We start from the raw sequence: 68,844 nt of genomic DNA, 5'->3' as shown, positions 1-68,844 counted from the left end.
TTGGTCAGAGTTGTTTTCAGACCACTCTGGCTCCAAAGGAGATTGGACACAGTAAGATCCAAGATTGGAGACCCAGGAAGAGGCTGTCATGGAAGGGATGGTGTCAAACATGGCTGGTGGGCTAAGGGACACCCAGTGAGGCATCCACGCAGGCTGGGTAATGAGCCTGGAGGGCCAGAGCTCTGGACTGGAAGTCAGGAAGGAAGGGCCAGGATCACCCCGGGCAGTGCTTTGTTGAAAAGGAAAATCAATGAGTTACTGTGTGCCAAGCATGGTGTTTTAGACTGGGTTCTCATGAGCTCCTTATATCCTCTCCACAACCTCACAAAGCAGACACCATTGCGGTCGGCGCCTGGAAGACTGGGAAGGAGAGATGAGGAGACGTTTCTGTTTCTGGGTCGCTCAGCCACTGGCCCTTGGTCACTGGGCGGAAGAGTCGAGATGTGAGCCCAAGTGGCCTGCATCCAAAGCTTCGGTTGCGAACCGTCCTGCTTTGCCATGCTCCTCCACCTTTCTGAATAGCTCTGCGAAGGAAGTAACATATCCCTGTTTCCAGATGAGCCCGTCAAGGCCCAGAGACGTAACTTGCTCCAAATAACACATGCCTTGCGTGGCAACGTCAGAGTGAATCCAGTCCTCTCAGGTTCTGATGCCCCAGTTGCTTTCAGGCAGGGCCCGGCCAGCTGGGGAAGGAGAAGGGGCTGAGGACCTCGCCCATGAAAGGCTGAGGTGGGAGGGAGTCTAGTGAGGGCAGCGAGTTTGGCCTCCAGAATTCTGCCACCACCCCTCCCAGTCTCTGGCCTCCTGGTGTGTCACCTCGCTCAGCCTCAGTTTCCTCACCGATAAATAGACACAAGAATACTGACTTCAGGGTCGTGAGGATGACGTGAGGGACCGCGTGCCCAACACACGTGGCGGAAAGCACCTTCTCAGGGAGCGGACAGCCTCTGTGGGCCTGGAGAGCGAGCTCGTGCTGGAAGGGTTAACCAGGCATTTCCCGGTCCTTCCTCCCATGAAAGGAAAGGTCTGGCTTTTCCCATTTCTGGAGAGACCATGGGGGAAGACAACTCTTGGTTCTGGCTTCCCTTCCAGCTGCTGCTTATTGATGAGGTGAAAATAGGAAGCCACCACCTCAAGGCTCCCCCGCTGTGCGGGCGAAGGCCGCCTTGCCTCAGCTGCGGGCGTCTAGGTGCTTGCTTTGTGTCTGGGAGCCACAGGACAACAGGAAGCCTGGCTGGTGGGGGGCGTGGTGGCCTTGCAGAGGAAGGCTGTGGAAGGTTGTGTCTCCTCCAGACAAAATACAAAGTTGTGGCTGGACTCAGCCCCTCAGCGCGGCAGGTGTCACAGAACTGAGGGTGGTCTCATACGGCTCCTAATTCAGAGCCTCCCGACCGTTTCAAGTCCGAGGCCTCCGTTCACTCTTGAGTGATGTGAGTAGGCTCCTCCTACAGCTCTGCTTTTCATACCATCGGGGAACACTGGCATTTGTTTGGTGCCCCCAGCATTCGAACCTCTTATTGGGCTCGAGGAAATCCTACATTTTCTGAACTCTGATGGGGAGCCAGGACCAGCTCCCGTGAGGGGATGTCACCACCGAGGCTCTCCCAGCTGGCCCGCCTGCACCAGACATGTGGGCCCAGCTCTGCAAAAGGGACGCATGGGCAGCTCCCCTCCTAGGGCAGTCCTGAGTCCCAGCTACTGAGGTCTTGGTGTCAGAAGTGCCTCTTTTAAACACAGTTCACATCTGGAAGGAGCAACAATTACTGAGAATCTACTTCTGGAGTCATGAGGCTTAGGCAAAATAATACCCATCTGAGAGAATGGGAGGGCAGCTCAGGACAGCATGGGGGGCCCCGACAGGGCCAGAACTAGGGGGCGGGCCTTTAGCTTCCTAGTCTCTGCGCTGGATTCTTAAGGTCCCGTCCCAGGTTTCAGGACACGTGCTGAAGAGGGTTATAAAGCTGTTGCTGTGGCTGTCCTCACTGGAGTGCAGACAGAGCTGAAGGCCCTGCTTGAGTTAAAGGGGATGTCTGGAAGGGCACCTGGCATTTTCTTGCGCACGTGGGCCAGACACTGTGCAAGCTTCTCTGTGTATATTAACTTACTGAACCCTCTCAACTAATCCTCTCAGCTCTCTGGAGGGCCTCCTGCTGTCTCCATCTTCTCTCGGGAACCCAGGCACAGAGAGACGAAGTAACTTGCCGAAGGTCACACACCCGCAACCGGAATGCAGTGTGGCCTGCAGGGTCTGCCTCTCAGTCATGGCCTTGCCCCTCTGTGTGGTGAGGGGCCCTGAGGAAGGACGTGGGACGCAGGAGGGGAGATGGCATATCTGGGACTCACTGCCAGCAGAAAGCTCTGTGGGACAGATGGAAAATCCCCATCCGAGCTATAGATCCAAGCCAGGGGACACAAGGGGAGATAGATGCTCCAAGGGATGAGGGCCTTAAAAGACACCTGTGAATCTCAGGCTGGGGAGGGCCAGTGGCAGATGGGCAGCCGTGGAGCCCAGCCCCGACCAGGTGTTGTTTGTGGAGTAGGGCGAGCGCATGGTGACAGCTGGATTAGGTGTACCCAACAGCCCAGTGACCATCAGGTGGAGACGCACAGTCGGCCCTTCTGGCCGGCCCTGCCAGCTCCTCCCAGCCCTGGGAGCTTAGCACTTGCTAATCTCTGTCCCTGTGGCAGCAGGAGGTGACAGGGCTGTGGCTCCCGCCATGAATCTCCCACCTCTTGCTGGCCAGGGAGCTTTAGATCGGAGACTCTACTCCCTTCCAGAAAGGAAGATGTAAAACTAGGATGATGGGCCCGGAGTCCATAACCAGGGCGGACCATGTCTCCTGACGTACTCTCAATTCCGCTCTCTTCCTGGCCTTTTTGTCACCTTCGATTTGGGTCTGCTGATTTCATTTGTTTTGTCTGTCCTTCTCTTTCCTGTCTCATTTCACTGAGGGCTTGAAGCAGCTATCAAAAATACATTCAAACAGTAGGCCAACAAAATAAATATTTGTGTAACTCAGGGCCAGAGAATACATGTGTGAGCCCCCAGAGGTGTGTATGGAACGCTAGGGTTCCTTAGTGACCCCTTTCCAGAACAACGGCTTCTGCAGCCATTCCAATCCGTCTTGCACCCCAAAGCTCAGAAGCACATTTTGCGCCTACCTTCTTTTTCATATTACACAAGCAGCTGATTCATTCAGTAAATATTTATTAAGTACCTGATAAGAAGAAAAACATCCCCTACCTTCATTTCTAAATTCTCTTGTCATATTTGGGAAACATTGCTGTGGGGTCCCTCCAGAACCAGACACTGGCTAATGTTTTGAATTCCGGGTAACACTCTAGAATCGGCCCCTACATAACATTTTATGATTGGTTGCTGTTGTTGGTAATCCAAAGCCTTTCTGCTTATTGTTTTGGAATGTTTCTCCAGCAATATTCTAGAAACCATTGTAAAAGTCACTTTACGTAATGCCCTCCAACACTCTCATGGTATTTTTCTGGAAAATGGCTCAGCCAGGAGCTGGGTAGGGTTCCCCTGCAGTGCGGAGCCGGTGGGGGCAGCCCTGAGTAACTGAGGCCAGAGGTGAGGTACCCCCACCCCCCTCGGTTGCTGAGCGCTCATTATGTGCCGCTCTCTCTTCCTCCCCGCGCCCCCCAAATCCACAAGCCCCCGCCTTTGTGGAGTTACATTCCTGCTCACAAGCAGAAGCTAAACAAGAAAAGCAACAAACAAGTGACATCCCCTGGTTTACGTTTTTGAAAGACCCCCCCCTGGCTACTGGGTGGGAAATGGGTCGTGCCGGAGGGAAGCAGGTGGGGCAAGACGAGGGGGGAGCAGACACGGGGAGAAGAGGTCAGAATGGGACCTAATTTGGAGGTGAGGCCATCGGGTTGAGCTGAGGAATTTGGCACCGGAGTAAGGAACAGGAATCAAAGATGTATCTACAGTTGAAAAATTAGCTGCCTTGGGTGAGATGGGGAGAGGGAAAGGGTTGTATGTTGGCCATGTTAGTCAAGATGGCTGTTAGACATTTAGGGGAGAAGATCTGCAATTTCCTAGTGATCGGTCGCCTTTGCTGACTTGAGGCTGGGGGTGCGGGGACAGAGAGGACGGTCCCAAAGGGACAGGATGCACTGCCTTGATGGGGGCAACCCGGACTCCCCCAGGAACACCCCCTCCCCAGGCAGCTTGCTTTAGCCTTACACGCTCATTCACCTGACACGCACAACCCGTGTTGGTTGAGTGCTGTGTTCAGTATTTTCCACCTGCCCCTCAAAGGCACACGTTTAAGAGGTCATCTAAGTGGACAACTTGTCCTTCTGTTAATCCGTTTAGTATTCTAACTTTTGAAGACAGGTGAAAGCCACCCAAATAGAATAGGCTGTTTATAAAATGTACATAATAATGCCCATGAGGCGGGGCTCCTGTAACCCGGGCCAGCGGAGGACATGTGAACTCAGAACCTTTTTATCCTGTGTCCCTGTGCCTGAGGCCACCACCTCCCTCTGCTCGGGGACAGTTGTCATGCCTCTGACAGAGCTCTGCTCAGGGGCTTTAGGCTCACCCCAAACTCCTTTGTGTGGCTTTCTCAGTGTGGCCTCGGGCCCCTTTCAATCCTTCCTCTCCGCATTCCCTGCCTGCCCCTGCCGGGACTGCACCTCACCCCATCCCACCCTGTCTCGGGGGGGGCTGTTTCCAGAGCTTGTGGCTGGCCAGCCCCCTTTCCCTGCCCCTCAGCAGTGATCCTGCTGTTCCTTGCTCCCCACCCCCACGATGCCCTCCACCCTGTCACCAGTGTGAAGACCAAGCCCAGAGCCACAGCCCCTCCCCCTCACAGCCCCAGCCCAAATGCCCGTCTGCTCCCCTGTGCTCCACAGTGCTGCTCCCCAAAACCCCAACATCACTGCTGATCTCTGTCTGGGAAGTGAGACTTTGGTCACAAGGTGTGGAGGAGGCGGGAGGCTATGTCCCCCTCGCCCTCCAGGCTCTGCGTGCTGTGATCCTAGAGGGCCCCGAGTGGGTCTAATTCACCTTTGTGCCCCTACTCACCTGGCCCAGCCCTCTTGTGCAGGATGGTAAGGGGGCCACTTCCTGCTGCCTCGGTTTTACAGCTAAAGGCCCACAGCCGAGGGCAGCAGATGCTAAGTACCCTCATGGTCTGAGGCTGTGGTCCTTAGGACGCCTGTCATAGGGTTAGTGCAAAGGCACTACCAGAAACCTGTTGGAAACGCAGACTCCTGGGCCTTATCCAAGACCCACAGAATCAGACACCCGCATTTTAACAAGGGTCTCCTGGGGATCTGTGTACACACTCAAGCAAAGGTAGCAAAACAGATCCGGCAACTGCCACCCCATCCAGGGAAAGGAAGAGACTGGAAATTCGGAGAGGTGTATAGTTAACAGGAAACAGAAACTACTCTGGCTGTTTTCATTTGAGAAGGATTTGTTACTGGAAGTTAGGTGTTTACAACATTCAGAAGGGCCCAGAACATCCCTGCAGACCCTCTAGGGAGCTGCTGCCCATGTCCCATCAGGAAGGCTGGGCTTTCAGAGTGTGGGCATGGGTGACCTCAGACCCCTGCTTCTCCTTGACCCCAGGCTGGGGACAGTGTCCTTACCACAATCGCCTCACAACACATGCAGAGCTGGAAAAAACCCAACATCTCCCCCGCCAAAACAGCGGGGTGGGGATAGTCTCTTCTTCCTTCCAAATTTTCTATCTAGTAAGAACTTATTTAGGGCTGAGACTACTTTGGGCTTGGAAGTCAAGTGATGGGGGAAGGGCTGGCAGAGTTGGGGTGCCCGTGGGAGAGTGCCCAGCTGCGGGAAAGCTGTGAACCTACTCCAAGCCCCCTCTCAGGCCAGGTTCTACACAGAGTTGTTGGGAGCTCAGGGAGGACATCCATGGACAGACAGTGCTGCCTGCTTCTGCTTCCTGCCCCGGGGAGGGAGGCCGGTGGAGGGGGGCGGGGGCGGGGCCAGGGTTGGGTAAGACACACTGCTGGCATTCGGTGGGGCTGGAGTGGGGTGGGGGCATCCCCAAGTTTCCTGCGGCTCGGTGGGCACTGGGGAAGGAGCCCCATCCTATCTCTACCCCGCCTTCCTGCCGTGCTTGGGAGAGGCCACAGAAGGGCATCGAGAAGCGCTGGACAGCCATGAGATTGAAGTCTCGTTATGGGTTTGGCTGGACCTTGGATCCCTGAAAGAGAGCGCTGACTATCCACATGGGCCTGATTCTTACAAGTCCATAGGGGATGGGGACGAAGGAGGGCACTTGTCGTGATGAGCGCCGGGCGATGGGTGGGAGTGTTGAATCACTGCAGTGTACACCTGACACTAATATTACACTGGATGTAAAAAAAAAAATCCAAAAAATTTTAAGTAACCACAGAGCCACGGCATCTTCCTGGGCTGGATGTTCAGCAGCGTAGAAAGGGAGGCCTGACATGGTTGATTTGAGGCAGTGATGAGAGGAAAATAAAACCGGATCCTGTCAGACTCCATCCAAGTTCAGCCCGTTCCTGAAACTTGTCCCTCACTTAGGGGCAGCACCGAGAGACGGCTCTGTCCTTGGGAGGCCTGGGAGGGGGTGGGCCTGCCCTCCGCTGGTGGTGTCCTGGGAGGCCCTGGGCTCACATGGTGACCCAGTTTCCTGCTTCCGTCAGAGCGATGTGAGCTCTGATTATAGGGGTTGTGAGGGCTCTAAAGGACGGCAAAGTACTTTCCAATCAGACAGAAAATAGGTGAGAAATGCATTTCCGTTAATGCTCCAATTATCCCAATCCTGACAGGACAAGAAAAAAAAAAAAAAAGAAAGTGCCTGCTCCCAGGCTGTCAGGATCCCCTGATTGTCCTCGGCCGGAAGCAGCTTTGTCCTCAGCTCACACAGTTTTGGGGCTGGTGGAGAGCCACCATTCTCAGGGGGCCGGGGAAGCAGAGACCAAGAAGGGAGCCCTCCTTTCTGCCCGCCTGCACCTGCAGCCCCCCAGACCTCTGCTGTGAGACACATCCTGGGGCGTCCTTGGTGCTTCTCCGTCTCTTCCCCCCAGAAATAGCAGTTTTGCCCCCTAGACCTGTCTCGGATGGGCCCTGCCCACAGTTCTGAATGCTGCCATTCTCCGCCATATTCTCATCTCATTTTCGGGGGCGGGGGCAGCGGGGGGGCCGGTTCCTGGCCTCTACCAGCTTTTGGTGACTGTAGGCGCTCCTTGGCTGTGGCTGTATCCTCGTCCCTCTCTGTCTCTGTGGTCGCCTGGCCTCCCCTCTTCTGTGTGTGGTACAGCCAGACACGGCCCCCATTTTACAAAAGGACACGTGTGATCTCATTCAGAGCCCATCTGGATAGTGAAGGCCATCTCCCTGCATTAAGATCCTTAAGTTAAGCCTATCTGTAAGGACCCTATTTGCACCAAGGTGGACATGTACCGGTTCCAGGCTTAAGCCCTGAGACCTCTGGGGACCGTGATTCAGCCCACTAGAGCCTCCCTACCTCACTTTATGCTCCGAGCTGTGTGCGGTTTACTGCCCAGACTGTGTCATCTCTGCCGTTCGGTCATGCCGTCCTCTGCTGGAAACGGTCCCCTTCACTCTTCACCCCCAACATCTGCCTTCTCGTATGCACTCTTATTTTCAACTCAGGTGTCACCTCCTCTGGGAAGTGCTCCTTGATATACATATACACCCAACCCCCACCTCCCAAAACACACATGGGTGCCCCCATTCTGTGGTACTACTGGTGTATTACAATGGACTTTTCTAGAATTTGTCTCTCCCACTAGCCTCTAAGCTGCTTAGGGCAGCCACCAGGTTTCACACATATTGTATCTGAATGTTGGTAGATTTTCGAGGAAGCAGGGAGGGAAGAGAGACCCCTGAGGGATAGACTCCTGAGTCATCTGGCTTTTTGATTTAATTTTTGGCTGCAAATTTTTAACAATCTGGCTTAATCTACAGTTGAGTGGATTTAAGGGAGTAGAAGGACAGGTGATTGGCTCCTACAGAACATTTACTGATTAAAATCACAGGGGAAAAAAAAACCTTTTGAAAAGGAATGCTGATGAGGGTGGCAAGACAAGCCTGCACTTGCGTTCATCACCATGTTCCCGGTGGCCGGGTCCTCATAACCCGGAGCCCGAGGGAGCCGTTCCCCTGTGCGAGCACCTGTGATGCAGAGCACAGTACCCGGTCATCTTAACAAATGCCCCTAACAGCGCCCAGAGGGGGAGAAGCAGAGGTTCGGATGGTCGCAGAGCTGGTTTCCAAACACCAAGCCTGTTCCCCCATCCCAGGCTAGAAGGGATTGGCCGCTGGACGAGCCCTGGGGAAGGCTCCGGCTTGGGGCAGAAGAGCTCATGGCATTTCTGGGACACACGGGCAGGCCTTTGTCACACCCCGAGGCTCTCCCCAAGTGCGGTCCCTCGCGTCCCAGGACCTGGGCTTTCCTCCTGGCCATATGCCACCTGCACGTTCCTGGGAGGCCAGAGCCCCATCCCACTCCACCCCCTCTTTGACTAGAGGGGCAGAATGAGGTCTGATGGGGGAAGGGGAGTGTGGCCTGTCGCCAGCATATGGAGTCTTTGCTCAACTGGGTCTTGTTGACTTTTTTTTTTTTTTTTTTAAAGATCTTTCAGTTTATTTGAACTCATTCCAATTGCCATTTCTTTTTTTTTCTTTTTTCTTTTAAAGATTTTATTTGACAGACAGAGACCACAATTAGTCAGAGAGGTAGGCAGAGAGAGAGGAAGGGAAGCAGGCTCCCTGCTGAGCAGAGAGCCCCATTGGGGTGGGGGGGGGCTCGATCCCGGAACTGTGGGGCTGGATCCCAGGACTCTGGGATCATGACCTAAGCCAAAGGCAGAGGCCTCAACCCACTGAGCCACTGAGGTGCCCCAGTCTTGTTGACATTTGTTGCGCTGACCAGGCCACCCCCGCCCCCCACTCTGCTGCCCCTTAGTTGACATTTCATTTCCTGCTCAAGGGGATTACGCAGATCCAAGGTGGTTATGCTGCCTTGGGGCACTATGGAAACGGAGCAGTGAGCTGTCTGCCCCCTCCTTCTAGCCCAGCAATAAAGAGTCCGGCTTCTCTGGCAAGACTTGTGATGCTAAATCGCAGAGCATGGGCACAATTTAATTTGAACCCGGGCAGGCAGAGGGGAGAAGCGAGATTAATTACCAGAACAAATTTCCAAGCCAAGTCACCAGCAGGATGGGGGTGGGGGCATTACAGGGTCTTTTTAAGTATCTTTTGAAAAATGTTATATGCATACTTTAGCAGATAATTTATACAATGTCCAACTCTGCAGCTTCTGTACAATTTTTTTTACAAGCCAGTCCTTCATTTCTATTTTTACTTTATTTTATTTTATTTTTTTAAAAGATTTTATTTATTTATTTGACAGATACAGATCACAAGTAGGCAGAGAGGCAGGCAGAGAGAGGGGGCAGGCAGGCTCTCCACTGAGCAGAGAGCCTGATGTGGGGCTCGATCCCAGGACCCTGAGATCATGACCTGAGCCGAAGGCAGAGGCTTAACCCACTGAGCCACCCAGGTGCCCCTGTTTTTACTTTATTTTAGATGGTTCATTAATTAATCTCCATAAACACCAGTGTGTCACAAGGCATCCTACTGTAAGGATGGAAAAGGTAAAAAGTGAAGTCTGCTCTCCAGTTACGGTTTCCTTCCCCGCAGAGATGCTACCATTTTGGGATATATCTTTTCGGATACTCAATGCATATGTATTTATGGACTCATATCCTGTCCTTTGTGTGCAAATTAATGGCTGTACTTTGCACATTGCACCCCCAACCTTTTTCTTTTTCACTTAGCAATACCTGTTGGCCTGTTTCAGGGCTAACGTTCCATTATATGGAAACGCCCTAATGTCTTGAACTGGCCCGCCATGGGTGCTCATTGAGGTCGCAGTATTTTACCATTACTCGTGGAGCCCCAGGAAACACGCACCTTCGAATCCTTGCTCCACACTGGAAAGAGTATCTGAGCTGCACTGTCCGATATCATAGCCTCCAGCAACGTGTCACTATTTACGTTTCAGTGAACTGAGAAGACTTAAAATTTAGCTCTTCAGTCATGCTGGCCACAGCTCAGTGCTCCCGAGCCCCCGGGGCTGCTGGCTTACGAGGCAGCTGTGGGGAGACTCATTTCTGTGGCCCAGGGGGTTCTCTGGGACAGCACCGCCCTGTAGGATAAATTCTGAGAGGGGATCCCTGCGTCTGACATGGTGACAGACACTGCCGAACCTCTTCCCCGCAGTCCGAGCTCAGGCACCTATGCATCTATGCAATGTGTGTGTGTGGGCGGGGGGGGAAGCAACATCCCCTGGGTGCTGTTTGCAAGGACCTTCTGTTCCTGTTGCTGGTGACCAGTTGAACCCTGCTGTCCCTAGCTTCCAGGGGGCACGCCTGTCACTGGGAGTCTCCCCACTGAGGCCTGACTTCCTTTGCCTGTGCCGAGGGCTGCCTCTTCCCAGATCCAAGCCACCTCCCTCTCCTCCCTGAGGTCAGGGCGCCTCCCCACCCTGAGTCCTGGCCCTGCCACGTCTCAGGGGACAGTGCTGGTGTCCTGGCACGTTCCCTGTCACCATGACACAGCCTTTACTGGAAGGAAGACTCGCACGGCCTCTTTCCTCCCCTCCCACTCTCTCCCAGTCGCTCTCCCTTTGGCGGGTGGTGACCACTGCGTTGCCAAGTGCAGGTGGCCTTGCCCGGTCCTCATCTGGCTAGAGCTCTCAGCCACAGCCTACACTCTGTGCCTCGGCTTCGAAGACACCACCTGCTGCCTCTCTGATCACTCTGTCCCCACCTTGTTTGCAGCCTTGTCTTCCTCTGGCATTTGTAACTCAGCCTCTCCTTTTCCTGGGCAGTCTTAGCCCTACAGTGGCTTTAATTGGCATCGTTTGGGGAATGATGGTCATGCATTTTAATTCCCGTTTCTTGGTTACTAGTGAGATTGAGCATCTTTTTTTTTTTTTTTTTTTAGAAGATTTTATTTATTTGACAGAGAGAGAGTGAGACGAAGAGTGAGAGCACAGGCAGGCAGAGCAGCAGGCAGAGGGAGAGGGAGAGGGAGAAGCAGGCTCCCCCCTGAGCAGAGAGTCTGATGTAGTGCTGGATCCCAGGACTCTGGGATCACCTGAGCTGAAGACAGAAGCTTAACTGACTGAGCACCCCAAGACTGAGCATGTTTTCATGGTTTCTGATCTTTGTATTCCTTATAAAAGCAGGTTAGAAGCAGAACAGGTTCCTGTATAGGCTAGGGACCTAGGTTCCTGGGCAGACTGGAGCTATGGTAGGTCCCTGTCCCCACCCCCTCCAGGCACAACCGGGCCCTTCTGTGTGCACACACCCCCTTTTGCATCAGGCAGCCCTGCCCCAGCCTGTGTCCACCCCAGGATTCTAGCTACCCGCCCTGGCCCCTAGAGCTCAGTTCACCCAACTCTGCACCACACACATGCAGCGGCCATGGGTGGGAATCACGCCATCCTTGTCTCTCGGCCACTCCGCTTTGCTTGGGGACCTTTGACCTCACATCCTTCTTCTCTGTCCCCTTCCCTGACTTCCCTTTGCAGCTTCAGCAGTAAGACTTGACAGCTTTCTTTTCCCCAGCTCACGGTTTCTTGCCTTAAACCTCTGGGATTCTTATTCCCACTCGGTTTTAGATGCCTACATGCCTCACTTCATCGCCTGTAAAGGAGTGAGCTTGAAAGTCCCTAACGCTCCCGTCCTTTCTTGTCCAGAAACTTCTGCACACCCACTTCCCCTTCTCCACATCTGCTGAACCTGCTCTTTATCCTTGGGTGTTTGACTCCTTCCTGTTCTCTCACCCTTCGGTCAGCTTTTCTTTCCATTTGTCTCCCTGTCTGGTCTGAACCCAGGACCCTCCATGCCAACCGAGCCATACCCTGTAAGCCAATAACCCCTCCCCGCTTCACCTGGGAGTGTTGCTTTGCCAGCTTCCAAGCCTAAGGACGCCCGCAGATCCAGTTGCTTCTTTTGCCTGCCACCTCCTCCAGAAAGCCTTCCCAGCATCCCTTAAGCTGAGGGGGCCATTCGTGCTTCTTTCCTGGAACTTCTGACTCATTCTGCCTATGTCTGTCCAGCTTCCTTAGACTGTGAGCTGCATACAGGACAGTCAAACAGTGCCCGACCTGTTTGTGTGCAAAATAACCTGTTTGCTTAATTTGGTTGAGTGGACAATTTCTGCCTTGGCAGTCAGTGACTGCTCTCCATCACTTGGCACGGATACTACTCAGATTTAAAAAGCCATGTATCTAGCCAGTACAGGAAGAAAGGAATTGAGAGAAAGGATAAAGGAGCCCAGGGGGAAGGGATATATGCATTTTTTTGGAATGGACATGTCAGAGCGCGGTCGCAGGCAGAGGCGACTGGAGAAGGGCTTCCCCTTACGTGCAGTGATACGTGCATCCAGGGACTCTAGTGGTAAGCAGGCTTGTTTTGGTGGTGACGGTACCTCTCGGGTCAGGTGACGACCTTGGCTCAAAGAAGGGAAAACACTGCATCTATGCAGAAAGGAGAGAAGCCGTATTTGTCCTTTGGCCTACGTAGAGGCTTCCCTGATGTAGCCAGTCCTGGGCCACCAGCTCCGAGCCTGTAGGAGTAAAGCTGCGCACGTACTTGTGGAAATAATCCGAGGCCTGGGTGCCGGGGAGGGAGGGAGGGATGTATTACGCAAGCTGATGCCAACACTCTGTGCAAACTCGGGCTCCCCTGCCCAGCTCTGCCTCTTCGTTGCCCTCTTCTCTGCCCAGGGCAGGTGCAAGCACATGGCCCTGTGTTCTCAAGGCTGCGAGGAGGGGAGGGTCTGTGGCAGCAGGGGGCAGGGTGGCCAGCATTTTAAGTCAGTGATGACTGCCTTAGTGGGTCAGGGGCTGGCGAATGTACCTCAGTTTTCCCTGGGACGGACTAAGACCTAATGAAGGAGAGGCAATAGTTTCAGAGCGCCCCGGCCTCACTGGACGCTCAGAGCCTGGACGTGGCACCAAGAGTTCACCATAAGGCAGTGTGTGTTCTCCAGCACCTTGACCGTGGGCGCTGGCGGAGGTGCCAGGCATTTGCTTCTGGGCCTGAGACCGTTGATCTTGTGTGGCTCCCAGAGTCCTGTCCGTGCTTGAGCATTCCCTTCTGTTTCAAAGCCCTCCCGTAAATTAAAGAACATTTTCTAACACTACAGTGTATGGAGGGTTTCAGGAATGACAGAGGCCACCATTCTGTGGCCTGGGAGGCTCACCCTCCAGGACCACACCAGCCTGCTCCCCTCCCTTCTGGCTTCTGGGTTCAGCCACCGGGACACCTGCAGGTGATTGGAGGGTGGGAACAGTCAGGGCATTTCCTTCCTTTCTCAGCCAGGCCAGGGTTTGGCCTCGTGGCCCAGTTCTGGGAACTGTTCTTGCTCCTGTATGGGGGGATCTAGAGGGGATGGCTTCCTGCTCTGGCTAGTTCTCGAGTGCTCTGTTTATTCTCTCAACCCTGCTCACACCTCTGTAGAGAAAACATCATTAACCTTCTCAACCTTTGGAACCATCTTGCTTGGGTCCTGCCTGATAAAACTCTCTGACTGTCCTCTGCTGACCCCATAAAGGCTAAACCATATCAAATCATGAAGTGGTTCTCGGGAGCCGTGTGAGCGAGCGCTCATGTTTTTTCATGAATCATGTTTACAGGTTAGTTTGGTGGTGAGACAGCAGAACTCCTTCCAGCAATGGCCTTAACCCGACAGGCTTCCAGCTGGGTTTTAGTCAAGGGTCACAAGTGAACCTTCATAGGTCCTGCCGAGGATGGGAGAGAAGGCAGTAGGGAGACATTTCCCTTTCAAGTTCATGCCCAAGTTGTGGTCTTTCCCCGCTCCAACCCTGCATAACCCAGCTGCTTTCCTGTCTAAAAGGGCACCTGTGGATGAAGTCCTTGGAGTCTAGGCCGATCGCACTGCCCAGCCGGCTGGGCCCAGATGTGGACTGCCGGCCTCTTGGCTCACCTGGCCTGTCCCTGCTCACGTGGGAGGAAGGGCGCTCCTGTGGATGCGCCTGCTCCTTCCTTCCTGTGATGCTCTCAGTTCTGGCCCTTTCTGCCCAAGGAGGCGGGGTCTCTCCTGTCAGGTCTCCAGAACCCTCGCCTTCGGTTCCTGTGTGGTGTCCAGGGAGCTCAGAGGCAGTCAGTGAGCAGCTAGTCCTGCCTGGGGCTCCCAGGCTGAGCTCACCTGTGTCCCCACCATCCCGGCTCCACACCAACTACTGCTCCTGCCTGTCCCTCCATCCAGCCAATTTCGAGAGAATCCTGTCTTATTCCCCTCTCCATCCCCCCTTCAGGGTCCCTGGATCTCAGGTGCGGGGACTGCTCAAGTCCCCCAGCGCAGGGGAAGAGGTCACCGTGAGGAAGCTCAGGCAGTCCTCCCACACTGCTGGCACAAACTTTAAATATGCCCGCTAATGGTGGAATTCCCACCACCAGAGCACTCCAGAGGGAGGAGGCAAGAAGCTCTCCATTTGGGGCCCGAAAGGAAACACCTGGGAGCAGGCAGGAGGCTGTTGGGTAAGCAGCGGCTCGTGTGTACGTTCCCCCCCCTGCCTGGGGCCTCATGCCTCCGTTCACAGTCACCTCACTCTCAGAAGTCAGCGGGGACTACTGTTCGCCAACTCGGCAGGCAGAAACCTCACAGGTGACTACAGGTGGTAGAAAGCGTTTTATTTATTTTTATTTATTTATTATGCAGAGGCAGCGTTTACTGGTTGTGGAGTCTGGGCTGCAGCTGCCCTGGGGGTCCTCGTGAGTCCCTTCTGGACACAGGTCTCCAGTTGAAGGAACAAGCAAGGCCGTCATGAGAGGGGGCAAAGCTCCCCCTTGCTCCCTGAGGGTTCTCCAGCAAGGCCGGCTCCGGAGAGAGCTCCGACATGATGTCCAGCTGGAGATGGGACTTGAGGACAGTTCAGGGACAGGCTTCCTTTCCATTACAGCCTCCGAGCCTTCCTGGGGCGGCAGCCGTTGTGCGGGATGGGGGTGTTGTCTGTGATTGAGATCACTTCCAGGCCCCCCATGGTGAGTCCCTTGATGGCAGACTGCAAGGAGAAGGAACGGCAAAATGCCATGGTCCCAGACACGATGACCCGGCACATGCAGGCAGGGCTTGGAGGGATGGGGTAAGGGCTCTGCTCCCTACAGTCCTGTCTTCTCTCCCCACGGACTCCCAACCAAACCCCTTCACTGTGTCCTCGCAGCTGTCCCTTTCTCTAGGAGCACCTGTCACTTCCTACCTTGTGCTTTATGATCTGAAAACTGGGACCACCTGTAAACCCCAACACACCTTAAGCATTACCCTTTGTAATGTCCTCTGCCTGGAATGTCCCCTCCCTCCATGCACACCTAGCTAATGCCTTGCTGTTCTTGCAAAACCAGTACGGATGTCACCTCTTTGAGGATATACCCAGTGGGCTCCCAGCACCCTGGGCACGAGCTTTACCAGCTGGACCCACCGGTCTGTACTGGGGTACCCACTGTGATAGCCCCATGGAGCACCTTCCCATGCCCAGTGCCTGGCACGCAGCAGGCACGCCGTAAGCATCTGATGAATTAGACTCGGTGACCTGGGCTTGCTTCTGAGAAGCTCAGTGGGTTAGAAGACCAGACAGAAACTCAAGCAGTCCTGGAATTCGAGGAGAGGGTTCTTCTGCTCTCCTGACTCTATGCTCAAGCCCTGTTTCTCTCACTAAGGAAGTGCACATGCCGCAGAGCCTCCCGGCCACTTACCAAGCGCCCTGGGCCCAGGCCCTTCACCACCACTCGGACGTGGGTCACGCCCTTGCCTGCAGCTTTCTGTAGAGGAGGAGCAAGTGGTTAGTGCTGGGGGGAAAAGGCACCCACATACGTAACCAGGCAGCAAACAGGGAAGGCAGCAAAGGACAGATGATCGCGGTGCAGGGCAGACACCAGCAGAGCATGGAATGGGAACTTGTCCAACTCTAGATTTACAGCCGCATGTGTCCCCCGTTAACCCAGGGCAGCACTGCCACCTGATGGAGATTCCTGAACATCGCTCACATTTTTCTCAGTAAAGGCGGAATTTTAAGGCCTCGCTTAAATAACCCACTTAAAAAGCGTTACCACTTTCAATTATTGACAATTTTAAGTGTTATCATGTCAAATTTTCTTTCTTGACTATAAAAGCAGTTCATTACAGAAAGTCTGGAAAACACACAGAAGCCACTGTTAAGACTGACATTTTAAGTGTACACAATCCGTACTATATTTTGATGATCATTAACATACAGCAAATAATACTTTGGGGCATCGGGCTTTGTTTGAAGGCCAAGGTTTTCCTTCAGGAAGTACTTCCGTTTGGCAGAGCAGAGCCTCCGTAAGGTGGGCTCCATGGCAGACCGTACACAGGCCAGGGCCCCAGACTAATGACTCAAAGCAAGTCTCGCTCTGGACCTTCCCTGGCTCTCAAAGACACGCATAATACCGAGCGTCTTGAGGATTTAAGGTGATGAACGTAAACTGTCTGGCGTACAGCAGATGATCAATAAATATACTAAAAGGAGCATACTGCCAGTTTGCTTCTAGAAAGGTCTGAACAGCTCACAGAGAAATCGGTATTGCATGAGAGAAAGAGACAGACAGACCTCTTCAGACTGCACAAGGTTGGAGTAGCGAATGGGAGCTGTCAGACACCACTGCTTCTGAACGACGTCGAGGAGAATCTTCCTCACGGCGATGAGCCAGGCAGAAAACAGGACACACCACAGAGGCAGCCAGAAAGAACACAGACTTACCACCGCGGCAGCTATGCCTGCTGTTTGTGCGGCGATGCCCGTGGCCTTCTTGGCATTCCGGAATCCCTCTGTGCCACAGGAAGTGCGGGCGAGGGGCTGGTTAGCGGCGGAGACCACCTGGATCTGTGTGCTGGGGAGGAGGGAGTGCGTAGGACATAATGACTGGTCTGGGCAGTTAGAGCACTAAGCCAGGCCCTCGCAAGCCCGAGTGAGAAAGATAAAGGCCCTCGGCTGCCTTCCCTTTAAGCTTCTCCGATGAGTACCTTTTGAGCTCTTACAGGAGGTGTCAGGAAAGGTCAGAATCATCCCCTAAGCCTCATCAAAAACAGACCTGTCATATCATCTGAGGACCACTCCATTATGGACTGCATGCTTGTGTCCCCCCAAAAGTCATGTCACTGGGAGATGAGTAGGTGACGGGGCTGATGGGGCCCCAGAGAGCTCCCTCGCCCAGTCCATCATGAGAGGACACAACGTGAAGCCGGTCCCTTGACACTCAGAGGAATTCTCACCAGAATCCCCCACGCTGGCTCCTTGCGCCCAGCTTCCAGAACTGTGAGGAATCTATGTCCATTGTTTAAGCCCCCGTTTGTGGTATTTTGTTTTAGGGGTCTGAGCTAGGACAAGCTGCAGAATCCAGAGTGGTTAAACGTCACCCAGAAGAAGGCTGGCACGTTTTCCTCCTAGTGTCTCCCCTGTGGCTGGTGTTTAAATTAGATTTGATACCCGTGTCGGGCTTTTTTTCCTAAGAAGTTAGATGTTTCACATCAGGTCATTTAAAAAAATAAGGCTTTCATTAGACAAAGTTTCAAATATACCCAAAAATAAACAGAAGAGGATATGAACAACCATGGACCCATCACCCAGCTTCAGGAATCATTAGCTCCAATCCAATTTAGTCTCATCTATGAACTCTGTTTCCACTCCCTTCTTCCCCAACAATGGGTTGTTTTGAAGCAGATCCCAGACCCATCATTTCATCAGGAAATATTTCAGTATACATTTCTAAAAGATGATGACTTAAAAAATCAAAAAGCTTTTTTTAAGTGAAACTTTTCTAGTCATCCCCAACTGACTTCAAGAAATACTTAGATATGTTCGTCATTTCCTCTTGGCCAATGTCTCTCTATCTTCTGGTCTAGGAGTTCCCTGCGGACTCCCGGTAAAGAGGGAGGTGGAGAAGCAGCTCTGGGGAGGCCAGTGGGTGGTCCCGGGTCCAGACCATCGGCTTGTTGGCCTGGCTACTGCTGCCCTTTCCCCCTGGCAGGGCTCCCAGGTTTTCTATGCTGAAAAGAGCACATGAGAACTGCTTGTCCCCGACACAACTTCAATAGAGACACGTGGGGTGGGCCATTGGCGCTTATACAGAGCGTGCTACCCTGTGTCCTTATCAGCCTGAGAAGGGAAGAAAAAGAAACCCAATTTCTCTCATTTCGAGCTTATCACATAAATGCTGGACAAATCCTACGGCATCTCAGCTGTGCACACACCATCCCTGACCCACAGTCCCCTGTACGGTTCTCTGAATCGCTTCCTGGGCAGGCTGAGCCCAGCTCGCAGTGGGGGCTGATCTGCAAAGTTGTCCCTGCGGTCAGCAAGGTTTCTGTTGCCAACACGCAGCTGGGAAGGCCCCAACACTCATCTGGAAGTCACACGTTAAATCACGACTCTGCGTAGCCCTTCGAGGTTGGAGGTCAGGGCACAGTTGCCCAAAGTCGCTTCCAAGGGACAATACTTACCTGCAGATTTACGTTTTGGTGAGTTTGTCAGTAAATCATAGAATCATAGACTCTGAAGCCACCTGTCTCACGTATATCTCACCTATCCTCTGTTCCCCAGTATCCATAACACTTAACACACGCATCCTAATAACCGCTCTCTCCGAATTCGGAGAACCAGGAAATACTAGTCCTAAGGCAGGCTGAGAAAGCTTAACACTAGGATCTGTCCAACCTAGTTCATGTTTTCATGAAATCTAAAGAAATTTTATAAAGGCAGAGGTGGCGTCCCAAAGTAAGGGGGAGGGGCGCTGGGGGACCCCTACATCAACACTAACATGCAGAGCTGGGCCCCCTGGGCTTGCCCTCCCCCACGAAGGGGAAAGAAGCCCCCCCGAGACCTTCCCAGGTGCTCCTTCCTCTTACTTGTTGTAGGATGCTTTGATGTGTGCGATTGGGATCTCCTCGAATTTCTTCCCTGCCCACCTCAGAGGGCTCTCCTGTCCTGGAACTGGAGGGTAAATGCTGTAATTAAAGAAACACTTTAGGTAAATCCCGATTTTTTTTTAAGTCAGTGAAAACCAACAGCCCTGGACCCCAGACCTGCTCCTGGGGTAGCTGTCCCCAGTCCATCTGGTGCTACTGCTGTTCCCACGAACACTGGGCTGAGGCAGTCTTTCCTCGAGTGTCGACTATGGACACACCTAGTGACTTTCTGCTAGGAGAAAAAGAGCATTTAATCCACCCTCCCTACCTTCCTGTGTCCCTTCTGGGACATTCAGATCACTGTTTTCAATTCTTTATGGGCCACTCTTTCTGCGACTAAAAAAATACAAAAATAAAGTCAAACCTCTATTTCTGGTTTCAGATGATAGCTTGACTATTTTATAAAAAAGGACAAAATAATTTTAATAATATTTGTAGTATCATTACTATAAAAAAAAAAATCCAGTATCCCCCATGATAGAAGTCAGCAAGCCTTTTCTGTAAAGGGCCAGATAGTAAATACTTTAGGGTTTGCTGGCCACGGAGTCTTTGTTGCAACTAGGCAGTTTGGCTTCAAGCGCAAAGACAGCCACAGACAACAGTAAGTTAATGGGTGTGACTATTCTGACTATGTTCCAGTAAAACGGTATTTACAAAAAACCAGGCACCTGGCCAGATTTGGGTAGGGACTCAGTTAGCCAATCTCTATCCTAGACCAGTAGCATTCCGTGCTGGCTGATTGGCAGAATCTCGTGGTTCTGATGCTCAATCCCGATGCCTCACTTCTGGATGGGGTCCCGAGAATCTATTCCTAAAATATACCCAGTGAACCAGATGTGAACCCAGGGTTGAGAACACTGATCTAGACATTATGTTGAGTTCAAGATCTTTCTCTGTCTTGGTCTAATCTGTCCTCTGGCTACCTCTAGGTCAGTACTCTAGGTCAGTGTGCAGGTGGAGAAACTGAAGCACAAATAGGAGAACAGGGTCAGCAAGGGAAGCCAGACTTTGTGCCTAGGAGACCTGCCTTAGTTCAAAGCCCAGTCCGCCACGCTGTGCTTCCTTGTACTCAAACACAGGGTTGTCCTTCAACATTCCAGACACGAGTAAGCCTGCTGTCGCGTCCTGCCTATATGCATGGACCAGACCTATGTTTGTACCTCCCCACACCTCCTGAAATTCAATAGACTGCGGTTCAGAAAATATTATAAGAGCGCTATCCTGGTGCTGAGCCCCACCTGCTTTCCTAGAGACGTTTTTCAAAAACAAAACAGAAAATACCCAAATGGTCTTCAAGAGTTACAAGTGTGTTCCTCCCTGCTAGGCCTGATGTAGAGATGACTGGGCCCTGAGCAGGCTGCTGGCTTTTCAACCTACAAGCCAAGATGGAGAGCGGCTGAGGCTCTGAGAGGACATCAATTCCCCACGAATCATTTCCCTCCTGATTCAGGGGGTCCGAGAACTAAGCCTACTGAAGTCTGACCATACTTTATCATGCCTTCATATACAGCAAGGGTTTTGAACTCAGGAGGATTTGGAACTTGAACCACTTAATTGAAGGCCCGGACAAGATCAGGCCTCGAAACCAAGCAGGTTCAAGTACAAATGACAGAGTGGTTCCTCCAGGGGAAGCCCAGACAAAGGAAAGACAAAGCCGTGGGGGTCTGCTGCCTTTTCATACCCGTGCTCACAGTCAGGAAAACGGAAGCGCTGAGCACTGAAAACAGTCTCTGCTCTCTGCTGCTGAAGGGCTGGAAGGGAAGGCTGATTTCTACCACAAGCAGCTCAGGCACAGGTGGGAGGGCGACCACCCCGAACAGACCCTGACAGTGCGCCAGACGCTGGGACCTGGGCCGGGTCTGCTGTAGTTCCACTTCCAGATAAAGAAAGCCTGGCCGCACAGTCTACAACCCACTTTCTAATTGTGGCTAAAGAAGGTTGTTTAACAATGCAAATAAATGTAGAAAAATGCAGCGATGAGAGCTCCTGGCTCACCACTCCTGTCATAATTATACGTGTGGCTTCCACAAGATCCTTCCAACCATATGGGCTCTGTTTCTTGACCTCCTTTTCTCCAGTGATCCTGTGTCCTCTATCCTGGCCTGCTACTTCCTCCTGTGGTCATACCTGGCCTTTGTCATTGCCAGGTCTGCAACCTCCTCATGACCTTGGTTTTAAGCAGCACACTCAGGCCACCTACCTTCAGGCACACCCATGCGACCCCTACTCCAGGAATCCTTCCCAGCCCACCGACCCTCCTGCTGGCTCACTTTCCCTCCCCACCCCCAGGCCCTCACTTCTCTCCTGGCCTCCCGTAAATTTCATCGCTCCCTTGCATACCCCCTCAGTCCTCTGCCTCCTCTTATTTCATCGTACCTTCCTGGCAAACACTAACCCTGGCTGAATCCATCCCTCCAGCCACGCCAAGCCTGGGCATGCTCCTATGCAGCTGGCTAGAGAAATATCCATGCCAGTGTCGACTGGTCTCTCTACATATCATGGTTTCTCAACTTCAGCACTACTGACATGTTGGGCAAGATAATTCTTGGTGGTGAGGGGCTGGCCTGTGCCTTATGGGGTGTTCAGCAGCATTCTTGGCCTCTACCCACTAGTTGTCCCTCCACTGCCCTGCGTTGTAACAACCAAAAATGCCTGCAGATCTTGCTAGAAGTCCTCTTGGAGGCCAAACTGCCCCAGCTGGGAACTATTGCTTTATTTTAATGACTTCTGACATCAAGTGGGCCCTCAGCACTGTACGCATGTCCCCAATTCAATCATCCTTCCAGTCTCCTGGATGACTACTTTATGCCTTCCTTTGTCTCCTGAAGCCTCTACCTCCTTCCTGTCTCCTCACAGCCAGCTGATGACCTCTGCAGAGAAATAAAAGCAATCAGAGTTTCTCCCAGCTTCCACTACCAAACATCTGTGCCCACAATCTTTGCCTTCTCTCCTCTTGTGATGCTCCACCTGCGGTTTGCCTCTCAAGGCAACATCTCCAGCGATGTTTCCACCCCGTATCATTCCCATCAGCAAAACATGCCCTCAATTCCCCAACCTAAAAACAAACAAAACCCTCTTTATTTCAAAGCCTCCCTGAGCTATTGCCTGTTTCTCTACTCCCTCTCAAAGAACTGACTACACTTGATGTTTCTTTCTGTCTTCTATTCTCCTTGGACCCACCCCAATCAGACTTTAGCCCTATTATTCTGCCAGAAATGCTCTAGGCAAGGTCATCGACCAACTCACTATGTTAAATCCAATGAGCAGTTCCATCATCAGCCCGATAACTTCTCATAAAACATCTGACACAGCTGATCTCTCCAGCCTTGAACTACATTAAAAACAAAAAAAAAAATCCCTCTCGGTTTTCTTACTCTCAAGAATTTCCTTCTTTGTCTCTTTTGATGATTTCCCCCATCTCCTAAATTTCTAAATGTTAGAGGGTTCTAGGGTTCAGTCCTTGGACCGCTCCTCTTGATCTACACTTACTGTCTCGATGATCTTATACAGTCTTGTGGTTTTAAGCATCATCTGTATGATGAATCAAATGTGTGTCTCTAGCCCCAATCAGTCCCCTGAACCCCATTTCCAAAAGCCGACACTGTACCTCCACTGGATGTTAACTGAGCAAAGCCAAGTTCCTGCAGCCTCCCCCATCTTAGGAAATGACGACTCCACCTTTCCAGCTGCTTAGGCCAAAAATTTTAGTGTTCCTTCCTTCCTCTCCTTTTCTCACACCTTACACGAACACATCCTGTTGGTCCCACTTTCTGTATGTCCTAAGCAGAAGGCTGTCATCCTGGTCCAGGCCACCATCATTTCCTGCCTGGTTGTTTCAAAAATCTAACTGCTTAGAAGATGTCTCCCAGCTTCCATCCTTCCTTCTCTGTACTGTGATATCGACACTGCAGCCAAAGGGACTCTTTAAAATGAAGCAACATGGGGCGCCTGGGTGGCTCAGTGGGTTAAGCCTCTGCCTTCGGCTCAGGTCATGATCTCAGGGTCTTGGGATCGAGCCCCGCATCGGGCTCTCTGCTTAGCAGTGAGCCTGCTTCCTCCTCTCTCTGCCTGCCTCTCTGCCTACTTGTTATCTCTCTCTCTCTCTGTCAAATAAATAAATAAAATCTTTAAAAAAAAAATAAAATGAAGCAACATCATTTCAAGTCTCTATTCAAAATTCTCCAACGGCTGTCCATCTCACCTAGAGTCAAAGCTGGAGTCCTCACGAGGTCCTACGAGCCGGAACAGATGCAGCCGCAGGTATCGGCTGCACGACTCATCCCCATCCCCTGCTGCACGCCTCACTCCACGCTGACCTCGCTATTCCTCCCAAACACTAGACATATACACTCCCACCATCTGTCATACCCTCAGGTTTTACATGTTTTCTCCTCACTGCCCCCTAACCACTAGAATTTAAGTTCTACAGGGGCAGGGTATATGGGGTGTATGGTCACTGATGTGTCCCTAATGCCTTAAACAGCACCTGACATTGCTGAATGACCCCAACAGGATCTTGGCTTGAATTGTTTCAGCAGCTTCCCCACTGTTTATCGTGGAAGAGTCTGAAAGCCGCACTGTTACAGGTAAGACCCTCAGCCTTCCGACTCCTTCTTTTGCTGGCCTCATCTGCCATCAGGCACACACCTGAATATACCATGTGCTTTCACAATGCATGCCTTTACACAGAATATTAGCTTTGCCTAAAATTATCCCTTTCATGTTGTCCAGCCTAACTCCCGTTCAATTCAGTTCTTAGCTCCACATTATCTTCCTGGCAGTCTTGCCTGACTTCCTCAGGAGTGAGACACTCATTCCTTCATACTTCCTAGCAACCAGTTCTTACTCCAGCACACTACCGACCAGATTATGCCGAAAATGCTTGCATGACTGTCTTCCTCTGTAGCCTGTGACCTACTGGTGGGGAAAGAATGATCTTTTGTATTTGTACTCCCAGCACCTAGCACAGTACCTGGCACCAAACAGGTTTTCAGTAAACATTTGTTGAATGGATGCGAATGAACATAGGGGTAGCAGCACTGATGGAAAGCAAGGGACCGGTCCCTAGGGGTGAGCACAAAAACCACCCTGCCCCAACTCAATAATCTACACCGCGGTGTAGCACCCCCTGCTCCCCCAACTCCCATTTTATATCCAAGGCGCAGGGAAGGTTGTTAGTCTGCCATGACACCCCTCTCAGAGGGAAAAAGGTGACATTTACTATACACCTCCGACATTAACTCATTCATTCATCTAACTGTTCACAGAGCGCCCACTTTGTGCCAAGGCTCATCTCATTTGATCCTCGCAAACTCTCTCGGCATCCTCTCCATTTGTAGACGAGAAAGCCGGGGCTGAGGCTAATCTGCGTTAGGGTCCCAAAGACGTCAAGTGGCAGAGTTGGGAATTCACCGGTTGTCGGGCTCCGGACGGCGGTGCCGGTGTCCAGAGGGCTGGGCTTAAGAGGCCCTCACCTGAAGCTGCTGCGGCTCGGAGCCGGAGCCGGAGCCGCCGCCGCCGCCTTCTCCTCAACCTCCTGCTTGGCCGCCGCGTCTTGCAGCTGCTGGGCGCCGGTGTGGATGGTGGAGGCTGGCGCCCGGGCCACGACCCTGCGGGGAGGGAAAGCTCGGTGAGGTCCAGGCGGCTCAGGGACACAGGCAGGAGCGCAGTCGCGGGGATGACCGTGCGTTCGGGAAGGGGCTGGTGATCATTCTTACCTGGGCGTCGGTGGCCAACCCCAAGACCGCAAGAGCCAAGACCCCGTCTTTCGTACCACCTGCATGACTTGGATTGACCCCCGTCAGCTGCCGTCCGCGGCGACCTCGGGGGTTGGCGCAGCTGGAGCGGCACCAGCACCTCGAGTGCTCGTGGGGGGGGGGCGTACAAGGAAAATCGTCTCATTCCTCTCCTTGAGATCCATTAAAGATTTTCTATTCCTATTTAAATGCTCTGCAATAATTGTCGTTTCGAGTGCTAACTGGGAGTTTCTTTTCTTTTCTTTTTTTTTTAACTGGGAGTTTCTTCCCTTTCCCCTAAACTTTTTCGCCTTCCCCTCCATATTGGAGTGGTTCGTTCTGGTAGTTCCCGGGACAGAACTCTTCCGCCTGCCGCTCTCGCGCTGCCTTGTGGGAACATGGGATTGGCCCAGGACCCCGCAGGGAGCCGCGGTACATTGTGGGAGGGCAGAAGAATGGCGGCGCCCATAAGGCAGTCTCTGTTTGGGGTGGCGAAGGGCTGGTGGCGGTTCGAGGGGCTCTGGGCCGGTAGCCTGGGTTCTCGCAGCCTAGCCCTTGCGGCTGCACCCTCGATCAGCGGGTCTCCATGGCGTCTTTTGGGCGCGGTGTGCCTGCAGCGGCCACCGCTGGTCTCGAAGCCGCTGACCCCATTGCAGGAAGAGATGGCGGCTCTACTACAGCAGGTAGGATTGAAGTGCGGCTAGCGGCTTCAAGGTGCTGTTGGGGAACCAAGAGAAGCACGTGGGCCAGGGTTCGATCCCGTCTCCGGCACCAGTCTCAGTGACCTTGAGCAAGTCATTTCACCTCTCTGAACTTCAGCGTACTCAACTTGCGCAACGGTATCTACCTTACTGGATGGGTTTGGTACATAGAAGGTGTTCAGTAAAAGTTCGTTTTCATTGGGATTTTTTGTTGTCACGCCAGGCAACTCTGTAGAGTTGCTTTTCTTTCTCACTGAATATGGTAGGTACGCGGTGCTGAACAAGACGGCTTAGTTCCTATCGCAGGTAGTCTGAATGTCTGAAATTTAGAGTCTGATGTGTTTTAGGAGAATATAATGGGCACACATATAAGATGACTGTGATAAAGTTTGTGTGTGAGGGGCAAGTGAGGAAACAGGGGCAAATACTCAGTGTGGGGACTGTGAGGGGCTTAAATCCCCATTGACAGTGATTGAAGGTTGTTTCTGTAGAATCTGAGATGTTTTTTGTGTTGGCTGCTGGGAGCTCTAAACTTCACTTCCTGCTTTTTACTTGGCTCATTAACTTATTCTGCAAATAGTTGATTAATCATTTTATTGATAATCATTTATCGCCTATTTTGTATAGACACTGTGCTAAGTGCTAGGGACGAGTAAGACAGATAAGCCTTTGGTTCTCAGAGTGTTCAGTCTAGTGGAGGTGGGCGGGTCAATAACCAAATAATCACATGATTGTATAACTGCAGACCCTGGTAAGTGTAATAAAGGAAGACACAGGGTACTATAAAAGATTTTAACCGGGACATCTAATTTGATTTTGTGGCTGGTGTCCAGAAATACCCCCCAAAGAATATGGTACTTAAATTGAAATCTGAAGGATGCGTAGCAATCTCCTCGGAGAAGAGCATGAAGGAAAACATTCTAGGAAGAGGGAACAGCATCTGTAAACTCCCTGAGGAGTTTGGTGAGATCAAGGGCTGACAGGGCTGGAGTGTGGTTAAGTGGGCAGGCGGCGCCCCTCCCAGTTCTCTGTTCTTTGTAGCAGCTTGACCTCCAATCACATTCTAACATTTTAGCAAATGTAACTCAAGCCCAAAGTGCAGATGACTGTTTTTCTTTCCTTTTATTTTCCTGTGGTCTTTTAATTGTATGTCTGGTTATGCTGGGTGATGTGTCAAGTGTGCTATAGCCCTGTTTTCTATTCTTGCCTGTTTTTTGTTTTGTTTTGTTTTTTTTTTTTTTTGTCCTTTTAATTTTCTCAGATTGAAGTAGAGGGAAGTTTATATTCAGACCATGAGCTTCGTGCTTTAGATGAAGCCCAGCAACTGGCAAAGAAGAAAGCTGACTTGTATGATGAAGAAGGAGATGAACGGAATATACTGCTGGTGCAGGATTTGGAAGATGCATGGGAGCAGAAGTTCCTACAGTTCAAACCTGGAGCTCGTATAACAGGTTTGTGGTCATTTTAGGCCAGCAAGAGAAAAGGAAAAGGCGGGTATTTTGGTTTTCAGACAAAGGACATTTGCTTAGCCCCTGCTTTGTATTTTAAGTAGCAGATGGTTGCAAAACTTCTTTCAGGTGGGAGAAAAAGAAAGTCTTTTCCCTGCTCCTCATTTCCAGCTGAATAGAATTTTTAAAGGCTGGTGTTATTTTTGAGTGGGAGGTAAGGGTGTTGGGATAACCTATTCTTTCTCAGTTAAACTTCATGAATGTATCTGAGTTTACTTCCTAGTGTGGGGGTGAGAGTGGGGGGAAAAGCAAGCCTTTCCCGCTAGTTTTCTGCGTGTCATCTGAAATCTCTCCCAGAGCAGAGGATTGAGTTCTCTTATCTCAGATGAAGACCAAAGAACAGAGAAAGTGGGGCCAAGTTAAGTCAGTAATAGTGTCAAAACGAGTGAAGTCGTAGTGTTTGAAGTAGTGTGGGTATAGCTTCTTTTCCAGAGGCTCAAAGTACCTACACAAGGTAGTGCTCTTCAAAGGAGAAGTTCAGCTTTTGGTTTTCTCTTCTTACATTGTAGTTTTCTTAAGATTGTGAGACTCTGCCCTGAAAGAGGTCTGAATTAGAGGGATGGGTCAGGGTTGTAATTTGATTTTAAGATGGTAAAGGTTGTAGCTCTACCTTAAAGGAAGACTGTAAAACTGTTCTCCTTGGTTCTGGCAGATCACAGTGTTTTTGTCTTCTCTGGTCCCCTTTTCTTCATAGAAGCCGATAAAAAGAATGACCGAACTTCACTGAACCGGAAGCTAGATAGGAACCTTGTTCTGTTGGTCAAAGAGAAGCTTGGAGACCAGGATGTTTGGATGCTTCCCCAGGCAGAGTGGCAGCCCGGGGAGACCCTCCGAGGAACAGCGGAACGAACCCTGGCCACGCTCTCAGGTGAGTTCTCTGCCTCTCTCTGAACCTCACAAGACTCCTTTCACACTCAGCTGTGGAATTTGCAGACCAGCTTGTGATGATGGCTGGAAGGATTTGGAGGTGGGTTGTTAATGGGAACTTTGATATCTATAAAAATTTCACCTAGAAAAAATTTTAGGTCAGGTGGGAGTCTTTGTCCCACTGAGATTTTTAAATCGCCTGGGTGGCTCAGTGGGTTAAGCCTCTGCCTTCGGCTCAGGTCATGATCTCAGGGTCTTGGGATCGAGCCCCGCATCGGGCTCTCTGCTTAGCAGTGAGCCTGCTTCCTCCTCTCTCTGCCTGCCTCTCTGCCTACTTGTTATCTCTCTCTCTCTCTGTCAAATAAATAAATAAAATCTTTAAAAAAAAAATAAAATGAAGCAACATCATTTCAAGTCTCTATTCAAAATTCTCCAACGGCTGTCCATCTCACCTAGAGTCAAAGCTGGAGTCCTCACGAGGTCCTACGAGCCGGAACAGATGCAGCCGCAGGTATCGGCTGCACGACTCATCCCCATCCCCTGCTGCACGCCTCACTCCACGCTGACCTCGCTATTCCTCCCAAACACTAGACATATACACTCCCACCATCTGTCATACCCTCAGGTTTTACATGTTTTCTCCTCACTGCCCCCTAACCACTAGAATTTAAGTTCTACAGGGGCAGGGTATATGGGGTGTATGGTCACTGATGTGTCCCTAATGCCTTAAACAGCACCTGACATTGCTGAATGACCCCAACAGGATCTTGGCTTGAATTGTTTCAGCAGCTTCCCCACTGTTTATCGTGGAAGAGTCTGAAAGCCGCACTGTTACAGGTAAGACCCTCAGCCTTCCGACTCCTTCTTTTGCTGGCCTCATCTGCCATCAGGCACACACCTGAATATACCATGTGCTTTCACAATGCATGCCTTTACACAGAATATTAGCTTTGCCTAAAATTATCCCTTTCATGTTGTCCAGCCTAACTCCCGTTCAATTCAGTTCTTAGCTCCACATTATCTTCCTGGCAGTCTTGCCTGACTTCCTCAGGAGTGAGACACTCATTCCTTCATACTTCCTAGCAACCAGTTCTTACTCCAGCACACTACCGACCAGATTATGCCGAAAATGCTTGCATGACTGTCTTCCTCTGTAGCCTGTGACCTACTGGTGGGGAAAGAATGATCTTTTGTATTTGTACTCCCAGCACCTAGCACAGTACCTGGCACCAAACAGGTTTTCAGTAAACATTTGTTGAATGGATGCGAATGAACATAGGGGTAGCAGCACTGATGGAAAGCAAGGGACCGGTCCCTAGGGGTGAGCACAAAAACCACCCTGCCCCAACTCAATAATCTACACCGCGGTGTAGCACCCCCTGCTCCCCCAACTCCCATTTTATATCCAAGGCGCAGGGAAGGTTGTTAGTCTGCCATGACACCCCTCTCAGAGGGAAAAAGGTGACATTTACTATACACCTCCGACATTAACTCATTCATTCATCTAACTGTTCACAGAGCGCCCACTTTGTGCCAAGGCTCATCTCATTTGATCCTCGCAAACTCTCTCGGCATCCTCTCCATTTGTAGACGAGAAAGCCGGGGCTGAGGCTAATCTGCGTTAGGGTCCCAAAGACGTCAAGTGGCAGAGTTGGGAATTCACCGGTTGTCGGGCTCCGGACGGCGGTGCCGGTGTCCAGAGGGCTGGGCTTAAGAGGCCCTCACCTGAAGCTGCTGCGGCTCGGAGCCGGAGCCGGAGCCGCCGCCGCCGCCTTCTCCTCAACCTCCTGCTTGGCCGCCGCGTCTTGCAGCTGCTGGGCGCCGGTGTGGATGGTGGAGGCTGGCGCCCGGGCCACGACCCTGCGGGGAGGGAAAGCTCGGTGAGGTCCAGGCGGCTCAGGGACACAGGCAGGAGCGCAGTCGCGGGGATGACCGTGCGTTCGGGAAGGGGCTGGTGATCATTCTTACCTGGGCGTCGGTGGCCAACCCCAAGACCGCAAGAGCCAAGACCCCGTCTTTCGTACCACCTGCATGACTTGGATTGACCCCCGTCAGCTGCCGTCCGCGGCGACCTCGGGGGTTGGCGCAGCTGGAGCGGCACCAGCACCTCGAGTGCTCGTGGGGGGGGGGGCGTACAAGGAAAATCGTCTCATTCCTCTCCTTGAGATCCATTAAAGATTTTCTATTCCTATTTAAATGCTCTGCAATAATTGTCGTTTCGAGTGCTAACTGGGAGTTTCTTTTCTTTTCTTTTTTTTTTAACTGGGAGTTTCTTCCCTTTCCCCTAAACTTTTTCGCCTTCCCCTCCATATTGGAGTGGTTCGTTCTGGTAGTTCCCGGGACAGAACTCTTCCGCCTGCCGCTCTCGCGCTGCCTTGTGGGAACATGGGATTGGCCCAGGACCCCGCAGGGAGCCGCGGTACATTGTGGGAGGGCAGAAGAATGGCGGCGCCCATAAGGCAGTCTCTGTTTGGGGTGGCGAAGGGCTGGTGGCGGTTCGAGGGGCTCTGGGCCGGTAGCCTGGGTTCTCGCAGCCTAGCCCTTGCGGCTGCACCCTCGATCAGCGGGTCTCCATGGCGTCTTTTGGGCGCGGTGTGCCTGCAGCGGCCACCGCTGGTCTCGAAGCCGCTGACCCCATTGCAGGAAGAGATGGCGGCTCTACTACAGCAGGTAGGATTGAAGTGCGGCTAGCGGCTTCAAGGTGCTGTTGGGGAACCAAGAGAAGCACGTGGGCCAGGGTTCGATCCCGTCTCCGGCACCAGTCTCAGTGACCTTGAGCAAGTCATTTCACCTCTCTGAACTTCAGCGTACTCAACTTGCGCAACGGTATCTACCTTACTGGATGGGTTTGGTACATAGAAGGTGTTCAGTAAAAGTTCGTTTTCATTGGGATTTTTTGTTGTCACGCCAGGCAACTCTGTAGAGTTGCTTTTCTTTCTCACTGAATATGGTAGGTACGCGGTGCTGAACAAGACGGCTTAGTTCCTATCGCAGGTAGTCTGAATGTCTGAAATTTAGAGTCTGATGTGTTTTAGGAGAATATAATGGGCACACATATAAGATGACTGTGATAAAGTTTGTGTGTGAGGGGCAAGTGAGGAAACAGGGGCAAATACTCAGTGTGGGGACTGTGAGGGGCTTAAATCCCCATTGACAGTGATTGAAGGTTGTTTCTGTAGAATCTGAGATGTTTTTTGTGTTGGCTGCTGGGAGCTCTAAACTTCACTTCCTGCTTTTTACTTGGCTCATTAACTTATTCTGCAAATAGTTGATTAATCATTTTATTGATAATCATTTATCGCCTATTTTGTATAGACACTGTGCTAAGTGCTAGGGACGAGTAAGACAGATAAGCCTTTGGTTCTCAGAGTGTTCAGTCTAGTGGAGGTGGGCGGGTCAATAACCAAATAATCACATGATTGTATAACTGCAGACCCTGGTAAGTGTAATAAAGGAAGACACAGGGTACTATAAAAGATTTTAACCGGGACATCTAATTTGATTTTGTGGCTGGTGTCCAGAAATACCCCCCAAAGAATATGGTACTTAAATTGAAATCTGAAGGATGCGTAGCAATCTCCTCGGAGAAGAGCATGAAGGAAAACATTCTAGGAAGAGGGAACAGCATCTGTAAACTCCCTGAGGAGTTTGGTGAGATCAAGGGCTGACAGGGCTGGAGTGTGGTTAAGTGGGCAGGCGGCGCCCCTCCCAGTTCTCTGTTCTTTGTAGCAGCTTGACCTCCAATCACATTCTAACATTTTAGCAAATGTAACTCAAGCCCAAAGTGCAGATGACTGTTTTTCTTTCCTTTTATTTTCCTGTGGTCTTTTAATTGTATGTCTGGTTATGCTGGGTGATGTGTCAAGTGTGCTATAGCCCTGTTTTCTATTCTTGCCTGTTTTTTGTTTTGTTTTGTTTTTTTTTTTTTTTGTCCTTTTAATTTTCTCAGATTGAAGTAGAGGGAAGTTTATATTCAGACCATGAGCTTCGTGCTTTAGATGAAGCCCAGCAACTGGCAAAGAAGAAAGCTGACTTGTATGATGAAGAAGGAGATGAACGGAATATACTGCTGGTGCAGGATTTGGAAGATGCATGGGAGCAGAAGTTCCTACAGTTCAAACCTGGAGCTCGTATAACAGGTTTGTGGTCATTTTAGGCCAGCAAGAGAAAAGGAAAAGGCGGGTATTTTGGTTTTCAGACAAAGGACATTTGCTTAGCCCCTGCTTTGTATTTTAAGTAGCAGATGGTTGCAAAACTTCTTTCAGGTGGGAGAAAAAGAAAGTCTTTTCCCTGCTCCTCATTTCCAGCTGAATAGAATTTTTAAAGGCTGGTGTTATTTTTGAGTGGGAGGTAAGGGTGTTGGGATAACCTATTCTTTCTCAGTTAAACTTCATGAATGTATCTGAGTTTACTTCCTAGTGTGGGGGTGAGAGTGGGGGGAAAAGCAAGCCTTTCCCGCTAGTTTTCTGCGTGTCATCTGAAATCTCTCCCAGAGCAGAGGATTGAGTTCTCTTATCTCAGATGAAGACCAAAGAACAGAGAAAGTGGGGCCAAGTTAAGTCAGTAATAGTGTCAAAACGAGTGAAGTCGTAGTGTTTGAAGTAGTGTGGGTATAGCTTCTTTTCCAGAGGCTCAAAGTACCTACACAAGGTAGTGCTCTTCAAAGGAGAAGTTCAGCTTTTGGTTTTCTCTTCTTACATTGTAGTTTTCTTAAGATTGTGAGACTCTGCCCTGAAAGAGGTCTGAATTAGAGGGATGGGTCAGGGTTGTAATTTGATTTTAAGATGGTAAAGGTTGTAGCTCTACCTTAAAGGAAGACTGTAAAACTGTTCTCCTTGGTTCTGGCAGATCACAGTGTTTTTGTCTTCTCTGGTCCCCTTTTCTTCATAGAAGCCGATAAAAAGAATGACCGAACTTCACTGAACCGGAAGCTAGATAGGAACCTTGTTCTGTTGGTCAAAGAGAAGCTTGGAGACCAGGATGTTTGGATGCTTCCCCAGGCAGAGTGGCAGCCCGGGGAGACCCTCCGAGGAACAGCGGAACGAACCCTGGCCACGCTCTCAGGTGAGTTCTCTGCCTCTCTCTGAACCTCACAAGACTCCTTTCACACTCAGCTGTGGAATTTGCAGACCAGCTTGTGATGATGGCTGGAAGGATTTGGAGGTGGGTTGTTAATGGGAACTTTGATATCTATAAAAATTTCACCTAGAAAAAATTTTAGGTCAGGTGGGAGTCTTTGTCCCACTGAGATTTTTAAATTTTCTTTCTTTCTTTCTTTCTTTCTTTCTTTCTTTCTTTCTTTCTTTCTTTCTTATATAACACATGGGTCTTATTGATGGTAGAAAAAATAATTCTTTCACTTATAAAAAATATGTGTTTTATTGAACTCTGTATTTTTTTCCCATCCTTTGTGTGGGTTGAGTCCCCCCCCCGCCCCTTAATCTACTTTTTCATTCACCAAGTAATAATATCCACTACAGCAGCTGCTGCTTCTGAAAGGAAAGCAGGTGGTCTGTCAACAGGTTTTGATCTGGCAGTTATAGTCAGTGGCTCCTTTCTTCATGAAGACTCTGCTTGGTCTTAGTTCCAAGCCCGGGGGAGGTTGGCGAAGCTGCTGGATTGGTTGAAGAGATCCTCTTGTTGGGTCTTTACTTCCTGTGCAGAACTAAAGAGTGTGGTTTTAGGTCCTTCCTCCTCCCGTGCCTCTCTTTGAGCAGGTCACTGCTGCTTAGGGCCCTTCGTGGCTGCCTCACTGAGCAGCTGCTGTCGTACCTGAAGGATGGAGAGCTTCAGTTTCTGCTCAGTCAGCCATGTCTTCCCGACAAAGTACAGAACTTTCACTTCCAGGTTTCCACAGTTTTGCATATTCCATAGGAATAGATGATTCTAGTTCCTTTTTGGGTTTAATTGGGCCACATCTTCCCTTGAGCCCGTGATTGTAAGATATTTCATTGTCTTGGGTAGCCATCGCGGGTCCTGCTGACTCCATGGGTCCCACTTACCTTCCCGTTAGTGGCATTTCTGTCTCTGGCAGAACTAACCGTTCAGACAGGATTCCCAACCATCAGCATTTACAGTAAAATGTTTTTCAGTTTCTACACCACTAAAAACTTCGTTATTTATTGTTCGTAAAAATGATCAAGATTTGCTGTTTGGTTTTATCTTTTCTCACGTTTTTGATTACTTTAATCTATGGATTACTTGAGGAAGTGGATTTTATTTCACCTCGGCATAGGATGGATCTTTTCCTGATCTACTCTGCATAGTTACCCTTTTTAATTTTTTTAAAGCAACATACTGTACTGAGAACTTGAAAGTGTGTTTAGTTCTTTCATATATGGAATATGACCCGTCACTCCTGATTTCTCTTTAGCCCATACTTCAGATGCTGAAGGAGTACTTGGTGTCTCAGAACATCTCTGTCTAGGTAATCCACTGCCTTCTCAAACTGATTTTGAATTTTGAGTCTCTCTTTGAAAAGGAGGACATTTTTCATTTCTTGGCTGTCTGGTGTCATTTTGAGGAAGACATCTTGTGACTCAGTATTTGACACTCTCTCATCCCTGATAAAGCTCTTTCTGCTCTGATTTAGGTTCTGCCCCAGGGCCCAGCGCGGGCAACCAACTGGAAGGTGCCTCCTAGACTTTCTATGAAAGAGGCTTATTTGCTTATCTTAAAATGGTTGGCTTGAGGGGCAAGCGTTCAGTTCAGCACACATCTCAGGGTCTGCTACAATACTGTCCGGGGAGGCAGGCTGGCAGGCGCCGTCCCCATGCTCTCCCTGTCCCTTGCTGAGATTGAAAAATCAGTGTGTACTCTCAAAATTGACAGTCCTCCCACTCTCAGCCTTTGCCTCTTGTCCCCGCGGCCTTGCTTACTGGCCTGACAACGCATTTACCCAACTAGAAACCTCAGGATCTCTTGACCTCATTCTGACATCCTGAAGTTCTCAGGTCCCTCCTGGTCTGTTCTAAATATTTCTTTTTTTATTCCCACAGCATTAGCTGTCACCCTTTTGCCAGATTAGGTTTTCTCATCCTTGGCACTGTTGACATGTGGGGCCACGTAATTCCTTGTGGGGGCTGCCCTGAGCATTGTGGGATGGCCGGCTGCATCTCCGGCCTGTGCCCACTAGGTAACAGTGGCGCTGGCCCATCTCCACTCCCCTTAGTGTAACAACCAGAATTGTCCCTAGACATTGCCAGATACTGCCTGGGAAGTGAAGTCACAGTGGTTGAGAACCATGGCACTGGACCTTTGAAGTAGGTGCCAAATAAGTTCCGTTTTGCCTTCACGTCGTGCCCCTCCGTGCTGCCGGAGTGAGTTTTCAGACACATCCCCTGTCGTGTCTCTGCCTAAAGGGTTTCCCGTAGAAGTTCAGGCTTTCGAGCACGGCCTACAAATCCATTTGCTCTGGTCCTGAGCTTGCCAGTCTTCCGTCTGTCCGCACACTGATGCGTAGTCTGAGTTCAACCGAGCAGACCTTCTGCATTCCTCCAGTAATGTGGTCATTCGTGCGTCTCTTGTGGCATGCTGGCCTCTGACGGGAACGGTTTGCTCCTCCTCGGTCTGATGACTCTGTTTTGAAGACTCAGCTTGTACGTTATACATTCTGTGCTGGAACCTTCTCCAAGCCTCCAGGTAGACAGAGCTACTCCTCCCTCTAGGTTCCGGTAGCATTTGTGTGTGCGTTTGTTCACCTTCTGCAACGAACGTTTACTCTGAGCCTCCCATTTGCTGGACACCGTGCAGGCAGTAGGGTCACAGATGAACAGGACACCACCCCTGCTCCGTGGGAGCTCACGTTCCAGGGGAGAACACCTCTTTCACTTACTGCAGTGCCCAGTAATCGGTGTTTGGCACATTTCTCCTCCCAGCTAGAATTCTGACTCCCTTGGAGGTCCAGACAGCATCTGTTCCTCCCCATCATCCCAGCTCTCCGCAAAGTGCCTGGCTCACCGTAGTGCTCGCGAAATGTTTATTGGGCATGTAGATTTGGCAGAACAATGCTGCTCCATTGGCCCCGTTACCAGCACAAGCACCTGCTAACAAAGCAGCGGCCGCTGTGTGCCCCCTTGCTCCTTGCCCACAAGGGGCCTGTGTGGCCTGTGAGAGCGGGAGTGAGACGGGATGGAGTGGGTGGGGACCTTCCCCGCGCTCCCGTGGCCTCTGCTGTCCCCTAGGAGGTGGCGTCTGGGTTTCTCACCGGGATCACTGTTCAGATGCTCAGCTTCCCTCACACACATGGCAGACGCTCCGTTCTCCCTCCACATGTGCCACGTGGAATGGGTTTCTACCGCGGAACCCAGTGTCCTTGTAATGTTCCTGCTGTAATAAATAGATGTGAATGGAAAGCTGTGAAAGAGATTTTGACATTAAACAGGAGCATAACAAATAAAACGTGTTCGTTTATTGCAGAGTTATTAAAATGGCAAATAATAGAAAATAATTAAAATGGCAAAGAAGAACTCAAGAAATGTAAAAATGTGTGTATGTACATCTGTGTGTGTGTGTGTGTGTGTGTGTGTGTAAGAGTCCTTTTATTTCCTCCCCGTTGGCACCTCTCTTCCTTAGTCCTGCAAGATGGAATTCCTTGAGGTGGAATTAATGGTCAGGGAGGGACACATTGACGTTTTCCATGGGTCTTGCCCACTTGTCCTGCAGAATGTACATACCGTTGGGCATTTTCAGGAGTGGCATAGAGAAGTGTGCATTTGTCTCAACCCCACCGACACATGGACGAGTCTTTTTAATTTTTGCCTGTCCAAGTCACTACAAAATGATCTCTTTTGGATTCGCATTTTCCTGATTGTTAGTGAGATTGACCATATTGTCATGTGTTTATTGGCTACGTGTATTTCTTTGTGACTCTTTGCCCCGTTTGTAATGAACTGTTCCTTTTTTCATCTTGATTTAACCATATTTTTTAACCCTTTTTTCCAGATAATAGAAAAATAGAAAAAATTTTCCACATAATAAAAAAAATAGGAAAATAGAAAAATATTCAGTGAAATAAGTAGAAAATTCAGGAAAGTATAAAGAAACTTGCCAGTGTAATTCCACCACTCACAGATACGTTCTGCTGGCATTTTGTGTTATAGGTGAGCTCACATATCAATTCCTCCTCTGATGCCAATAGTATTTTTGTTTTGGTTCTGTTTTTGTTTTTGATAGTATTGAGAGAAGCAATTTGTTATATATGGTGAAAAAAATGATCAAAATAGTATTTAGCGAATGTAAGATAGGGTGAGAAGTGATTTTCCCATTTCAGAGGCATCTCTTGTTAACAGTTTCTGGTGTATTCTTTTATTTTTAGTTTATTTAATTTTTTTGGTATATCTTTTTTTTTCTTTTTTTGGTATATCTTTTTAGAAATTACAAGCACACACATACTTCATCTGTTTTTTTCTCCCCCATATGGAGCCCGGTTATATACCTTCATTTCTCTTCTGTGCGGCATTTAAGCATCTCTGTATCAGCGTGTGACCCCAGCATAGATCTTATAATATGCCTGTGCTGCAGTTCACCTGTCTGTTGCTTTTACAAATAAGCTGTAATGAATGTCCTTGTGTACTCATCTTCGCTTACACAGGCAGAGAAACATATCTGGGAGGCTCAGGTTCTAGAAGCAGAGTCGCTGGTTGAAAGGGTTCGCGGAATTAAAACTGGTGACTCTTGCCGAAGAGGGCAGTTCACGCTAACCTCTCCCCCGTGATGGTGTGAGAGGGCCCATTTTTCTCTTGTCCTCGACAAGCAGAGGACAGCTCAGAGTTTTGGGACTTCAGTAATAACGACGTCTGAATTTATATTTTTTTTAGTTGTTAATAAGGTTGAGCATCTTTTAAGGAGTTTATAGGTCAGTGATGTTTATTTTTCTGTGAACTCTAGGTTCATATACTTAGTTCACTTTTCTTTTAGAAAGCTTTCTTTCTAAAACTTTTTCCTCATTGATTTCTCATACTTAAACCTGATGACACTCTTCCTTTGTGGAGTGTGTTGAAAATATTTTCCTTAGTGTGCCATTTTGTCTTTGACTTCTTATGCTTCGTTTTTCCTTGTTGAAAGATTTAGTTTTATGTAAATAAACACTTTTTTCTCTTACTGGTTTTTAAAATTTCGTGTCTTGGTGAGGGCTTTCCCTCTCAAAAATGATACAGAGAGTATCCCACATTTTTTCTAGTACTCTTCTGGGTGGTTTTTTTTTTTTTTTCCTTTAATGAAAAATTTGAAAATACAAAGAAATTCAGAAAGTATTAAACATCCATGAAACCATCATCCAGAATACCCAGCCTTTTTATGAAAGTGAAATTTCTGTTGTTCCGTCTTTGATCCGTGTGGTATCCGTTCTGAAGTGAGGACTGAGGTGGGTGGAATCCAGCTTTATTTTTCGTGTCTAGCGGGCGGCTTCCCAAGGGCTGGACTGATCTGTCCTTCCCCCTTCCTTTGAAATGGCTTGGTTGTGATTAACCCTTTGTTACAGATTCTAGATAACATCCAACCATCTGTCTTTGTCTTTTAACTTTGGTTATGATGTTTTCACCCCACAGAAGTCAAATTGGGTCCTTTTTATGCTTTTCAAATGACAGTCCCCATGAAAGGCTAATGAGCTTTGCTTTACAGATACTGAGTGTCTTGGTCCTTCATCAGCAGACCGTGGCCATTGGCTGGGCTGAGTCTAGAAGCTTGGGGCTCTGACTCCAGCGAGTGGTCTCTGAACAGCATCGCTGACTTCAGTCCGAGAGCAGTAGCTTCGCACACGGGATGGATCCAGTGAATCTGGAGCCCGTGAGCCCATGGACGGAGAGTGGGGAGAGCCTCCTCAGGAACAAACCTTGTCTTCACTCTCCGGGATTGCTTTACCTCAGGCTGGAAATGGCTCTCAGACCCCCGCTGCCTGGGGGAGCCGGAGTAAACAGGTGGGTCCATCCTCATCTTCCCTGTTCACCTCTCCCCTTCAGAAAACAACCTGGAAGCCAAGTTCCTGGGAAATGCCCCCTGTGGCCACTACAAGTTCAAGTTCCCTCAAGCAATGCGGACAGAGAGTAGCCTCGGGGCCAAAGTATTCTTCTTCAAAGCACTGCTAGTAACTGGAGACTTCTCCCAGACCTGGAAGAAGGGCCAGCACGTCTGGGTCTGTAAGGAGGAGCTGGGCGACTATTTGAAGCCCAAGTACCTGGCCCAGGTTAGGAGATTTCTCTTGGACCTCTGATGGTTGGTGCGGCCTGTGGACATTATGTGCTTGTCCCATCTTTGTAGGGAACAGCACGCAGCCAACTAAATGCAGAGAAATAAATGAGTTTATCATTGTGTGGGTCTTGGCTGATTTGTTCTTTAAGGATGACTGGCTTTTCCCCGTGCAGAGAGAGCGGTCTCTTAGGGTGTCTTTCCCTTGTTTCCAAGCTGATAGTTGAGTGTTGCATTGCCTCACAGTGAATCAGCTTCCTGGAGGCAGAAAGAGAGAACTGAAGGAAATGAATTGACCTTCTAAAAGCCCTGAGGTCTGTGAAAGCTCTGAGGCTCATGCGAAGAAACTAGTTCTATGTAGTTCCTTAGTCATGAACCATTTTGTATTTTCCTCCCTTTGTACTTGACATGAAAGTGTATCAGCCTAGCCTAGGAAATAATTTCTTCCTTTTTTCATCTCTTTTCTTTCTTTTTTTTTTTTTTTAAAGATTTTATTTTTATGAAAGTGAGAGAGAGCATGCATGTCACAGTGGGGGGCATTGCGGAGGGAGAGGGAGAAGCAGATTGCCCTCTGAGCAGGGACCCCTGTGTGGGGCTCCGTCCCAGGACCCCGAGATCATGACCTGAGCCAAAGGCAGATGCTTAACCCACTGAGCCACCCAGGTGCTTCCTTTTCTTCTCTTTTCTTTTTTTCTCTTTTTTTTTTCCCATTCTTTTTTTTTTTTTTTCTTTTTAAGCATTTAGTCCTATCTGTTTTGAAACAGTTGTGTGAAATAATCAGGGTCCGATTGTCCTCTCCGTTTTACAAATGGGGGATCATGGCCAGATGGGACTCGGCTAAGAGTCTTCCATCACGCATGGTACAGGAGGAGAAGGCTGATTTCTCGCTTCTGGGCTGGGGCTCTTGATTCCTCCCTGTATTGCTGGAGTCATCAGTGGTCCCAGTGCCTGGCGCGGAAGGCACTCAGTGAACATTTGCTAAAAGAGTGGGAGGGAGGGAGAGTCTGAGGCATGTCTCTGTCTGCGTCTTTGCTGGATGGTGGTTCTGGTAGCACGGCTGCGTCCCGGATCCCAGCTTCCTGGTTTCCACTCAGCTGGCCTATGTGATGGAAGCCGGTGAAATGGGATTTCTGTTTCTGCTTCAGAAGTAGCCTTGTGGTCCCACTCAGGGTCGGGGAAGTTGCTTTCTGTGATCAAAATTGAGGTTCCTGGTCCTGATACTCCCTGCTTCCCCTGTACCTTCTCGTTGCAGAGGGGGGACATCCCTGAGCTGTGGCTTGCTGATTTCACGGGCAGTCGGGCTGCCCTGGGAATGAAACATGGGTCCAAGGAGACGGCAGATGTAGGACCAGGAGTACATTTCTCTTTCTGGGTTTTGGATGAGTCATAGATGTGAAGTATAGTGCGTATTCGCCTCAAGGACCTCCAGTCTAGAAGAGAAGGAATCATCAGAGTGAGGTGGAGACTATTTTCAGGACCGTGATACTGTGATATATAGTAAGAAATAAATATTTGGTCTCTGCACAAAACTCCTAAAACCTGTGGAATTTCCTGTGCTGAGAGCAATCGGTGTTTTTCGTTACGTTAACGAGGTGAGTTTAAGAGAGCCCCTTGGTAACTTAAGGATTGGGGCTGGGTGCCAGGGAAGCCAACCTTGACTCAAGGACTCAAGTCCAACCCCCTGATCTGGGAGGGGAGAGGCTAAAGATTGAGTTCAATCACCAGCGGCCAATGATGGAATCAGTCTTGCCATGAAACGAAGCCTTCATAAAAATCCAAAAGGATGGGTGTTCAGAGAGTTTCTGGAGTTGGTGACCCCTTGGAGATTTGGGGAGAGTGTCACGCTCCAAGACAGCATGGAAGCTCTGCACCCCCCACCCCCACCCCCCACTTTGCCCTGTGGATCTGTTCCTGAGTTAGGTCCTTTTATAATAACCTAGTATTCTAGTAAGTAATATGTTTCTCTGAGTTCTGTGAGCCATTCTAGCAAAGTAATTGAACCCTAGTTGGAGGGGGGTTGTGGTCCTTGGAACTTCTGATTGAACCTCTTGTTCAGAAGCACAGGTTCCTGGACAGGTGATTGGCTTCTGATGGGTTGGGGGCGTGGGGGGGGTGTCTTGTAGGACTGAGCCCTAAACTTGTTAGATCTGAGGCTCTCTCCAGGTAGATGGTGTCAGGATTGAGCTGAATTGTAGGACAGCCAGCTAGTGTCTGAGAATTTCTTTGTGTGTGGGAAGAACTCACACATTGGAATTGGTACCAGAATCTTAATGACTGTTTTTAAGATGCTTTGGGTATAAAGTTGTTTCTTTAATGGGAAATAACATATACAATTGGTAAAGAGAGAAATGGTGTCAGGATAACCAGAAATTAAGTTAATTCCTGTAACATTTTCCCCAGAACGTTAATATTTTGAAGTGATCAGGGACCAGATTGAATTACCTTAAGAAAAAAAGCCGCACATTTTATAGAAGTGCCTTCCTTTATTACGAATAGTGGCTGGTTTAGTAGCTTCAAAAATCACTATTAGCGTCTCCACTGTGTTAGGCTGTCTAGGGAAATGGAGTGGAAAGACTGATGCTGGGAAGGCACCACCCTCCCCTTTGTTTTACAAAATTGATGAAGAAGGTCCCTTCCTGGATCACGTTTTTTATTTTGATGGAACTAGTCTCTGCGTGTCAGGAAGAAGCATGAGCCCCAGGAGTAGAGGCACAAGGACCAGTGCGCATGGCCAGTGGGAGTTTAACTGCAGTTCTGTCGCTGGGCTTGGTTCTGTTTTATTTGTGCTCTGGCCTCAAAATCCCATAGTTTCTGTGTGGTCTGCCCTAACCCCCTTTTCCCAGAAGCCCTGCTATTTTTGGAGTGTGATTTTACAGAATGCAGTCTTGTTTGGCATTATGGTCAAAATGACTGAATATTGCTGAATGCCAGCCTGAATCTTCCACTGGCTGCCAAACATGACCAAGAGCTTGTTCCTAGTGTATCCTCTGGGAGAAGATCACCAGGAACCAAGAGGTGATGTTCTCTGTGTTTCAGGGGATGGGCACCTTCCAAGAAGATGGTGGGAGGAAGAAAGAGTAAGTTGTGAAAGGTGGGAATTAGGAGTTGCGGTTTGAGGTATGCTGGTGCACCCTCAGAAGAAAATGCCAGTGTGTGTGTGTGTGTGTGTGTGTGTGTGTGTGTGTGTGTGTGTGCGCGCGCGCGTGTGTGTGTGTAAGACACTAAAACAGACTACCCAGCTCACTAGAAGCTTCCTTTCAAAGTTTAGCTCCCTCCTGGTCCCTGCCTTCCCTAGTGATTTCTAGTCACTTTTATTTTTTACCTTTGCTGGTACTATGGGAAAAAATATCGCCATTCTTTTGGACTTGTTTTCCTGGTAACTTCTCCGTAAGAGTACCTCCTGGTGTGCCTTTTCTGTACCATGTACATGCTTCTAGACTTAGCACTTTACAGGACAATGAGTTCTTTGGCTCCCACACCTAAAACTTCCAGATCCTAGGGAAGAGCCTGCCTCAGTGGCCACACTTTAAAAAAAAATCCCCCTGAGCACTGAACTTGGGAATCAGGAAACCTGGGTTTGAATTTGTTTTATGACCCTGGGCAAGTGTCAGCTGAGAAGGCATTCACTGAAAATGGAAGCAAACAGGAGTTTTGGTTGGGCATTTAGTTCTGCCATTTGGGATACCCAGTCCCAGGCCAAAACCTCACCGCGCATCCTGAGGAAGACAAGGAAGGGGCTGAGCGAAAAAGGCCAAAGGTGGCAAGAACCGCTCTCATTCAGGGCCTCTATGCGAATTGGGGATTGAAACTAGGTTAATGCAAATGAGGGGTTGAACTGGCTCTTTTCAAAGTGAAGAATGGAAATGATTCAGGGGTGGTGAGTAAGGGAAGTCCATGCCCAAGGCTTGTAGCTGGGAAGAAGTTTCTAGTTCTCTGCTGAGGGATGAGGGCGGGCCCAAGTTCCTCCACCCTTGTGGCCTCCCAACCCTATTTTAAAAGACAGGCTCTAGGCAGTGGGTTGAGCCTCTCACTCTCGCCCTTTGATTTTGGGTCTGGTCATGATCTCAGGGTTGTGGGATGGAGCCCCCCTTGGTGCTCTGTGCTCAGCACTAAGTCTGCTTCTCCCTTTCCCTTTGTTCCTCCTGGCCCCATCCCCTCCCGCCCCCCCCCCCCCCGCCCCCGTGTGCATGACTTTCTCTTTCTTTTGCAAATAAATGAAATCTTTAGAGAAATAAAAGACATTCTCTCAACTAGGCTTGCTTGCTCTATCCTGAAATCTTTTACACAAGTTACTAGTACTGTCCCTATTGGCTGAGCAGAGAAACAGTGCTAGGGCCCCTGCCCACAGCATACGTTTCTATCTAAACCAGTAGGGCAGGCAACATTAGCCCTAGTTTATAGAGGAGAAAACAGAGAGATTAGTTAACTTGCTTAGGGTGGCTCACTGTAAGGCATGGGATCGGCGTTTGAACTCAGATCTGTGCACAAAGCCAGTTCTTAAGTTTTCTTAACTTTACCTTCCTCAACTGTAAGAGGAAGATGATCGTCTTTCTCAGGTAACGTGATCATTTAGTGAGAACACCTCGCGCCTGCGCGTGGCTTGTTGTGAACGCTGAGCAGATGTTCGCCCCGTCCAACGTATTAGGCTCCTGACTTCTCCCGAACCTACCTTGATCATCCTCACCTTTTCCAGGTGATACCTTGTGGCAACCAAGCGTTTCTGACCTATCTGGACAGGGACACGGGAAATCGTAGATTAATGGATTCCAGCAGCCCATTTCAAAATGGGTGGGTGGCAGGTCAGTCCCCTAACCACATCCAGCTGGATGGGCACGCCAGCCCTGTCCCACCCTGGGCCCGGCAATCCAGAGCCATTGGTAGGCACTGGCCAGTTGAGTACTAACACTGGAATGGACTTGTGGACCCCTTTACTACCCCGGGAGGGGGAAAAGCAGAGCTAAAAGGTCAGCGACCCAATTATTAAGAGGTCACAGATTACTAAGCTGCAATCACACACAGCGAGATAAAGGCTGTTTGCCTAAAATCTTGGGGCAGCCTCTGTCCCCCCTTCTCTGCTGTATTTCCTAGAAGCCTGGGTGATAGCCAGTCCCTGCGGGCTATCAGTCACCCCCCACCTGCCTTGGAATGTCCGTGCTGAGGCCCACGGAAGGGAAGCGGGGAACTGCTCTTCTTGCTTCCAGGAGAGATGTCCAGAATAGACAGGCTCAGAGGTGGGTCCAGGCAGCTGAGTCACTGCCTCAGCTGAGGGCCTGGCACTGCGGGTTACAGATGACCAGGGAGGGCATTACTAGTCCAGAGCAAGGAATAGGTGCGTGTGCATGTACACTCACGTGCCAGCTACCCTGACCCAAGTCAAGTGCGCTCGTGCCAGCTACCCTGACCCAAGTCATCCTCAATGGGCCAGAGGAGCCAGCAGCAGGTTTGGCTGAGATTTGGAAGTACAGACACAACATTAATTGCCGAAGAATCAGGTACCCAGGCCCGGAGTAGCTGCTGGGTGGCAGGAGAAGGGACTGAGGTGGAGGGCGAGACCCCGGGGTTCTCCTTTGGCCCAGCAGGGGGAAAACGGCCCTAACACAGTCAGACACGGACTGTGGAGGAGGACAGGACTGGTAGACAAAACTGGGGACATGCTGGGACTACAGGGTTCGGGTCCTCCAGGACACCTCTAGGTCAGGAACACTTGGGGTAGACAGGGCTGAGAAGAGAGAGGACCCTCACCCCCCGCCAAGCAGCGGGGTGGGGGTGGAGAGGGCTGAGGCGGGGCTTCAGGATCCAGGTGGGTTGGATCTTAAGCACGAGTACCACAAGGTGGCAGAATTTGCTTGACAACCACTTTGTCCCTTGCAATCTCACAGCGTCTGGCCTTAGGCCACCGCCTTGGAGAGATTCCCTGCTTAGGCTCTGCAGAACCCCCAGTGCCACGTCCGCTGGGATCAAGGGGCAGCCTGAGCCGATGTGCCACCGGCCAGCACAGGTGTGGGCTATGTGCACATCCTCTGCTTAACCTGGTTCTCCGGGCGGCCCCACACAGCGGCTTGTATTTGCCCCACGTTTTGGTCAACAGACAAGTTCCGGGAAGTAAAGGGACGAAGGCCTCATAGACAATGTGTGGTGGAGCCAAGACTGAACCCGAGGCCGCCCACTGCCCCGTGCTGCCTACACAGTTGTCTTTGCATCATCGAGTTCCCGCACCTGTCACCAAGGGCCAGTCTGCTGCAGGCCCACGGGGCCCTGGAAGGGCCTGAACGGGTGTGGTTCGGGAGCACAGGAAGAGGATTTGGAGTTGAGAACAATGAGAATGAAGAGGTAGAAGCCCGTGAACTTGGAGAATGAGTGAGTCATGGTCCCTTTCTCCAAGGGAAGTTGATCAGTCTCCTTTGGATTAGAGGCAGGAAGCTTGGAATGCAGCAGGAAGGATTTGGGGGACGACAACAGGAGAAGAATTCCTTGACATTTAGGCTTATTAAACATCAGAGTGAATTCCTGAAACATTCCAGTGACCATTCAGCAAATATTTGTGGAGGAGGTGGTTTGACTGCCAAGTACTGGGAATAAAATGTTGATCAAAATGCTCCAGGCCAACGTCGTCTCTATGGGCTGAGAGTGGGGGCAGGAGACAGACTCATCAACCAGCAAAGGGCAAGTGTGCCATGGGAACGCGAGTGCTATGCCCCCAGCCTGGTCTGGGGTTCAGGGAAGGCCTCCTGGACACATGGCTAAGCCGAGGCCTAAAGAGCAAGGAGGGGGTGAGCTGGGGGAGTAGGAGGAGGAGGGAGCCTGTGCCCACAGAGGCCCGAAGCCCTGTGAGGCTAGAGTGCAGTACACGTGGGGATTATTTTACAATGTCCTGAATATTCTTAAGAGTTGTGTTGTCTGAAGGATGACGTCCATCCTTCCACCCTTCCAACCAAGAGAATGGGTTCCATGATCTCTTATCACAGTGAAGCCACATCTTCCCTGGGGGCTAGATTCTAAAGCCGGTGCACAAATCATGTGCAAAGTTACTACTGAACTATCCTTTAGAAAGACTTCCTGGAGTTTCCTCCTCTGATAGAACCAATCATGGTTAGTTTGGTTTAGTACAGCCTTTTTTTTAAGATTTTATTTTTATTTATTTATTTGTGTGTGTGTGTGAGAGAGAGAGAGAGAATGAGAGGGGAAAGGTCAGAGGGAGAAGCAGGCTCCTTGCTGAGCAGGGAGCCCAATGTGGGACACTATCCTGGGACTCTAGGATCATGGCCTGAGCCAAAGGCAGTCACTTAATCAACTGAGCCACCCAGGTGCCCATTTAACACAGGCTTACCCAGTGGCTTGTGTTTAGGGGCTAGGTCATATGAAATACTAGGACTCCTGTACCTGTCACCAAGGGGAAGTCGACTACAGATGTATGTACCCCAAGGAAAGGCCCAAACTGGGGCAGTTGGGACGAACCCATTCAGACCCCCATTCGGTCATTACGAGATGCGCACACAAAGACAGGCGTTCAGGATCCAAGATGGAGTTGGCTTCCCCATCTCGGGCTCATTCCAGAGCAGGAGCCCATGCATGGGAGCAGGAGGCTCACTTATGGTGGGTGGAAACGCCTGTACTGTTTACACATTATTAGTCTCACCTTTAAAAATCCCTGAGCAGTAGTTCGAATTCTTAAGAGTCAAAGGTTTATATGATGTGATTCTATGCTATTTATCTGGTTCGCAGTTGTTTCGGTAGCTCCCTGGACACTCTCTGCAGTGGCTAATTATCAAGCAATGAAGCGTATGTTTTAACTCCTATTCCCCAAAGAGACTTGGCCTTAAGGGTGACAAATTCACACTTTTTTTTTTTGTTTGTTTGTTTTTTTAAGGAGAGAGACTTGGCTTTTGGCAAAGTTCTTAAGCCAGAGATGGGAGTGTGTAAGTGATTAAGTTGGGTAATTCTAGCCTCAGCCAGTAGGAACGTGGGGTGACGGTAGCAGTGGTTATAGATTTTATGTACGGTGCACACACTGGCTGGAAGCAGGTCCTAAAACTTCCCTGAGCCGTGGCTGCATCAATAAAATAAGAATTTCAACTTTTTAAAAGGTGATTGGTTGGGAGCTGTTCAGATGGAAAACTATGTTTGCTAAAAAAAATAAATAAATAAAAAATAAAAAATTGATGTTTCTTATAGTCCTACCTTGTATATATCCCTCTCCGAACCCCATCCTCCTGGGCATTTTGTGTGTGTACATGACAATGGCAAGTTTTGTATACATATCTGTCCCCGACACACACACACACACACACACACACACACACACACACACACACAGCCACATTTTCTACCATGCCCATAAAGAACATTTCTGTACACTTCCTTCCTCCTATCCCCACTTCTCACCAGTCTCTCTCTCACACACACACACCCTGGAACATCATGTCACACAGCTTTGAGCATTCACAGCACACACACACACCTCCTTGAACATTTCCAGCACAGCGCCCCCCCCCGCAAGAGCTTTAAATATTCTCATCACACATACACGTACCCTTGAACGCTCACATCACACAAAAACCCTCGGATGCTGGCTCCTATCACACATTTATACAAACCCTCGAAATCCATCTGATCCACACACACCCTTGAGCAGCACTAAAAGACGCACAGGCACACTCTCTACACACACACACACACACACACACACACACACACACACACTTCGCACCTGCCAGCGCGCATGCGCATTCTGGAGCATTCGCATCACGCACAGACTTGAATATTCACCTCACATGCTGTTCGGGTCACTTGCCTGTTGCTCTCAGATCCGCTCCTCACCCTTCCCCCGCGGTGCTCTGGAGCGTGCGTGTGCGCATGCGTATGCACGCGTGCATCGAGGCCGGTGCTGACCCCTGAAAATTGCATTTTCCAGGCCTCCTTGCCACTGGGTTCCAGTTGGGTTTGGCCAGTGAGAGGTACTGGTGAGGGATGGGAGGGTGGAGGAAAGGCCAGGTGTTTCTCCTCCTCCTTTGCCTAGGTGGCACTGTCCCCTCTGCGGTCCCGCCTCCCACTAGCCGCCTTCTTCTTGATTCCAGTTCCCGCAGGACCACCTCTTCCCTCGGTCCCTCCATCCCGGGGGTGGTGGGGGCCTCTACTCTGGCTCATCTCTGGGTTGTTTCACCATCCCGTTTTTGTTCACTCTTTACAAACCCCTGTGTAAGTAGTTCCCTGGATCACGTTCCCTCTTCCTAACCCCCTGGCACGGGCGACTTCCCCTAATTGCACCCGCCTGCCGCTTAGCACTGGAGAATATTCTCTTCCCTGACCAACAGACTTTCTTCCAACTGCGCTCGGATCTTTGTGGGATCAAATCCTCGCGCGGAGTAGGTGTTCGGTATTTGTGGAGTAAATGAGTACGGTGGCCCCTCCTCCCTTTTACAGGATATTTTGGGGTCGCAGCTTGTGGTATTCCTGATCTGCGTGGCTCGGGGGCATCTTCATCCCCCTCTGGATGGGTCACCAATGGCAGCAGTGAGCCCAGCCTCATGGGATCCTGGTCATCCCAGCCAGAGCCCATTTGGAGAGTGGAGTGTGGACAGCCCTTGACTGAGTCATGGAAACTTTCCTGTTGCCTAAGGTGTAACCATGTTTTGCATCAGTAAGGTAGATATGGTTTCGGAAACACAGAGGAGACTCTCAGGGTCTGAGATAAATAGGAGAGAATGGAGATCTCTCTTTCCCTAATGGTTCGGGCGCAGCTGTGCTCTGAGCACTGGCGCCCAGGTCTAAGTTCCTAGCTCAGAAACTGGCCGGACAAGCTGCTCTTTGTTTCGGCATTCTTGCCGTGCAATCGGGAGCAACTGTTACCCAGCACTTATTCCTGTCTACAGAATGTCTAAGGAACTGTCTGATCTTGGACGAGTCAGATGCCATCGGGCGAACCTCGGCTTTCTCTTCGGCAACATTAGGAGGCTGGATTCACAATGCTGGCGGGCGGGGGCTGTCATGGGCTGGTGAGGAGGCGCCGCTGACCAGGCAGTCCCCGTGTTGTCCACAGGGGGGCTCCACACTCTAATGCACGCACAGCCCCAGACCTTCCAGGGCTAAAGCTATGCTGCCCCAGGCTTCAGAAAGCCTGCGGTGCCCTTCCGCACCGCCTCCCTGCATCCCTGTGCCTCTGGGTGGCCAACTGTCTGTTGCAAATTGAGTTAAGGCGCTGAAGGCCAATGCAAATAGGCAATAATAATGGGGAGGCAGAAGTCACCGACTAAGGCATTCACACCTTAGCCTGAGCTCATAGGATTAGGCAGAATTATGAAGAGGTTGTGGGAACTCAGGGGAGGTGAAATTTGAAAGGGAAGACAGAGATGAGGGAAAAGGTCATAATGCCAGCATCCAAACATTTTCACAGGTATTTGATTCATTTTAACCTATTTTTACTTTGAGCAGACCGTTACGCCACATCCTCTGTTGTCCAGCGTCCTACACATGTGTGAATTTTACAACATGCTTGAGGAGGGCAGGGCCATATCGGTATTCCTAATGGACAGACTGGGGAGCCAAGAGCTGGGGAATAAAGGGTCGAGCTGGGACTTAATCCAAGTCCTCGTGAGTCACAAGGGACAGCCCTGGGTATCAGGCACAGTCAGTAGGGCGGCCACCTGCCTCCGGGTGGGCTCCAGGGATCCTATCTGGCCAGCAGCAGCTCCTGACATGGGGCAAGGAGGGGCTGCTGGCCGGATTCTCACATAGCAGTGGGCGGAGCAGGTGAATTCCTTTACATTTAGGGCAATGAGGCCCGGGGAGGGGTCTCTGGTTTTAGGTCTCCCGCAGAGCCAGAGGCAAAGGGAGGAGACCCAGGGAGTCCTGCCTCCCAGCCTGGGGCGTTTGTCTAGACACCATGTGGAGTCGGCCTAGCCACAGCATGACATCCAGTTCCTTCTGGAAGGCTCTGAGAACCAAGGATCCTCCCCTCTTGTCCTCAAATTCCAGGCTCTGAGGAGCCGGCAGGGCCATGGTGACAGGCTTTCCCCAGCTGCCTGGCAGGGCTCCTTGGCCTTCATGACCCCCTCCCAGGAGAGCAGGGATTACCCACCCCCCCACCAGGGCCTGTGGAGGTAGCGAGAGCCAGGCGCTTTGCTCTGCGCAGCTTTCCCTGGGATTACAAAATAATGCATATGGAGGAACATTAGCTCATCCAAGTTTATGGATTTTGTGGAAATCAAATTGTAGTAATCTCTCTGGCCATCTGGTCTTGGCGCCGCTAGCCAGAATCTCCCAGAAACCTTCTGAGGTCTCCGTGCAGGGCTGGACAAGATTGTTGTGCCCAGCGCCAGGCCAGGATTGTCCAAGCGGTCTGGAAGGGGTCTGCACCTGGTACCTGAGTGACAAAGGCAGGACGGGCAGCGGCAGTTCCAGCAGGGCTGTGGGTGCCCGTTCATTATCAGTAACCAGTAACACCGCGTGTGGGTGGCCCACCTGTTCGAGTCATGAAAACTCAACCTTGCATTGTAGAAGGCATCATCAGGCACATTTCTGGAGTGGGGGGGGAGGGGAATTTTCCTCAATGAGATGCCAAAGACGCCTGTCCTCTTTAAGTAATGCGGCCCCAGGAATGGAGTGTGCTTCCGAAGGCCTGGGCTTTCCCTGCCTGTGAGGAATGGACGTCAGAGTTTCTGTAGCTAGTAGTCTGGTCTCTTCATGGCTGACAGAGAGCCCATAGCCCACCGAAGTTTTTGAGGGAGGAAGAAGTGCAAAAGGACAGTGTCCTAAGGTGAGGTGCATGGACTCTCGCTCTAAGAGGTCAAGTTTCCTGTTTTGTTTTAGAGAGGGAGGTGGGGGAGAGGAGAGGGAGAGGGACAGAGAATTTCAAGCAGGCTCCACACCCAGCATGGCGCCAGACATGGGGCTCGATTTCGGGGCCCTGAGATCATGACCTAAGCTGAAATCAAGAGTCAGATGCTTAACCCACTGAGCCACCCAGGCGCCCCTAAACAATCACTCAGCGCTGCCACTTAATAGCTAAGGGGCCTTGGGCAAGTCATTGGATTTCTGTGCACCTCAGTTCCTCACCTGCAAAATGGGAATATAAAGAGGACACACTTGTGAGGCTCCTTAGTCACTCCCAGAAGTGTGCGGGGGACGAGATATTTGGAGGTGGTGGGCCGTGGGGCGGAAGTGCTGCTTTATAGTTCCTGCCGATCTCCATGGTGTAAACATTCCCACTGTGGTCAGTTTGGAGCCACTAAGGAATGGGAAGCGGTGCCCGCATTTGGCTCTCAAGAGTTGGTGGGAGCTCTGGCCCAGGACCACTGGTAGGATGAGGCTATTTAATAAATACTAGACATTTTCATATTGGCTGGTAAATAGGTTCTGCCTCGGGAATCCGCCTCCTAATCTGTTAGCCCCGCCCCTTTCATCACGCTCCTCCCAGACTCCCACGGGTCCCCCTGATTTGGCCCGATCCGTTCTGAAGGGTCAAGGCTGGGCCTGACCAGTAGGAAAACCACTTGAATATCACAACTCCACAAGCAAGAGGCGCCAGGCCAGTAGGCTGAGTGACCCTGCCTTGTGGACATGATGCCCCGGCCCACCACTGTCAGCTTCCTGCCCGCGGTGCCCCCCCAGCACGGCCACAACACAAAGAGCTCTCTGTATCTGGAGGTTGAACTGGGCAACAGGGAGTGCCCATGACCGTCAAAATCGCGTTTGCGCATGATTTGCTTAAGTGATTAAGAAATGTAATTGATAGGGGCGCCTGGGTGGCTCAGTGGTTTAAAGCTTCTGCTTTCGGCTCGGGTCATGGTCCCAGGACCCTGGGATCGAGCCCCACATCTGGCTGGCTGCTCCGCAGGGAGCCTGCTTCCTCTTCTCTCTCTCTCTGTCTGCCTCTCTGCTTTCTTGTGATTTCTGTCAAATAAATAAATAAAATCTTAAAAAAAAAAAAAAGAAATGTAATCGATATGAACTGCTTCACCAGGTTGGAATGCAAATACTGTCACATTTCTTTAATTTCTCCAATTAATTGCTTGAGCAGTCTTTCTTATTCCGAAGCTCAGGATCTCTCTTTTGAGGCTTTCTGCCCCCCTTGGATTATTGGCTCAGCATGAAAGAAGGAGACCTACTTCCAAATGCCGGACAGAAAACAACCAGTCTGATTAGTCTGCTAGCTGGCGGTCTGGGTGGGTGGTCGCTGTGGTGTCCTTGTTTAGGGCTCCCGTCTTGACCCGTGTGCTAAAGTGGTTGGATCTGGGCCCAGGCAGGCAGCAGAAATGAGGGGGATGGAATGGGGATGAGCAATAGAGAGTGGTGGGGTCTGTGGTTAAGTGGCCTGTGCACTCCCTCTGCCAACTGTGGCCGAATGTGGGCTCTGTGTTGCCAGATTTTCTCATGCTTTCAAAAGAAATGAGATATTTGTGGGGTTTTGTTTTTGAGACACACTTTATGTACAATAAACTGAACAATTTTTTATGATGAAAGCTATACTTTCAAATTTCAATTTAATTTGATGTAATTTTTTCCCCTCATGAATAGTGCACTTTTTAATCCGAATCCCCTATTACAGCCCTCCCCCTCACCACCCCTCTGGTAACCAGCGGTTTGTTCTCTAGGAAGAGTCTGTTTCTTGGTTTGTCAATTTCTCTTTTTTTCTTTGCTCACAAATTCCACATATGAGTGAAATCATATGGTATTTGTCTTTTTCTGAGCATCTTATTTTTCTTAGCATTATACCCTCTAGCTCTATCCATGTTGTTGCAAATGGCAAGATTTCATTCCTCTTTATGGCTGAATAATATTCTGTTCTATCTGCATCTGTATCTGTATCTATATACCACTTTTTCCTTATCCCTTCATCAATCGATGGACACTTGGGCTGCTTCCTTAGTTTGGCTATTGTAAATAATGCTGCCATAAACATAGGGGAGTGTGTATCTCTTTGAATTATTATTTTTCTTTATTTTTTGGGTAAAAACCCAATGGTGTGATTCCTGGACATAGAGTTGGCTCTATTTTTAATCTTTTTTTTATTTTTTATTTTTTTAAAAAAGATTGTATTTTATTTATTTGACGGACAGGGATCACAAGTAGGCAGAGAGGCAGGCAGAGAGAGAGAAAGAGAGGAGGAAGCAGGCTCCCTGCTGAGCAGAGAGCCCGATGTGGGGCTCCATCCCAGGACCCTAGGAACATGACCTGAGTCGAAGGCAGAGGCTTTAACCCACTGAGCCACCCAGGCACCCCTGTTTTTAATCTTTTGAGGACCCTCCATACTGTCTTCCACAGTGGCTGCATGGATTTGCATTCCTAGCAACAGTCCCCTTTCTCTGGTAGAGAATAACACTTGTTATTTCTTGGTTTTTTGTTTTTTTTTGTTTTTTGTTGTTCTAGCCATTCTGACAGTGTGAGGTGATACCTCACTGTGGTTTTGCTTTGAATTTCCCCAACAATGAGTGAGGTTAAGCATCTTTTCATGTGTCTGCAGGCCATCTGGTTGTCTTCTTTGGAGAAATGTCTGCTCATATCTTCTGCCCATTTTTAAAATTGGATTATTTGTGGGTTTTTTTTTTTTTTTTTGGTGTTGAGTTTCAGGTCTCACCTTTAGGTCTTTAATCCACTTTGAATTTATTTTTGCATAGGGTGTAAGAAAGTGGTCCAATTTCATTCTTTTGCATGTGGCTGTACAGTTTTCCCAACACCATTTGTTGAAGAGACTATCTTTTTCCCTAAAATGCACACATTTTACGGAATTATTATGTGTATACATTTTACATATGTAACCACCATCCATATAAAGATAGGGAACATTTCCACCTCTCAGAAAGTTTCCTGTGCTCCTTTCCAGGTCAATAGCTGTCTATTTCCCACCAAAGTTGACCAGTGACTTCTGTATTCATAAATTAGTTTTGTCTGATCTTGAACTTCCTATGAATAAAATTTTAACAGTGTGAATTCTTTTGTGTCACGCCTCTCAATATAATACTTTTGAGATTGTCCATCTTGCACATTATCAGTAGTTCATTTCTTTTATTCCCGGGTAATACAAAATACCATATTTTACTTATTTATGCTCTTGTTGAGGGATATTTGGATTGTTTTTACCTCTCGGCTACTGTGAGTACAGCTGTTTAGGAACCTTCATGTGTACGTCTTTTTTCTGGACATATGTGCTCATGATATATATGTATATATGTGTGTGTGTGCGTATATATACACATATATATATATGAAACACACAGGTGTAGGAGAGTTATCGCTGGGACATAAAATAGGTCATGAAGCTTTATTGGAAATGGACAGTTTTCCATGAAGATTATGTCAATTTACATTCTCATCAGCAACGTGTGAGAGTTCTAGCGGCTCCCCATCCCCACCAGCATTTTGGCTGTTCCAGTGAGTGTATGGTGGTACCTCATTATGGTTTTAATTTGCATTTTCATGATGAATAACGATACTGAGCACCTTCGTATACATCTGTTGGCCATTCAGTGTTTTCTTTTGTGAAGTTCCTTTTCAATTCCTTTTCCTCTTTTTAAATTGGGGCAACTTATTACTATTTTATGTAGATATGTATCATAAAAAATTTTGTTTCATGTATTATATGTATTTGTTCTCTGTTCTTTATATACTCTAAATACAAATCCTTTGTCAGATATATGTTCTGTGAATATTTTCTCCCAGTCTATGGCTTGCCTTTTTACATTCTTTGTTCCTTAAATGTTTGGTATAATCTATCAGTGAAAGGGCGTCTGGTGGCTCAGCTTGTTAAGTATCTACCTTTGGCTCAGGTCATGAACTCAGGGTCATGGGATCGAGCCCCACATCCAGCCCCACATCCAGCCCCCACATTGGGCTCTCGGCTCAGTGGGGAGCCTGCTTCTTTCTCTCCCTCTGCTCTGCCCTCCGCTTGTGCTCTCTCTCTCTCTCTCAAATAAATTAAAAAAAAAAAAAAGGAGTCTATCAGTGAAGCCATCTAAGTCTGAAGTTTAATCTTACAAGGTTTGTAATGACAAATTCAGCTAACAAAGATGGGATTTTCTCTTTCTTCTTGTATGAGTATCATAAGGTGGTGTTTTTCAAAGGATTTTTTTACTTCTAAGTTCTCAAATTTATTAACATAAAGTTTTTCATAATATCCCCCTATTATCTTTTCAATACCTATAGGATCTGTCATAATACTCTCCTTTTTATCCCACATATTAGTATTGTATTTAATCTCCTTTTGCCTTGATAATTCTTACTAGACATTAACCAATTTTATTAATTTTAAATAACAATAAATTTTGCTTTGTTGGACTTCTCTGTTAATTTTCTTTTTTCAATTTCATCGATTTTTTGCTCTTTTATTTTCTTTCTACTCCTTTGGGTTAAATGTATATTTTTTAGTTTCTTGTGGTAGAATTGTTGGCCGTTACTTTTACATCTTGATTCTTTCCTAATAGATGCCTTTAAAGCTATGCATTTTCCTCTAAGCATTGCTCTAGCTGTATCACACAGATTTTAGTATGCTGTTTTTTCAGTTCAAAATATTTTCTCATTTCCTTGAAATTTCTTCTTTGATACTCGGAGTTATTTTTGTTGTTATGAAAAGTGTTACCTAATTCCTACATGTTTAGAGATTTTTAGGTTTTGCTTTGTTAATGATTTCTATTTTAATCCACTGTGATCAGTGAACAAATTCTGTATGATTTTAACCCTTTGAAATTTATAAAGACTTGATTTATGTCCCAGCATATGGATTATTTTCATGACTGTTCCATGTGAATTTAACAAAAGTTATAACCTGTAGTATTGAATCTTAGTTTTTATAAACATATTTATTTATTTAAGTAATCTCTACCCTCAATGTGTGGCTTGAACTCCTGACACAAGATCAAGAGTTGCAGGCTCTACTGACTGAGCCACCCAGGTACCCCTGAATATCATTTTCCATAACTATTCATTAGGCCAAGGTATTTGATAATATTTCAAATCCATATATTTCTTGAATTTTTTTTACTAGTTATTCTATCAATTATTCATCTGTGATTGCAGATTTGTTTATTTCTCCTTTTATCTATGTGAGTTTTTGCTTCATGTATTTTGAAGCTCTATTATTAGGTGCATATGCATTTGTGATTATTGGGTCTTCCTGATGAATGGACACTATTATCATTATAACATGTTCCCTTTATTTCTAGTAATATTCTTTGTCTTGAGGTCTATCGGTCTGATACAAATACAGCTACACCAACATTCTTTTGATTAACATTTATATGGTATGTCTTTTTTCATCTTTTTACTTCCAAACTGTGTCCTTATATTTAAAGTTTGTCTCTTGCAAGCAGCATAATTTGAGCTTGATTCTTTATGTAGACAATTTTCTTAATTGCTTCATATATTTACATTTAGTATAATTAAGGATATGTCTAGCTTTAAGTTTTCCTTTTACTATGTGTCCCAATTTCTGTTTTATATATTTGTTCCTCATTTCCAGTCTTCTTTTGAATTAATCAAGCATTTTTTAACTATTCCATCTTATTCTTCTGTTGGCTTTTAAACTGTACCTTCTTATATTATTTTAAATGTCTATTGTAGAAATTACAATAATCATACTTAATTTTTTCACATTTAATAAATCATAATATTAATCAGTATTATTACATTTAACAATGTGAGAATCTTAGAAACTATGATTCCATTTACTTCCTCTCCCACATTTCTGCTATTTTTCATGTATTCTACATCTGGACACAATATAAACCCCACAATTCAATGCTATTATTTTTTTGATTTCAATAGTCATATATATACGTATGATTGCCAATATTTATCCTTCTTTGTAGTCTTTATTCCTTCCTAAAGATCTGGGCCTCCATCTGTTCCTCAGCCTGAAGAGCTTCCTTTAGTATTTTTTTTAGTGCAGTCTGCTGGTGATGAATATTCTCTTTTGTTTTTCTGAAAATGTCTTTATTTTGCTTTCATTTTTGAATAATGTTTTCAAAGCATATAGAATCATAGATTGACCATTTTTTTTGTAGCATCTAAACAATATCATCCCATTGTTTTCTGAGATCCACTGATTGCTGCAAACAATGTTTACATTGTTGAGATGTTTGCTATAAATCTTATGGTTATTCCTTCAAATTTAATGTCCCTCTTTTCTATGGCTGATTTAAAATTTTTCTCTCATCTTTGTTTTTGTGGTCTTACCATAACTTGCTTAGTTGTGTTATTTGTATTTACTCTCTTGGGATTCATTGATCCTCTTGGGTCTGCAGGTTGGTATGTATCACAAAATTTAGAAAATTCTGGTCATTTTGTCTTCAAATACTTCTTTTGCTCCAATTCTCCCTTTCCTCTTCTTTTTGGATAATTGCATTTATGTATGCTGTTTATTTTATTTTTGTGTTTTTCCCCCCACAGCACTCTGGTGCTGCATTCTGTTTTTAAAATTCTTTTCCATTTTAAGAAAAAATAATTTAGTTTTATAATTTTTCTCATTGACCTAATTTTGAGTTTACTGATCCTTTCCTATGCTTTATCCAGTTGATTATGAAGTGGTTTCTTCATATATATATATATATATATATATATTTTTTTTTTTTAGGTCTGAAATCTCCATTTGATTCTTTTTTTTTAAGATTTTATTTATTTATTTGACACACAGAGAGAGATCACAAGCAAGCAAAGAGGCAGGCAGAGAGAGAGGGGGAAGCAGGCCCCCTGCTGAGCAGACAGCCTGATGTGGGGCTTGATCCCAGGACCCTGAGATCATGACCTGAGCCGAAGGCAGAGGCCTAACCCACTGAGCCACCCAGGCACCCCTCCATTTGATTCTTATTTACAGTTTCTCTTTCTCTGATGAAATTATCTTCTTACCCATTGTGTTTATACTTTCTACTTATTCTTAAAATATTTATAATTATTATTTCAGAGTTCTCTGTAAATTTCATTATCTAGGTCATCTATAGGTCTGCTTCTATTGACCATTTTCCTCTTGATTAGAGTTGTCATTCTTCTGCATTCATTGTAATTTTGGATCACAAACTATATGTTCTGTGTAAAAGGACAGAAGAACCTGAAGTAGGTAATATTTATCCCCAGAAATGTGATGTCCTTTCTTCTCTCAGCAGTAAAATAATGGTTTCATCATCATTGGTTTCAAAGCCTTAAGCATAGGATGAGGCTTCTCCTTGGTATCTAAATGTTAAATGATTATAAGATCCCTCTCTGATTTCCTTTCATGCTTTCACATTTTCATTCTGTGGGAGAATCTTGCTCTGCTGTCCAGCACAGGTCCACATGCTGCTGCATATTTCATAAACATCATTTGGGGGAGAATTGGTGGGCAGTGGGTGCCATTTCTACATGAGGGCTCAATTAGAATCCAATCCATCATGTCAGACCTTAAAGGTCATTATGAGTTAATCCAATTTCATCTTAATTCAGCAAAGTACCCCTCTCTATTGCAGATTTGCTTCTCTGCCTCCCCATGTCCCCAAGAATAAAAGCAGCCACTAGTCTCTATTCAATTATTAAAGACTTATCTCTCTTTAGGATTTAGTTCATTTAGATTTCTTTGCATCCTTAGTTCTTTGTTGGGATTACAAAATATGGTTTTTTGGTTTACTTGATGTTTTCTCATTGTTAAGGTAAGGTTGATTATCTTTCATGACCTTCTCCATCTTAACTGGAAGCCCAGATGATTGTTCCTTTAGTGTGAAATCATCTCATTTTCAAGGTAGCAAAAAAATCCCAATATTTAAAAAATGTTATGAAGGCTGAAGGAAATATTTCTGTGAGCCAGACTGCTTTTAGCCCGTGTTTGTAGCTCTGATCTAAAATTATTTATTGATTAATAAATCATTATTGATAGAATAACTATAAATTACTATAATATCCTACTTATTTCCCAAAAAAATGGTTTGAGGTTTTTGTTAAAATCTATCATGCTTAAGTTCTTCACATCTTTCACAAGTGTTATGATGGTGAAAAATGTTAAGAATTTGCTTGCTTTTGCTGTTGGTGCTCATGGTTGATAGTCCTTCAGTCACTTAAATCCTTGGATCATAACAAGGCCTACCTTGAGTGCAAACAGGATGGGATCTCCTGGAGTGGAGAAGAGAAGGAACTGAGGCTGGTAGGGTCGTGTGTGTGTGTGTGTGTGTGTGTGTGTTCATGTGTGGTGGCAGGGAGCAACTGGCAATTGGAGAAACTAATTAGCTAGGTAGGGATATCCAAATCACCAAGTCCAATGTGGTGTGTAATCCCACTTACCTGGACAGAATACAAGGCTGTCCTTTCTACAAGTCCAGTAAAGACCAAAGGCTTGGATTAAGAAGTCTATCAGAAGGACCCAAAAGGTAGAGAATGGCTCCAGGGTCAGGGGCTGATGGGGAAGTGAGCCATACCCAGTGTCACAAACATACTTCATTCTAGCAGATCTCACCTACTATTAATAAAATCACATTTTTAAAATCTGTCTCATTGTGAAAAGTTAATCTTATTCTTCTCAAATGTAACTCTTAATGAGCTCAATACCTGAGGTCTTGAAAGAGCCAATTATTCTTCATGATTTGAAGTTCTACCACAAGTTTTTCTTTTGGGCTTGCAGTCATTGAATAAACCAGGAACTTGTCCTTTTGAATATGTAGGGCAACAGGGGGAGTTAGAGGTGATTACTGTCTGAGTTCACTGTGATACTCATTATTTGTTACATCCTATCTTAGGCCCAATCATGATTATAGCTTGGGCTGCTGTAAAACACAAAATATAAAATACCACAGACAGGGTAGCTTAAACAATAGACATTAATTTCTCACAGTTTTAGAGGCAGGGAAGTCCAAGCTCAAGGTACGGGCAGATTTGGTTCTTGGTAAGGGCCCTCTTCCTTGCTTGCCGATGGCTGCCTTCTTCCTGTGTCCTCGTAGGGTGGAGAGAAGAAGCTCTGGGGTCTGTTTGTCCTCTTTAAGGGCACCAATGCCATCATGGTGGCTCCATCCCCATGACCTCATCCTCATGACCTCATAATTTTGCGCCAAGCATCAAGAATCTAACAGAACTGGGGCGCCTGGGTGGCTCAGTGGGTTAAAGCCTCTGCCTTCAACTCAGGTCATGATCCCGGGGTCCTGGGATCGAGCCCCACATCGGGCTCTCTGGGCAGTGGGGAGCCTGCTTCCCCTTCTCTCTCTCTCTGCCTGCCTCTCTGCCTACTTGTGATCTCTGTCTGTCAAATAAATAAATAAAATCTTTAAAAAAAAAAAAGAATCTAACGGAACTTTCGGGGCTGCACCTCTTACAAGAGAGGGCCCTCATGACCTCATAATTAAACCTAATTATCTCCCAAAGGCCTCACCTTGTAATACCATCACATTGGGTATTCAACATGTGGATTTTGGGAGGACACAAACACTCTTTGTTCAGCCCATGACATTGATTGGTGACTTATATCCCAAACATCTCTTTGTCTAGCAGTTCTGCAGCATTTTCTCTTCTCCTGTTTCTAGTTCCTTTTTTCCTCTCTGCTCTCAGACCTCTGCTCCCCTTCCTGACCACTATCCTTTATTTCACTGCTTCTCCAAAGCTGTATAAGCAGTTACTTTGTGGTTGCTTAGAGTTCTTACATTTGGCTAGCCATCTTTACCCTTCTTGAAAATTAGAAACTGTCAATTAATTAAATGAATGCACAAACACAAATTTTGATTAAGCAGATAAATGCTCAAAAACAATGCAATCCTTGTGCATATTTTTATGTACTACATTAAGAGAAAAAGAAGTGACACGCTTAGTGAGGCACTTTGCAGAAATTCAAAGGTTAATTTAGGAGATTAAGTAAATACTTGGAAATGCATACAGTTCTTATAAACAGTTTACATACAGTTCAAAATAGGTGACACATATTTAATATCAATGCTGTAAAAATTCTAAATTTAATTTGTAAATATTAAGTAAACAAATGCTCAGAAGCATACCAGTTCTTCCAAAGGCAGTCACCAAATGGAGAGGCGTGTTTTCCAGTGGCTGGACTCATATTTTAAAAATGTGTGCTCAGCGGAATCTTAAGGAAACAAACCTTTGGATTTTATATGTCAATAAATGAGGTTCATAACTCAGCCTTGCCCTGGCCCCAGTCTCAGGAGAGGCCTGAAGGGTGGCGGGAGGTGGAAGCATTAAGAGAGGATCAATCAGGTCACCTAGCATCACTGAGTTCGGCTGACTATTTATTGTTGTCCCCAGGCCACATGACATGGTAGCAGGACCTTCTCCAGATCCATAGGGAAGGAGACCCTGGTGGCCAGCTTGGTGGGGGGTGGGGAGAATGGTTTATTGCATCTGAACTTGTCTGGGCTGGGACAGCAGGGACCCAAACTTTGGTGCTCATGTCCTTTCCTTGCCTCCCTGCTGTGGAAAGGAAAGAGCCCATACTTTAAACTGAGAATCCTGGGTTGAGATTCTGCCCCAATACTCACCAGTTGGGCAAGTCACTTAGAGTTGACAAGTTTCTTAGCTTCACTGATTTTTAGTTTTTTCATCTATAAAAAGAGGCCAATAAAGCCTATTTTTACTGGGTGTTTGGGAGGATGAAATTGGGTAAATGGATACAAGAGAGCTTGGTAAATTACCTAAAGGCTGCACACAGTGCTAACTGTGACGAGGTCCACTGCAGATGCTCAATTCAGTTCAAGAAGCAGGTATTAAGCATTCTTGTTTATCAGACGGGTCCTATATTATGCACTTCAGGTGTTAGAATGATTGGATAAGAATCAGCCCTTGGGAAGAGAATGCAGTATGTCCAAAGTAGCTGTGATGAGATCCCTTCTGCGTGGATTTATGTCTGCAATGGAAATGCCCTGTTGACAAGGTGTCCAGTTTAGGATAATTTGCTGTAGTGGCCACAAGTTATTTGCTTCTCAAGCATCCGCTCCACATTTTTCTTGTAACAGTACTTTCTCATTTTCATCTGAGGGTCGACTTCTCCCTCTCTTTCTGCTTTGAGTAGACTCCATCCCCAGCCCCAGGGGTAGGGCATAAGTCTCTGGCTTATATAATGGCTGAATTTAATTTCCCTGCTGACAGCGACTGCTTTGGGAAACTAGCCTGTAACTCAAGGCAGGCCAGTCAGAAAACCATTGAGATTGAACTCCAGGATTTTTATTTGTTTCAGTACTGGGGAAGCAGACTCACGTTTTATTGTAGGTCTTGAACCTAGAAGTATGTGGTGTGGGAGCCACTGTAGTCACGTGTGGTTCTGTCAGAAGAGCCCTGCTGAGAGTAGGTCCTATCCAAAGAAAGTAGACCGTAGAGTTGAAGAACCAAGTTTTGGTGATTCTCTTTGAATACCCAGCCATGTCCGAAGCTCGCATTACTTCTGAACTTTTCTGTTACAAGTGTTGCTAAATTCTCTTGGCTTAAGGCTGTTTGGGTGGGGTTTCTGTGCCTTGTGACGCTAACTCCCACTGGAATACCAGGAAGACTCCCCAGTAGACTTTCTGGACGCCTTGTAGAGAAGACCATGCACATCAGATGTTTCATTTCCTGTCTGCACCCTACTGCTACAGCTCTTCCCTATATGTACCCACACCCACTGGAGACTTGAGGCAACATCAAGACATTTCTATCTTTATTGAGATATAGTTGGTGTTAAAACACTGTGTAAGTTTAAGGTGTACAATGTGATGATTTGATCACCACAACGAAGTTAGTTAACCCATCCTTCGCCTCACGTACTTACCTTCTTTTTGTTATAGTGGTGAGCACACTTAAGATCTACTCTTCCAACTTTCAAGTATACAATACAGTATTGTTGAATGGCAGTCACTATCCTGTATGTCACATCCCAGAACTTATTCATCTCATAACAGGATATATGTACTCTTTGACCATTTCCCCGTTCCCCAACATCTCCCCATTTCCCCCACTCTGTAGCCCCTGGCAACTACCACTCTACTCTCTGTTTCTATGGGTTCGGCTTTTTAAGATTCCGCATATGAGTGAGATTATGCAATATTTGTCTTTCTCTGTCTGACTTATTTCACTTATCAGAGCGCCATCAAGATCCATCCCTGTTGTTGCAAATGGCAGGATTTCCTTCTTTTTTCATGGCTGACCATATCTTTCAACAGCAGGATACCAGTCCCTTGTTCAGCCACAGGTACCAGTCTCATGAGAGTGACACAGCCCCTTATCCCAGGTGGCATCTGGCCTGAAAACTCTTCCCAGTTTACTGCCCTCATCCATCCCTCTTTTAACCAATTCTGGGACCTGACCTCTTTCAGGGAATCTTTTCTCAGTAGGGGAAAGTATGACTCATCTTTCCTTTTATATACCACCCCACTAACTCTGTCAAGGATGACCCTCAACCAAACAAGCTGGGAGGGCAGGCCATAGAGGTCATCTAGGTACAAAATGAGAAAGTGGCTTGTCCACCCTCATTTGGTTGAGCTAGTTTCAGGGTCAAGACAAGCAACCAGGTCTCTGCATTTCTAGTTCAGCCCTCTTGCCACCACTGTGACTAGCTTCTTTTCCTTTACATCCTGTATTTTTGCATCATGAGCGATCTTAGCTGCTTTTAGATCAGTGTGGTGTGTGTTGACAATGCTCCTAGGGAGCAGGGATGGCATTGTTTGGTTGGGTCATAAAGCCACCTCTAATTTGGTAGTCTGCTCATGTAACAGTACAGCAGGAGTTTCTGATGATAGGCTGAGGGTGGAGGGGTTATTTGGGGCTCCAGGCCCAAGTAGACCGAATATCAGGCTGGTCACTGGGGGACAAGGATTGGGTCAGTGTGAAATTTGGGAGATTGCTCCTATAGGGTTCCAGCTGAGTTCCTTTCCTGACATAGGGACTTGGTGCTTTGGATTCATTTCTCTCTGGGAAATGGGACCGTGCTTCCCTCTCATCTCCTTGAAGGAGAGTCTACTTAAGGTCAAGCTCTCCCAGGAGATGGTGAGGTTTTTGAGAGCCAGAGCCAGTCTGCAGTGTACATGTGAGTGAGTTTGTGACTCTGCCACTATAACCTACTTTTTCATCTCATGGGCTTCTACTCACTGGAAGGGGCAACTCTTTGTTCCATGTTGTCTCTCTCCCTTGACCTTAGCTGATTAGATCAGGGGTGGACATACGACCCAACATGATCAGATCTGCCCTCAAGAATTTGAAATTAAGATTCTGGGGGACTGAGTTGATGAGCTGGGACACAGAGCTGGGAGTCCTGTGGAGTCAGACCTGGGCACACAGTCATGACACCAGAAGCAGGATAGAGAGAGGGAGAGAGAAGCTCTGCATGGGGGTGGGGGAAACGATTTTCCAGCTCTTGTGAACATGACTTTCACTTCTTTCTCAATACTTCCTTGAGTTTCCTTGATAATCCTTCAATAAATCCCTCGGGTAGTTGAGCCCATTTGAGGCGTTTCTGTTCCTTGCAGCCAAATGCTCCCTGATTAGGACAGTGTCTCACACCTCCTGCATCCCCAGCTCCCCGCAGCAACCCCTGCCTGTTTGCTGAATGTGAACGTGCACCTCCAAGGGCTGTGGGGCACAATGGAGGAACATCAGCAGTCTGGCGGGCCCAGGGCAGAGACTGGGGGAAGTCACAAATGCTTCTTAACTGGACCAGGGATGCTGGGGAGGGGTGAGCTGCTGGGTGTCTCCAGGATTTTCTGAAGGGAGGCCTGGTTTCAGGGTCAGAAAGCAAATAGTCTAGCATCCTCTCCAGAACCACACAGGACCAGGTCTGCAGTGGTCCTACCTACATGCTTTTAGAGCCCTCACGCCTCCCCTTTCCTGTTACCCAAGGTTCTCAAGTTGCTCCCCAGTCCCCCTTGGCTCCACTCAGTCTTGTTCTTTGAGTCTCAATCAACAGCAGTGTCATTCTCTCTCCCTGTTCTTCTTCCTCCTTCTCCTTTTCTTTTGATGTTGAAACCTGTACAGCCAGCAGTCAAAGAACTGTAATACAATGTGGATATACTCCCTGCTTCAGCCTCACGTCCTTGGGGCATAGCCTTCCTCCTGATCTCCGGTAGCTGGTACCAAGTCCTCTCTTAGGGCTGCGACATTTGTCTCCCATCCTGCTCTGTTGCCCGCATGTGATAGGTGATTTGGCAACATTTTGTGGAATTGAATTTGGGGGAATATACTTGATAAGATTGGATGCTCTTCTAGGGAGATTTAGGCAACGTGAACAGAGCTGGGGAACTCCAAGCCCTTGGGGAATTGGAGATGAGGGGACAGAAGTCTGGGAGGCAGGGATGTGGTAGGAGGTGGAAGCAACCAAAGACCTGTTTTGGCAACTGAACTCATCAGGGTGGACCAGCTTCTGTAGTCAAGGAGCTCAAGATTGCCATGTCTCACCACAATGGAGGTTTAGTGTCTGCTCAGGTCGCAGTATTGATGTGTGTCTGAGAGGTGACCTCCCAGTGGTAATTCAAGCATGCGGCCGCCTTTCATTTTAATAGCCCACCATCCCCCAGGGCCTCAGAGTCCTTTGCTGGGTGGAATGCTCTAGTCCAGCTCATAGATAAGGAGAGAGAAGGTGAGGGAGTCAGGGAGGAGACAGATTGAGAGTCTTGTGTGGTGGGCTCCTATAGGCCAGCCCTGGAAGGTGTTATCTTTTACTGCTGATCACATTCCATTGGGAAGGCCAACAGATGAGGAGCTGTCTGCCATCAAAAACAGTATTACTCACAGTTACCAAGAGCAGGGGGGCAGTACTCCAAATCCATGGGGACCACACAGGGAAGCAGCAGGGTCAGTTGGGAAGCAGAGGGAGGGTGAAAACCTTTATTGTATTTTTCCTGGGGAGGGATGAGTGAGGCAGGGTAAGCTGCTTTAGGATTGGCTAGTTTGAATCATTTTAGGGGCTCAAGATGTAGGGGCTGCCCCTAGCTATCTGATGCCTGACCCTGGGGTGATTAGGGCAGAGAAATAGGGTCACGCAGTCTAAGAGCCAAGAAGACAGGAGATTGGGGGTTTGGGTTTGGACTGGTTAGTTTGCAGGTAACAGAGATGCTCTTGGGAGAGTTGACTATGTCTAGAAATCTGCTAACTCGTGACAGGGCAGTTCCCCCAGGGTCAGTTAAGGCTCCAGATGTGGAAACTTCAGAATAAGAAGACATGCTTAATTCAATGACACAGTTTACTGTAAGAAAGGCAGGGAAATAGAATCTAGCTGTCTGCCCAGGGCCAAGAGATCAATCTTGGTGAGCACATTTAGTGTTTACCCCAGCAGCTTAATTAAGTGGAAAGAGCTTCTGGTTTGGAATAGAAGACATGGATAGAGCTGTAACCCTAGGACACAGAGCTGTGTGAGCCTGGACCAGTCACTTTCCAAGAACACTGGTTCCACCAGCTTTCAGAAGAGGGAAATAATTAGAGCCGCATTTCATTGCAGTTGTGAGAATCAAGTAAGATGTCATAGAAGGTGCTTTCGGCCAACTCCAGGGCACTGTTCAAATGTTAACTGTAACTGGGTTGTGTGTGTGTGTGTGTGTGTGTGTGTGTGTGTGTGTGTGGTCTTTCCAAGTTTGGGGGCCCACAGTGGCTCTTGGAGGTGGAGCTCTGCTGTCATTTACAAGCAGAGCCTGCCCCCAACCTGCCTGGTGTGAGACCAGAGAAGCAGCTGGGATGACCTCTTTGCCCAAAGCCACACGCAGAGGCTCAGAGGGTCTTTACAAGGATGGCTCAGGATTAACAGATGCGGCTGGGGGAGCTCATGCCATATCCAGCTGGGAACACATGCAGCTCAACAGGAAAGATGGTGATTACTGCCTCTGCCAATGCTTTTAAAAAATGATTCTTTCCCCCATTTTAAATCAGTACATGCTCATTAAAGAAATAGGGTTAAATATAGAAAAATACAAAGAACAAGTAAAAGCACTCACCACGCAATCATTGGTAATGTTTTGTTTCTGGTTTTTTTTTTGTTTCCCTTTTTGGTGTTTTCCTACTGTGAAATGGCTTTTAATTCATTTATTCTTAATCAAAAATTCATTTGGATACATAGCATATACAAAATGCAGAAGTTGCAGCATGTGTTGGGTGAAAAAGAAGTTCTCCCCTTTCCCACCCCTGCCTGTTCCCTTCCTGGAAGGCAGCCTCAGTTACCAGCCCCTTGTGTTTCCTTCCAAAGTTAATCAGTAGTGTATGTAAGTATATGCATGCGTAGTATTTATTTTTAAAACACATTCTTGCATGGTACACACCCTCTCCAATGGCTTTGCTCTTCCACAGAATAATATATCTTAGAGAAGGCTCCCCATCAGTTCATGGGAGCTGCCTCATTCATTTTAAAGGCTGTATAATATTTATTATATGGATTGTTTCATGATTTATTTAACTAGTCTGATACTGAAGGATATTTCATTTGTTTATAGTGTTTTGAATTTTTAACGATGCTGCAATGAGTATCCTTATGCATATGCTATTTCACACACGTGCGAGAATATCCGTAGGATCATTTTCTAGAATTGCAACTGCTGGGTTAATGACTCTGCACGTTTTAAATATTATGGTTACTGACTCCAGAAAGTTCACATGCATGGAATGAGAGTGTTAGTTTCTTCATACCCTTGCCAACAAGCTGCTATTAAAGCTTTGTCAACTTGGCCAACCTGATAGGTAAAAATGGTACCTCATTTAAATTTTCCCATCTTTTTATGTGTTTAAAATTCATTCTGTTTCAATTACTGTTAACTGTTTTATCTTGTCCACACTTTTCTACTGGAGTGTTGTTCTTACTGATTTGTAGAAGCTCTTTATTTATTAAGGGAATTGGCCTTTTGTCTGTGATACATGTTGCAAATATTTCCCTCAGTTTTTACTTTTCTTATGACTTTCTCAAAAAGAAAATTTTTATTTTCGTGAAGTTAGTGTAATAATCTTTTCTATCATAGTTCCTAGGTTTGTATCATACCTTGAAAAAGGCCCTTCTCACTCCAAGAGTGTAAAAGTTTTCTTGTACTTTTGTGATTTTATTTTACACACTTGAACTTTTCTTTCATCAGAAATTTATTTCGGTATAAGAAATAAGGTTGAGATCAAACTTTTCTTCTCCAGCTAGAGACACAGTTTATCCCAACATCACTTCTTGAAAACCATGTCCTTTGTTCCACTGATTCAAAATGTCACGTTGACCTTGGGCTATATTTTCACCTAGATTTGGGTATGTTTCTGGAATCTGAAATCTGTCTCATTGCTGGATTCTCTAAAAGAACAGACCGAGGGAGGAGGGGTCCGGAAAGGTCTGTGGGAGCATGTGACAGTTCAGCAAATGCTAGCAGGTGGAGGAAACAGCACGTGGAAGGGCTCTGAGGCACGAAAAGCCTTGGTGTGCTGGAGGAACCAGAAGACAGAAGCCTGGCGTGGCTAGTCTTCAAGCCAAGAAGCAAGTGGTAGGAGATGAGGCTGGAGAGATGCAGAGGGGCCCGATTAGTCCTCATGGGCCGTGTGGAAGCTGTTGTATCTCCCCTGTGCGGTTGGGAGACTTTGAAGGGTCTTAAGCAGGGGAGTGACGAGATGTGGATGATACAGGCACTTAAAATCTCTCTTAAAAAAAAAAGGCTTAAGATGTTTGTTGAATGAATGAAGACACTAAGTGTAAGGTTCATTATGCAGGGCCTCTGGGGGATGGGGGAGAAGTGCCCGTCTTTCTTTACCCTTGGGGTTTCCAGCATAGCCTGCAGGCCCTCCGGCTAAAAGCAGTGAGACCAGCATATTAGCCAGTAATTAGCTTTTAATTAGAAAAACATGGCTCTGCCTCCACTAAGGGACAAATACCTTTAAAAATTGAATCACTTTAATTGAATAAATCTTTTACCAGATAGTTTTGAAATTTCTAGTCCTCTCATTAGAAGACCCATCGAGCAAAGCCATTTGAAATTGCTCGGTTA

The 68,844-nt window shown here is 48.0% G+C and overlaps 4 protein-coding genes across 5 annotated transcripts; 2 read left to right on the top strand and 2 right to left on the bottom strand.

The window, feature by feature from the left end:
• Positions 1 to 14,711: 14,711 nt before the first annotated feature.
• LOC111152675 (mitochondrial ribosomal protein S11) lies at positions 14,712 to 24,821 on the bottom strand. 2 transcript variants are annotated; one of them, XM_022511235.1, is made up of 6 exons: positions 24,727 to 24,821; positions 24,484 to 24,618; positions 18,950 to 19,048; positions 16,806 to 16,935; positions 15,781 to 15,846; positions 14,712 to 15,092 (listed from the first exon to the last, which is right to left on the bottom strand). In XM_022511235.1, exons 1-6 carry the CDS (start codon positions 24,789 to 24,791, stop codon positions 14,985 to 14,987), a joined length of 603 nt encoding a protein of 200 aa, XP_022366943.1. In that variant the 5' UTR covers positions 24,792 to 24,821; the 3' UTR covers positions 14,712 to 14,984. The 2 variants fall into 2 exon arrangements, with proteins under 2 accessions (XP_022366943.1, XP_022366944.1); XM_022511236.1 differs by lacking the exon at positions 18,950 to 19,048.
• A 373-nt stretch (positions 24,822 to 25,194) lies between these two features.
• Positions 25,195 to 27,965, top strand: LOC111152649 (mitochondrial ribosomal protein L46). Its single transcript, XM_022511192.1, has 3 exons — positions 25,195 to 25,427; positions 26,707 to 26,896; positions 27,648 to 27,965. Exons 1-3 carry the CDS (start codon positions 25,200 to 25,202, stop codon positions 27,842 to 27,844), a joined length of 615 nt encoding a protein of 204 aa, XP_022366900.1. The 5' UTR covers positions 25,195 to 25,199; the 3' UTR covers positions 27,845 to 27,965.
• A 1,470-nt stretch (positions 27,966 to 29,435) lies between these two features.
• Positions 29,436 to 29,883, bottom strand: LOC111152730 (28S ribosomal protein S11, mitochondrial-like). The gene is made up of 2 exons (XM_022511319.1): positions 29,789 to 29,883; positions 29,436 to 29,680 (listed from the first exon to the last, which is right to left on the bottom strand). Exons 1-2 carry the CDS (start codon positions 29,851 to 29,853, stop codon positions 29,542 to 29,544), a joined length of 204 nt encoding a protein of 67 aa, XP_022367027.1. The 5' UTR covers positions 29,854 to 29,883; the 3' UTR covers positions 29,436 to 29,541.
• A 374-nt stretch (positions 29,884 to 30,257) lies between these two features.
• LOC111152703 (39S ribosomal protein L46, mitochondrial) lies at positions 30,258 to 39,127 on the top strand. The gene is made up of 4 exons (XM_022511275.1): positions 30,258 to 30,490; positions 31,770 to 31,959; positions 32,711 to 32,884; positions 38,779 to 39,127. The coding sequence occupies exons 1-4, from the start codon at positions 30,263 to 30,265 to the stop codon at positions 39,027 to 39,029; spliced, it is 843 nt and encodes a 280-aa protein (XP_022366983.1). The 5' UTR covers positions 30,258 to 30,262; the 3' UTR covers positions 39,030 to 39,127.
• The last annotated feature ends 29,717 nt before the right edge of the window (positions 39,128 to 68,844 follow it).

The sequence above is a fragment of the Enhydra lutris genome, unplaced genomic scaffold (assembly GCF_002288905.1).
Source record: "Enhydra lutris kenyoni isolate GAN:26980312 unplaced genomic scaffold, ASM228890v2 scaffoldscaffold29, whole genome shotgun sequence".
Taxonomy (NCBI): Eukaryota; Metazoa; Chordata; class Mammalia; order Carnivora; family Mustelidae; genus Enhydra; species Enhydra lutris.
The sequence above is the reverse complement of the archived record's forward strand: the minus strand, read 5'-3'. Positions and strand labels throughout refer to the sequence as shown.

What these genes read in the sequence shown, in the direction of transcription:
- LOC111152675 (XM_022511235.1), bottom strand. Translation starts at nt 24,791, where the DNA reads ATGCAGGTGGTACGAAAGACGGGGTCTTGGCTCTTGCGGTCTTGGGGT. An exon ending in CCGAGCCGCAGCAGCTTCAG is followed by an intron (nt 19,049 to 24,483) that starts GTGAGGGCCTCT and finishes CTTTAATTACAG; the next exon opens with CATTTACCCTCCAGTTCCAG. An exon ending in CAGGCATAGCTGCCGCGGTG is followed by an intron (nt 15,847 to 16,805) that starts GTAAGTCTGTGT and finishes CCTCCTCTACAG; the next exon opens with AAAGCTGCAGGCAAGGGCGT.
- LOC111152649 (XM_022511192.1), top strand. Translation starts at nt 25,200, where the DNA reads ATGGCGGCGCCCATAAGGCAGTCTCTGTTTGGGGTGGCGAAGGGCTGG. An exon ending in TGGCGGCTCTACTACAGCAG is followed by an intron (nt 25,428 to 26,706) that starts GTAGGATTGAAG and finishes TAATTTTCTCAG; the next exon opens with ATTGAAGTAGAGGGAAGTTT. An exon ending in ACCTGGAGCTCGTATAACAG is followed by an intron (nt 26,897 to 27,647) that starts GTTTGTGGTCAT and finishes TTTTCTTCATAG; the next exon opens with AAGCCGATAAAAAGAATGAC.
- LOC111152730 (XM_022511319.1), bottom strand. Translation starts at nt 29,853, where the DNA reads ATGCAGGTGGTACGAAAGACGGGGTCTTGGCTCTTGCGGTCTTGGGGT. An exon ending in GGTTGGCCACCGACGCCCAG is followed by an intron (nt 29,681 to 29,788) that starts GTAAGAATGATC and finishes CCCTCCCCGCAG; the next exon opens with GGTCGTGGCCCGGGCGCCAG.
- LOC111152703 (XM_022511275.1), top strand. Translation starts at nt 30,263, where the DNA reads ATGGCGGCGCCCATAAGGCAGTCTCTGTTTGGGGTGGCGAAGGGCTGG. An exon ending in ACCTGGAGCTCGTATAACAG is followed by an intron (nt 31,960 to 32,710) that starts GTTTGTGGTCAT and finishes TTTTCTTCATAG; the next exon opens with AAGCCGATAAAAAGAATGAC. An exon ending in AACCCTGGCCACGCTCTCAG is followed by an intron (nt 32,885 to 38,778) that starts GTGAGTTCTCTG and finishes TCTCCCCTTCAG; the next exon opens with AAAACAACCTGGAAGCCAAG.